Source organism: Aptenodytes patagonicus, chromosome 3 (assembly GCF_965638725.1).
Source record: "Aptenodytes patagonicus chromosome 3, bAptPat1.pri.cur, whole genome shotgun sequence".
Classification (NCBI taxonomy): Eukaryota; Metazoa; Chordata; class Aves; order Sphenisciformes; family Spheniscidae; genus Aptenodytes; species Aptenodytes patagonicus.
Window position 1 is genome coordinate 48649665 of NC_134951.1, and position 72089 is coordinate 48721753.

A 72089-nucleotide genomic window follows, 5' to 3' on the forward strand; every position below is an offset into this window, starting at 1 on the left:
AACTGCGCACAGACATCCCCTCTCCTCTCTCTGCGCATACCTTTAAGTTGAGAATGCCCTGTAAATTCATCTCCAGGTGGTAGTGGCATTTGGACAGAAGTTTTGGGCCCCAGTATGGCAAATCACATAGTCACATGCCTACATTGACTTCTGTGAGACCATCTACATGCTTAAAATGCAGTCTCTTAAGTGCTTTTACTGGATAGGGAATGCTGCATATATCATACCATTACCAACTCCTAAGCTATCCAATTTCACTTAGGCATCCAGTTTGCTCATGCAGGCAGTGTTTTAGACTGGATGATAGGATTACAGTAGTCACCACAATGTATGTAACAGGTGATACATTATTAAATCCCAAAGCTTTGACATTTAATTTTCTGGAAGCAGTTTCAGGTCCATAGTGCCCTGGAGTACAGTCAGGGTTGGCTTCCTGATGGTTTGGAAACTCTCAGCTGGAACGCTCTGATTTAATGACTGAATATTTTCCCCCTCAACCTATTACCATAAGTTCAAATACAATAAAAGCTTGAAGTGCTGAACTGGATGGTGGTTGCAGCACAATGTTAATAGCCTGATCAAAAATGCTGCATTTTAAACAAGTGTTACATGCAAATAAATAATTAAAAAAAAAATCTGAAGGTATGAGTGTACCCCTTATCTATACACAGATACTACTCACCAGATTGCAAGTATCTTGAAAGCAACTTTGAAATTATAGTTTTTGTGTAGCTTATAGTTATGTGTGATGATGCAGTGGCAAAACTACACAGAAAATACATATCACCAGCAGGGAATGGACTCAATGTTCCAGTTTGATTCCAGCAATGCTTCACCTTTACATGGCCTCCTATAGTTTTTCCCTAGACTCACAATAGCATTCTTCCTTCAGATCCAGATTTTCTTCATCAGTACTATTTCAACTGAAAGACATACTAAATCACCTACTTTTCAGCTTTTAGAGCTATTTAAAATTAAATGGGATTGCAATATCTTCCTTTTTTTCCCATATCTATAGGCTGTTTTCATTTTCCAATGAACTGCTTATTCTAGCTGTGTGGGAAACAACATAATCAAGATCAGATGCTCCAAAACGTTAAAGAAAAAGAATTATTTCTATCATATTCCGTTATGGACTTTCATTAACATGGAGAATTTAGTAACTAGCAAATAAAAATTTTGAATATTTACACAAATCTATTTGAAATACATCCATTCTATTTTTAGAAACAGAGTATTAAAGCAATATGGAGAAGGTGAGAAGAATGCTGAACTGTAAACTATTTTATTAGTGTCCCACACAAGAAGACATTCAATGTCCTGTTGACCTTGCTGTTAGGATAATTTCATGAAGTTGTGCTTCTGTGGTTCTGTTTCACTGCTGTGACCTCAGAAGCATAGAAACTTTAAAAATGGAGGTGTGACAGGCAAAAGAGAAAAACACCAAGGCTATTAAAAAAGACTATTCTACCATTGTTATAAGTGTTAAATATCGTACCCTGAGTTACTGAGTAACTGATATAACTCACTGAACAGCTAAACAAGTTTGAGAAAAATCTCCTCTGGGGGAGAACTTGCACATAGTGATCTACTTTGATTCAAAAGGCCAGGCAAGGGGAAAAAAAAGGAAAAAAACAAGAAGAAAAAGAGCTGAAACCTGTAAAGTCACAGTTGTAACTCAGAAGCAAAGGTGACACATGCAGGCACAGACTGGAACAGTGAGCTAAGAAACTTGCACTTAGCAGGGCCATATTTTGGTAATACTTGATAAGCCACCTTGTGTACAGACTGTTAATAAATTAATTAATGAATTTTTAATGACAAGGCCTGTAGGTAGAGATAAGACTTTTAATAGACTAATTCATAAAGCTGGGAAAAGTTGACAACCTTTTCAGATCTGAACAAACCCTTACATGTTGAAATCTTACCATTTTGCAGCTATTCTGTAGGGTTTAATGATGATATTTCCTCCACTTGTAAAGTTTATCTTGAGTATTCCCTTAGACTACTGTGGTTACAATAACACCATCACAAATGTTTTATGATGCATTTTCTATGTAAAGCTTTGGCTTTACACTATGAATAGTGATTTCAAATCCCTTAAATTCTTTTTTGTGTATGTGTGAGACCCTACGGGACTGGCAGATGCCATGTGATGGCAGGAGAAGACAAGGCAGTACCTCAATCCAGTTTGGAACGTGCAGCCCAGCCTTCCCCCGGTGAAAGATGTTTTCTTCTTTCTTGTGTCATGGGTCCTGCAGTGGGTTGGCAGCTCATGAGAGGGATCACAAAGTGTGCCCTCCACAGTGTTGCAAATAAATGAATGAAAGGCCTATTTAAGATGGGACAACAAGACGGGCGCTAACTGATAGTGTGAGGAGGTGTATCCTAAGCGTTTCAGATTCATCAGGTCTCTGAATAACAAGAATACTGTAGCCATAAAATCTCTGGTCCTAGTGAAATGTTATCTTCACCCAATAAAGTGATAAGTGAAGTCCTGAGATAAGAGAAAGTGGTCTGAGAAGAGAACATGATGTAGATAAACCCACAGTGTGGTGAACACCAAAACTGTGAACATCTCTCAAGAACATTAGGTTTTTCAGTAGAATTTTTTTCCACCAATTTTCTGTATTAGCTGGCAAGGTCCTAATAATATTGCTTGATTACATCCTACTACTAGAAATCTTGTGGATTAAGTGTCGACAACAAGCAGGCATTCTTCTACCCCTCTGGAAATGAGTGAGAGTTCTTCCTGGGCAAGCACCAAATTCCTCTTGGCACTCGTTGTAGTGAGGCCAGCACTGAGCTCTTTCAGGACTGAACACCCTTCTCAGGGATTTTGAGAAAAAAGAAGCAAAGACATATCCCTGAAACATACAGTTCTTTCCAAAACTTAGGTTTAATAATTTCCAATGATGCACACTGTGAATTCACTTCTTTGTTTGCAAGGACAGGTACAAAGGTTAAATCAAACGTAGTTTTCCTCAGAAAGGGCCTTTTACGTCTCTCCCCTGCCTTTAATAGCTGCAGAAGTGAGTGCCAGATGAGACAGCTGTAGATAGGATAAAAATCAATAGTTACCCCCTTCTAAGTCATCAGTAACTAAGTCTCTTTTGGTCATTAACTTACAGTTTCCATGACTTCACACACAGTGTCAGATCCCAAATGCCTGCCACAGTCATTCTATCTTCTTACTACCAGAGGACTACAGTTTTTTAAAATGTACTTTTGTCTCCATACGTTTGGTTCATCTATGTACAAATCATAAGAAAAAGCAATGGCACAGTAATGAAGAATATTTTTTGCAGAGAATCCCTCCTCTAGGAGCTCTAACCTTTCAAACAGTGGCGCAGATCCTCTTGCATCAGCTTGACACTGGTGCAATTCCAGCCACAAAGCCACTTCTGAGTTACTTTCATGAAGGAAGTGAAATCAGGCCCATCTATTGCAACTGATAAAATCTACACATAGATAATCCATGTTTCTTGGGAGAAGACCCTCCTTTCAAAAACTTGACTTGAAGGTGTTTTCAATGATGTTGACATCCCGTTCTACCATCCTGACGTCCATGTGCGTGCACTGCTGGAGACGCTTCTGGAAGTTCCCACTAAGTAGGATGTAGAGAAATGGATTAATGCTGCTTCTGACATAGCTGAGGCAGATGGAGATGTAGTAGCTCACGTAGAAGGTCAGGGTTGGTTGAGAAACCTGAAGATTCACGAGCTGGATCACGTGGAACGGGGCAGCGCTTGCCACAAACACACTGACTAGAGCAAGCACCATCTTAGTGAGCCTCATGACTCTTTGCCTGGGGATACTGGTGGTGTAACTGCAAAACAAAGAAGGATCCCTAGCACGGAGAGTCAAGATGGGAAAATGATGTCATGGATTGAGTGTACTGATGAATGGCAGTTATTTGAGACCAAATTCACCTACAGTGCAAGCAAAGGCCAGCGCTCAGCGACTTCATTTTTTTGTTGTTTGCACATTATTGTTTCTTCTGCTTAGGCTGAATTTGATCACACATACAGGAGCCACTGAGAACTGTTTATGTATATTTGATGAAATACTGACAATTATTTTGATTAAAAATGCTTACTCTTTTTCATCACGAGAGCTTTATAGCTTTGCATTTCTTTTCATCTATGATTACATTTTTTTGCTAACAACTGGAACAGAAATACTGAGTTAAAACATGACTATTATGAGCTTAAAGGAGACTTAGAGAAAAGAAGAAAATGATCCTCCTGCCTGAGGAATTAAAAACCACACTAAAATGGAAATCTATTTCCTTTTTAATAGAAATTTGGTAGAAACTAAAATTCAAAGAACATAGTCCTAGAACCAAAACATGCTGACCAGGAGCTGCTGTCAGGGAAACTGGGAAATTGTATTTCATGTATTTTATGTGTCAATTTTCTTTTATTGCCTAGACTTCCCCAGGCTGTGAACAGTGGCTGGGGATCCTCATGGGCCCTGGAGTCCTCTTCCCACAGGAGGGGTAATGCAACCTGGAAGCACCCAACCTGCACACACACCCCCCCTCAGGGCCACGGTGGCTGGTACCAGACCTAGCACTGAGATCCTCCCAGGATTTCCTAATCCTTGAACTGAGAGTTTGGAGCCATGAGACCCTGACGGGCAGGTGCCCTCCCACAGCCAGAAGTGCAGGGTTGTGCCATGTCTTTTTTTTGTCCTCAGATAAGCTGAGGACTTCACCCATAACTTTCTCCTCAGTGTTTCCTTCTAACTGGGTTATCTTGCTCCCTCCCTTGAATCCTGTCCCTAGTCTGTTTCCCGGTGCCCTGGTTTCGGCTGGGATAGAGTTAATTTCCTTCCTAGTAGCTGGTACAGTGCTGTGTTTTGGATTTAGGATGAGAATAATGTTGATAACACACCGATGGTTTAGTTGTTGCTAAGTAGTGCTTACACGAGTCAAGGACTTGTCAGCTTCCCATGCTCTACCGACTGAGAAGGCTGGAGGTGCACAAGAAGCTGGGAGGGGGCACAGCCAGGACAGCTGACCCAAACTGGCCAAAGAGATATTACACACCATGTGACATCATGCTCAGTACATCAACTGGGGGAAAGCTGGCCGGGGGGGGCCGCTGCTCGGGGACTGGCTGGGCATCGGTCAGCAGGTGGTGAACAATTGCACTGTGCATCACTTGCTTTCTATATTCTTCTTCTTCTTCTTCTTCTTCCTATTATTATTATTATCATAATATTTCAATTATTAAACTGTTCTTATCTCAACCCACGAGTTTTCTCACTTTTACTCTTCTGATTCTCTCCCCCATTCCACCGGGGGGCAGGGGGAGTGAGCGAGTGGCTGCGTGGTGCTCAGTTGCCGACTGAGGTTAAACCACAACACCTGGGAACTTAATGCAGTGTCTGAAGCACTGAAAGTTACATGATGCAGTGCCTAAATGTTGTTTTATGACTAATCCTTTTGGTCTGTTACATATAAAACCTTTGCAGTATGAGCAGAGCATCTAAAATAGGAAGAAGCGTGAATAATACTTTACCTTCCTGCTTTCTTGTTTTGCTGATACATCTCCTACGTGTAACATAAAATTAAAATATATCAAATAAATATCAGTGGTAAAGGAAAAAAGAAAGTTGTTATAGTAAGATAAAGTGTATACCTGTAAAACAAAATGCAAAAAAGAACAAACAAGGTGATTACACAAAGACTATCTCATAAATGTAAAAAAATATAAATGACATTTTTCATAAAGTGGTCTCTGATTTGAGATTCTTGAGTAGAGATACATGGAGCCTGTTTTAGGTAGCAGCAAGTACTTTTAAGTATTAAAGTCTGTGTTCAGCACTTCTAGGAATACTGTTGACTACAGAAAGATAACTGCAAATTATACCTCTCAGCATTCCAAATTCTGTATGTGTGCACTTTTTCCAGCACCTGTATAATTTGTGAAAATTCTTGCAAGCATTTATGCAGGACACAGACTGCTTAGTCCCCTGATATTTCGCTAGTCTGATAGTAGACCAGTGATGACCATCTTCTGAGCACAGTTTTTTCAACCATTCTTGCATCATTAGTGTAATCTGATATACACGATCTTTCCTAGTTGGTTTGCTGGTATTTTGTTACAATTCAAGTTATTTTGTTTCTATTTATTCTTTATCAACTAGAAAACTTCCATCAAAGAAGGAAATTAGATTGATTTGTTATAAGTTGTTCCTGTCAAATAGACACAGAGTTTTTCTTATCACCTTACAGATTGAGAGCTTAATAATTTTGTTAAACTTTCTGGTTATTGAAGTTCATTGTTTTTTACTCTACCAGAACTTCCTTTTACTTGTGTTCATACTTTTCTGTGTTAAAACCTCTAATGTGGAATTAAACAAACCTCTGACAATTGGTCATGCCATCTGAGAGAGAATGGACTAGACTGAATTCCCAGAACCCTGTTTTTCTTCTATTTTCTCTGATTTCTTTCAGGCTATTGGGGGTCTCATGTCCTTCACAAGTTCTTGAAAATAATCAAATTTCAGGGACTGTTTTTACTAATACCTTAAATCTTCAGCAGTGAATTTCATCAAGCTTTGCTGACATTAAAATATTTAACTTCTGTACTGTTACACATTTTACGCTTTTATGACTGGAGTGTTGGAATGGAAGGATACAGGCTCTTTAGGAAGGACAGGCAGGGGAGACGAGGAGGGGGTGTCACCCTCTATGTCAATGACCAGCTGGAGTGCATGGAGCTCTGCCTGGGGATGAATGAGGAGCCAACCGAGAGCTTATGGGTCAGGACTAAAGGGAGGGCAGGGACAGGTGACATTATAGCGCGGGTCTGCTACAGGCCACCTGACCGGGAAGACAGAGTGGGTGAGGCCCTCGGTAGACAGATAGGAGCAGCCTCACACTCACAAGCCCTGGTCCTCATGGGGGACTTCAACCACCCCAATATCTGTTGGAGGGACAACACGGCAGGGCATAAGCAATCCGGGAGGTTCCAGGAATGCGTCAATGGTAAATTCCTTCTCCAAGTGGCAGAGAAGCCAATGAGGAGAGGTGCTATGCTGGACCTTGTTCTCACCAACAAGGAGGGGCTGGTGGGGAATGTGAAGCTCAAGGGCAGCCTGAGCTGCAGTGACCACGAAATGGTGGAGTTCAAGATCCTGAGGGCACTGAGGAGGGCGCACAGCAAGCTCACTGCCCTGGACTTCAAGAGAGTGGATTTTGGCCTCTTCAGGGATCTGCTTGGCAGAGTGCCATGGGACAAAGCCCTGGAGGGAAAAGGGGCCCTAGAAAGCTGGGTAATACTCAAAGATCACCTCCTTCAAGCTCAGAAGCGATGCATCCCAACAAAGAGGAAGTCTGGCAAAAACGCCAGGAGGCCTGCATGGCTGAACAAGGAGCTCCTGGACAAACTCAAACACAAAAAGGAAGCCTACAGAGGGTGGAAGCAAGGACAGGTAACCTGGGAGGAATACAGAGAAATTGTCTGAGCAGCCAGGGATCAGGTTAGGAAAGCTAAAGCCCTGATAGAATTAAATCTGGCCAGGGACATCAAGGGCAACAAGAAAAGCTTCTATAGGTACGTCGGGGATAAAAGGAACACAAGGGAAAATGTGGGCCCTCTCTAGAATGAAACAGGAGACCTGGTTACCGGGGACACGGAGAAGGCGGAGGTACTCAATGACTTTTTTGCCTCAGTCTTCACGGGCAAGTGCTCAAGCCGCACTGTGCAAGCTGCAGAAGGCAAAGGCAGGGACTGGGAGAATGAATAGCCTCCCACTGTGGGAGAACATCAGGTTTGAGACCATCTAAGGCACCTGAAGGTGCACAAGTCCATGTGACCCGATGAGATCCATCTGCGGGTCCTGAAGGAACTGGTGGATGAAGTTGCTAAGCCACTATCCATCGTATCTGAGAAGTTGTGGCAGTCCGGTGAAATTCCCACTGACTGGAAAAGGGGAAACTGTGACGGTGTGCTCCCCGCCCAACCTGACCTTTATCTCCTGTAACCCTGCCTAAGTGAGAACTACCAGGGGCAGTCGTTAATGGATGCTGATGGTGATACTTCCTCCATTAACAAAGTGGATTCGGGGAGCCAGACAACAACACAATAGTCCTTGGTTATTGTGAGAAATACGCCCACCTAACCACAGTTATCAGTATGCAAATATGACTATGAGTCAATCATCTTACCCCTATAAATAGTGAGCAGCCCAAGAGCCCTTTGAGCTCTCCTGCACGGCAGCGGGCTGCACGGTGGGATCTCCCCTTGAGTAGGGACGCCTCTCAAGGTTACTCCTCGAGGTTGAGAGATTCCTTGCCATGACAGATCCTCGGTAAGTGACTAATAGCATGCTAAACTTTGAAATCTTAGCTAAGTGATATAAAGGATTGATTGCGCATATATAATCCTTTAGACATAAACCGTTGACCAAGACTGGGACTAGGATTGGATCCAGCTGCACCTAGACTCCTCTCTGAGAAGTTTAGAAAGCAAGGGGGTCCTTTCTGAACGTCATGACTCAACGGGAGGGTCTCCCTGACAGTAATGTCTGACCCTGTCCTCTATGCAGTAAATAATCAAGTGTACCTTGCCATTGAATCTTGTTCACTGTCTCATTTTCCATTGAACTTTGTTAATTCACACTTTAACTCACTGTTTTCTATCAATAAAGTATTGTTGCTTCTCTCTTACGAGTGAAGTGCAGTCTCACTCCATCCGCGACAGAAACATAACCCCCATTTTTAAAAAGGGAAAAAAGGAAGACCCAGGGAACTACAGGCCAGTCAGTCTCACCCTTGTGCTTGGGAAGATCATGGAACAGATCCTCCTGGAAGCCATGCTAAGGCACATGGAGGACAGGGAGGTGATTCGAGAGAGCCAGCATGGCTTCACCAAGGGCAAGTCCTGCCTGGCCAACCTAGCGGCCTTCTGTGATGGACTGACTATATCAGTGGACACAGGAAGGGCTACAGATGTCGTCTATCTGGACCTCTGTAAGGCCTTTGACATGGTCCCCCACAACATCCTTCTCTCTAAACTGGAGAGGTATGGATTTGATGGGTGGACTGTCCAGTGGGTGAGGAATTGGTTGGATAGTCATGTCCAGAGGGTAGTGGTCAATGGCTCAATGTCCAGATGGGGACTGGTGACAAGTGGTGTCCCACAGGGGTCCATATTGGGACCGGTACTGTTTAATATCTTCATCAATGACATAGACAGTGGGATCGAGTGCACCCTCAGCAAGTTTGCAGATGACACCAACCCGAGTGGTGTGGTCAACATGCCAGAGGGACGGCATGCCATCCAGAGGGACCTGGACAAGCTTGAGAAGTGGGCCCGTGTGAACCTCATGAGATTCAACAAGGCCAAGTGCAAGGTCCTGCACCTGGGTCGGGGCAATCTCCGGTATCAATCCAGGCTGGGGGATGAAAGGATTGAGAGCAGCCCTGCCGAAAAGGGCTTGGGGGTCCTGGTGGATGAAAAGCTGGACATGAGCTGACAATGTGCGCTCGCAGCCCAGAAGGCCAACTGTATCCTGGGCTGCATCAAAAGAAGCGTGGCCAGCAGGTGGAGGGAGGTGGTTCTGCCCCTCTACTCTGCTCTGGTGAGACCCCACCTGGAGTACTGTGTTCAGCTCTGGGGTCCTCAGTACAAGAAAGACATGGACCTGTTGGAGCAGGTCCAGAAGAGGGCCACGAAAGTGATCAGGGGGATGGAACACCTGTCCTATGTGGAAAGGCTGAGAGAGTTGGGGTTGTTCAGCCTCGAGAAGAGAAGGCTTTGGGGAGACCTTCTTGCAGCCTATCAGTACTTAAAGGGGGCTTATAAGAAAGATGGGGACAAACTTTCATAGAATCATTAAGGTTGGAAAAGACCTCTAAGATCATCGACTCCAACCGTCAACCCAACACCACCAGGCCCACTAAACCATGTCCCTAAATGCCTCATCTACACATCTTTTAAATACTTCCAGGGATGGTGACTCAACCACTTCCCTGGGCAGCCTCTTCCAATGTTCTTTTTAGCAGGGCCTGTTGCGACAGGACAAGGTGTAATGGTTTTAAACTAAAAGATGGTAGATTTAGACTAGATATAAGGAAGAAATTTTTTACAATGAGGATGGTGAAGCACTGGAACAGGTTGTCCAGAGAGGTGGTAGATGCCCCATCCCTGGAAACATTTGAGGTGAGGTTGGACGGGGCTCTGAGCAACCTGATCTAGTTGAAGATGTCCCTGCTTATTGCAGGGAGGTTGGACTAGATGACCTTTAGAGGTCCCTTCCAACCCAAACTATTCTATGTTTCTATGATTCTTTGTTTCTATGATTTTTTCTCTTTTTCTGGTGCTCTGGAGTTAGACAATTCCATTAAAAATCTGGTTGCAATTCAATTGGGGGGGGAGGAGAGGGAAGGGCGGCTGGAACAAAAAAGGCTCAAATAGATACTCTTTTAGTCTTTGTTTACAGTAACAAGTAGTACAAATGAGTAGTGAAAATCTGTAGAGTGAAGTACTTGGTGGTTAGGACATGACACATTATACTCAAGTTAGGGGGTTTAACTTTGAATTTTCTCTAATTGGATCCTGTGGATTGAGGACTGAGTACACAACAGTGGTTGGAGTCCATTCATTGTCTTCCAGGAGCACTTTTTCCAGTCTGATTTCACCTGAAAAGAATACAGATCATGTGCTCTGAGACTGTTAAATAATGTGAACTCAAGTATGGTAATTAGACACAATTGGGATACTCACTCCAAAAATACCTTCCTTATCCAAATGAACATGCTAATATAAAAATACCCAGTATCAGCCAAAATTTGCTGTCTGTTATGTAAGGTCTTAAAAATTTTCTTTTATGTCCCTTGCTAGTCATCACGCAACAAGCTAACTTGAATTCAACAAATAAGTAGGAATCTGCTTGGCCATAAGGTACTGGAAAGTCATGTATGCAATTTGAGGAGTGTTTAATCTCTTCTGTGATCTATATCTTCCAAACATGACAGTCTGCCGGGTCAGAAAGGGCAATGAGATCCCATTGTTACCCAAATGCAGCAAGAGAAGATAAGGAGAAACAGAAATCCTTCACTGTTACATTTGCTACGTGGGAGCTGTCTTGCTGAACTTGATCATGCTGCGGCTACTGCTATATTGCCAATACAATCTGAGATGCAATGATCTGAATGATACAAGGCTCAGCTTCAGCTTTTAATTCTATTCCATCCATCCATCCATCCATCCATCCATCCATCCATCCATCCATCCATCCGTCTGCCTGTCAGGGATGTCAGACAAAATGGGTGGTATCATCAACACCAGCTGAAGACATGATCCCCCGAGCTTTGAAAGCTTACCAGAGAACATCATCAGGTGAGGTTAGATCAAAAGCGCAACTTTCCAAACCATCTTTGAACTTTATTACTTTTGAGTAGACCCATACAGGGAACATCAGAATAAGTGATGCCACCTATAAACATTGACTTGAATTGCCTTTGATCTTGTTCTCAGGTGGGTTAGGTGAAATGGCTGGACAAGAGCAAGGTACCTATAAAAGCAGGTAACATAGCAATATAATAGAAAAACAATAAAATATTTAGGTTAATATTGTTGACTGCAAAATAAAAATTCTAATAATAGCCATTGCAAGGGAAAGAAACTGCATTTTTTAAAAGTTGTCTAGTACAACATGCCAGAATGGCTTTTATTCAAGCAATTCCCTTAACATTCAACAAGTGTTGTTACAACTGCTCATGCTTTTGGTCACAACATTATTTAATGAATATGATAAGAGTTTTTAATAAATTATAGTAGACTAGCATGTAGGAGATAGAATTTAAAAACTCAGACATACAAGAAGCAAGCAGAGATGAAATCTGAGGTGAAGTTAATTCTGGAAAAGGACTGGAGATAATTTAATACAGGCAAGACTGCTATTTAAAAAAAAAATAGAACTTTCTGATATATTTTAGCTCTAGGAGTGCTCAAGTCTGTTATAGTTGTAATTTAAATGTTTAGTCTTCACATAACTGAAGATACAACTGAAAGACTTCACTACCTTAGAAGTAATCTTCAGTTAGCAGTGGCTTATGATACAAAACAAATTCAACTTCTTTTTCATGACCTTCACATTTTGTAAAACATTGGGGTGAACTTTAATCTATCAGATCAAAATGGATTAAAGTGGGCAATGTTTGAGTTGAAAGCAGAATATTAAATGCAAGAATTCACATGTCATAAAAAAGAAGGGGAAGTTAAAGCAGGGTGTATTCTCCCTCTTTTTTTCTCAGGAGCGAGTAGGGTAAGTACAAAGTCCACTGCATCTGGTACACCTTTTCATTTCCAGATGAGATCAGACTACCTACTAACATGACCACTGATTCACAGCCTAACAACTTGTTTGGGAAGAATAGTGTCAGATCACCTTAGAATAAATTCAATGAAGGTAAAGAAACCTGACAATGAATTTCATCCTTTTTCTTTCCATCCTTTGTACTTGCAGAATCTGGCATACCGTAGGCCTGGCCAAAAGGTACTCGGTGCAGACAGTATGCAACAAAAGCTGAAAATTTCCATTGCCCTGGGTCTTGGTACCACTTTGTGGCTATCAAACTCACTGCGCTCTGTAAAGCAGTTTGAAGGAAGCTGCAGGACTGCCCTGTGATGGCTTTGAGGTGATATAACCACATGAGACAACCAGAAACCAGCACCAAGCAACCTCACTTTGGTGCTCCACAGGCAAGCTGCCGCAGATACAGCTCTCATCAGTGGGAGATGATGAGATCCCACCAGATCCCACCCTCCCACCAGAGGGATGATTCTCATCATGTTGCTGCCAGCTTAAGGATATGATCAGTTACGATCCCCTCTGATACGTGATGAGAGGTCTACCACTGAGATCCTAACCCTGCTAGTGGTGGCTGTACCCATTGCCACCTAGACTGTGGGTGACGGAGGCTTATGCTTCTGTCTTGGCCCCATGTCCACCAACTCACTCCCTGTGACAGGGAAAAGGGCAGGTGGAAGAACCCAACCTCTGGCAGCAGGACCTGGTGTATGGGTGAGGAACTATAACACTGAAGAGAAATGGGTGAGGTGAAACTTACGGAGAAAACAGTTCATCCCTTTATCAATTCATAATTCTTAAATTAATAACAAATGATACAGCTAAATGAAAGCTCCTGAATGTCAAAGTTTTACACAAAAAAAGGAGAGAGAAAGTTTGGGGGCATTTTTTTTGGTAGAAAACATTTATTTTATGACCAGCCTCTACAAAATGGATCAAAAATTTGATTCTGTCCTTTTCAGCTATATCACACATGCCTTTTTTTGTGCATAATGCTGGAAGAGTTTTGGGTAGTAGCAGTGAAACACATCTCTCTTGTGGGAGTTAGATTGACTAGTTCCTTTTAAAAAGACTGAAAACTCTGAATCATAGTCACAGAATTTTTTTGAAACTGTAATTTTCTGAAGTTAACTGAAAATGAATGATTTACTAGCTGCTATGAGAAAGACAAATTATATAGGAATTTAAACAACACTTGAAAATCATTTTCTTAATGATTGGCTATTAGCAGCTTCTCTACCAAATTCCATCCTGTTGACTTCATGTCAGACTATTTAAAACTTGTACAAGTTGAAACGATAAAACTGAGAAATGTTTAAATAATGGTGAAATTTTCACTGAATTTTAGTGCTTGTAGAGCAGAAAAAAATGAAAGCCCAACAAAACAAGACAGTCCAAGCTAGTGTAATATGAATGTTAAGATGGTTTCTGGTACTGCCTAAGAAGGTACCCTTTTTCTAAAGGGTTATCATCTACACGTGGAATCCCACAGCACTTGTGCTCCGTTAATTAAGAAAGCTGATTTGGAAAGTGCATCATTCTTGCAGAAGACTTTTTTCCCCCAGAAAGTAGTATTTTTGGTGTGTTCTGAACAAGGGCCATTAGAGATTAATTCTCCATTGCTCTCAAGCTATACCTTAGCTAGAAATGAAAAACTCTCTCTCAATGAGTGAAATATTTATGTTGTTCACAGATCAAGTGAGAAAAATGCAGAAAAAAACATAGTAAAAGCCTGCAAGGAACAGTCTTCATAATAATGTGATTCCTTCTTAAAAGCACTTCATGAAAAAAAAACAGGTGTAGATATGTATTAGGTTGATTAAATTATTAGAAATAAAGGAACAGAGTTTGGTGGAGTTATTCTAGATTTACACTGTTAAAAACACAAGAAGCCAGATAGGTGTATATAACACCAACTGCAATGTGTGCAAATTGAACATTGCATTTTGCTTTCAGATACCCTGGTATGCATCTAGATTTACTCTACTAAAACCAGGAATGCTACTGTGAATTTTCTTCAATGCAGCTGAGAGCAGAAGCTTAGTAAGTGACTGTCTGGAATGTGTTCTCCAGGCTGAAACCTCAAGTTTAATTAGACTGTGGATTAAATAGGCCAGTACTGGTACCAGTAAATAACCAGAATATCATTAACTGCACAGCAGTAACTTTCAATACCTGTCATTCCTTTGCTGTGTTGCTGTATCTGTATTAATACATAGCCATACTTGTACATTTTACACAATGTAAATATCTGATACAAATCAGAACATCCTTGTTTGTAGGTGCTGGCAACATGTTGCCTGCAGGACCTTGGAATGTTGCTTGAGGTCCTGTACTAGTTTTTCACAGGTCAGGTTCACCAGCCTGTCAGAACAAGGTGCCTGCAGCACCTCAGTTGCTTGGTATTATTGTCTTTGGGCCAATGAAGATCAGGAACCAGTGCATAAGATCAAGAAAGTTTCATATTTCATGTGATAATAAATTATTTTCTGTCTTGATTGAATATGAGTATGAAAGAGATTTCTTTCATTATTCAAGCTTTGCAATAACCAAGTTCTTTTCACTAAATAAGGTTAAAGTAATGGCCATTACTGTTAGAATCGGCAAAAGGCTTTTCTGGCATATGATATCTAAAAAAACTATGTCTAATTTCATGCAGTTATTCTCAGTCCTCATGTTGGTGACAGAAAGAACAGAAATCCTCTACATTTGCAATGGTAGAAATGCTTTGTACCATTCTTGGTGCAGCTACCTCTCCTATTTCACTGGCTGCCTCATGGAAATAGCTTTCTGACACTGATATTGCTTACAGGATCACTGTAATTGAGAGTAATTTACAGGCTTCTCCAGTTCTTAAAACTTGTGATTACTCCCGCTTTACACAAAATTTGACCTCTTAGTCTCCATGTAAGCACAGTATACTATGAATGCTTTGAGCTTGCTTTCATTTTTCAAGTGGTGCAAACAACGTCATCAAGCAAAGTAAGGGAGCAATACTGCGAGTCTTTTTTAAAATCGGCAGCAGAGATGTTTCCACAGAATGAATACTGAAGAAAGTTGCAATGGACATTACAACAAAAATCAGTGAATAAACTGTGAATTAAAGGAAGTATTTGTGAGAAAATGAAAGTGTGTAAGATGGAAATAGGGTGCATGGGGGAAGGACAGAAAAGTGACATTAGTAGCTGACATGGAGTAAGAAGTACACCTAACCAGGCACCCTTCTTCCTGCAGCCTGTAAGGAAGGTGACAGGACGTGATTTTCCATCCTTTGCTGTGCTCTCCATGCACCCCACGAGTCACCTCTTAGACATGCCTGCTGCCTGCTGTTAATGAGAGACTGAACTTTATCTCGTGCTTACAGTTGGGTGATACAAAAACACCTTAATGCTTTCATATGCTTCCCCTTAGCAGGAAGGTTTCCATGAGATCTCCCTTTTGTTTCGAGCTACTTAAGCTCACAAGGTACCTAATCACAAAAACATTGGTTATTTCTAATTAGCTCTTTCATTAAAAACTGTGTATTGCACAAAGGTTTTTAAGACAGGTTCACATTTGGATTTATTACCAGGGTCTGTAGCGGATGGCAAATAGTTACTTTAAGGGAAAAATCAAAGTGAAAAGAGAGTGTGGAAAGGTAAAGCTGTCCTGAGTGGCCAGCTGGGAAGAGAAGCAATGGGGGGGTCTCCAGACAAGCATCCTTCTCTGGGTCTCTTCTCCAGTGCCATACGTGGTTCCCCCATAATATTTTTTTCCACAGTATCAACACAGTTTTCATCAGGACCCACTTCTTACCAGTTGCTCCTGCCTATGATGCTGTTGGTGTTGTTGAGAGCATGCTTTGCTGAGGCTGCACGCTGACTTGCTGTTAAGTTTGGGGCAGGCATGTTTTTGGGTCCACTAATGTCAACCAGAAGCTTTGACCACAGGGTAGGAAAAGGGAGGGGAAGAAGGGATGATTCTCACGCTGGTGGCAGTCACTTCCCATGAGAACCCACCGTAACAAAGCGGTCGGGTTTGCAGGAGCAGGGCCGGGAGGATAACAGCGCAAGATCCACAGCGTGGGAACAAGAGGAAAGTGCTGCCCCAGAGGCTCTGGGAAAGGCTGCTGCCGCAGCTTGGGTGACTGGGCGCAGAGCTGCCAGCAGAAAGCCAGCTACAGAGCTTCAGAGAGAGGGCTGTTAGCAATGCAAAAGGCTGAGGCTCTTAAGGCACCGTGTGACGTGTGGCTTAACGGATGATACTGCCTTTGCTAAAAGAACCAGAGCCCAGCGCAGCTCAGGACTTATCAACAGTGAATGTAACTCATTTTGACAGCAGCTGCAGTCTAGTGGTTATCAGACTAATGTAGTCTGTAATAAAACTAACTGTGTTAATGGGCACTGAAGATCATTAAGGGAAGGAATGGCATGTGTAAAGGAACCCCCTCAGCCTGGGATGGGTACGGAATCCACACCCTCCAGCTCCAGAGGTGCCCACCACTGCTTATGGGCTGGCTGACGCTGGTTCCTTTTGCTGTGTAGACATTCTCTTCCTGGATACACAGCTGAGTTTCCATAGGATTTTCACAAAAGTAAAGGGCAGGTTACTAATGATGCAGGTGAGGGTACTAAAATCTGGCCTGTATATATCTGTATTTCCCTGTGTATTGTAAAATGACTTTTCACACTTTCTGGATCAATTATTTTGCTGGACATTTTCATATACTGATATGTGACTTTAAAGGATAATTTCCCTGGGTTTCTAATTCTCATTTTTAACAATTATCTGAGCAAAAGAAAAAAAGTTATTTAATGAACTGAAAGATGAAAAGGAAATCATTAGACTGAATGGAATGAAAACACCACCAGAAATTCAATTCAATGAAAATGTAAATGATTCTTTCTCTTGATAGAACTCAAACTTATTCCAGCCTGACGGTATTCTGACTTACCCTTCCCCAAACAATACGAAATTAATCTCACCCTAAACGCTTATCAAGCAGCTTTTGTCTCCATTCTTTTGCAGCGGTAGGTTTCTATTGGTTGTTTCAGTTTGGATGTAATTTTCAATCTTGCCTATTGTCTGATGATAAATTTGTGAAATGAAACATGAGTGGTGCATTTGGGAAAACATGCTGTTTTGAAAATATGGGCTAATTTCCACTTCAAACAGAGAGTGGAACTTAAAGGCAGACATGCGCCCTCATCTGACAAAGTAATTACCAGTAATAAAAATGTCTTTTGTTGGGAAAAGTCTGAAGAATACTTACCTGAAACAAATAATAACGGGAGTGTCTGAGCTGCGTCTCCGACACAGAGAGCTGGAGAAGGAGGCAGAGATGGAGACTGCAGAGGTCTCAAAAAGTACAAGGCACCACGTATGTGGTGCCTGTTACCCATGCCTATTGCCGCATTTCTTTTTGCCTTTCTGCCAAACTTGCTGTTACAATGCTGCCTGGAGGAACATTTATGAGACCAACCATCACCAAAGGTACGTGGTACAATTATGAAAGCCAAGGTGACACTTTGAAAGAGAAAGTATTTCATGGGAGCATGTGCTCCTAGTTAATGGTGTAGCTAACTGCATGTCATCTTGCCTGATTTCTAGCAAAGCCATAGACACATGGTCATACTTCTGTCATGCATATAGGACAAGTAGAGGGGAAACATGTCTTAGAGCTTGGATTTTCCCTCGCTTTTTTTCTTCCTGCCTCTGGACATATCTTAACTTACCATATTTGACATCCTATGGTCTAACATTATTACTATGTATTGCATATTGTCACAATATAGTATACTGACACTATTATTATCATTAATATCACTAATTAGCATCAGTCACCCAATTAATGTTAATTATTATTTTATTATCTGTATTGGCTCAAAATGTACTGCTGTTAGGATTGCTCCAAGAGGCAGCAAAGTGTACTATGTTCAACGTCAAATGATGGGCTGCTCAGGAGACTGAGCTTTTAAAAGGCTTTTACCTTTTCCTCTGGCTGGGGTGTTTGTGACTGCATGTGAAGTGAAGCAAGGAGTAACAGAAAAAGAAGCATGAAGAATGAGTAAATGGATTAGTCCATGGCAAATCAGGTGGTTCTGGTTTTAAATAACTGAAAGCCCATAACTTTCATAGAGATATGGCCCCACCCTACCAGTGATACTGCCTTGGTAAATATTTCTTAGAGCAACATTACAACAATGGGCAAACTAGGAACACATTTTCTCATGCCTGTCAGGCTCGGCTGCTGCAAACACTTGGAACACCTGCCTGTTTCTTCTCAGCCGTCACGGAGCTGCTTACTCCAGATTTATCTTCCCAGCTTCACCTCTCCATTTATGTGCCTGAAGCCTTAAGAGGATAGGCTATTGTCCTAGTTTCAGCTGGGATAGAGTTACTTTTCTTCCTAGTAGCTGGTACAGTGCTGTGGTTTGGATTTACGATGAGAATAATGTTGATAACACACCCATGTTTTAGTTGTTGCTAGGTAGTGCTTACACTAGTCAAGGACTTTTCAGCTTCCCATGCTCTACCCACTGAGAAGGCTGGAGGTGCACAAGAAGCTGGGAGGGGGCACAGCCAGGACAGCTGACCCAAACTGGCCAAAGGGACATTCCATACCATGTGACGTCATGCTCAGTGCATAAACTGGGGGAAAGCTGGCCGGGGGGCCACTGCTCGGGGACTGGCTGGGCATCGGTCAGCAGGTGGTGAGCAATTGCATTGTGCATCACTTGCTTTCTATATTCTTCTATTATTATTATTATTATTACTACTATTTTACTTTATTTAATTTCAATTATTAAACTGTTCTTATCTCAACCCACGAGTTTCTCACTCTTACTCTTCCGATTCTGTCCCCCATCCCACTGGGGGCGGGGGGAGTGAGCGAGCGGCTGCGTGGTGCTCAGTTGCCGGCTGAGGTTATGCCATGACAGCTATATAAACGTTTATGCAGTCCTCAAAATTGGCTGGTACCCTATGTAACTCTCAGACTTCAGGAACTTTGCTCAGGGAACTTTTCCCACGCACAGAGACACTTTGCAAACAGGATATTCAGAAAAAGCAATTATTTATTGGTTATTACAATAGACAACAGACAACAGACAGCTAGGACTAGCAAGCTCCTAGGCCAAGTGTTAAAACTCTTACCACCCCTGTACAGCACTCTTGAGTCTTTGCTGTACAGCTGTCAATGGGAGTGAAGGGGCATCTTCAGACTCCCTGGTTCTCGTTAGTATTTTATACCTCCTCATGCCAGTGTTTCTCTTCTTGAACCTTTGAGTTCTGAACTGTCTCCATCTCAACTAGCTTATCTCTGGCTGCAATCTTACCTTTCTTAGCACACATGGTTCTACTCTAGGTACTTTCACACAGCTTAGCATTTAGCAATTTTCTTAGAAGGCTGAGACAAGATTATACAGCTGTGCCATACCAAAAGTATGCGTTGGATCACAGACAACTGAGCCCCTATCAAGAGTATTACACCTTTTCTTATAACCAAAGTTTGCAGAAGAAGTACTCAGAAGCAGGTGCACTCTCTAAGAAGGGACCCAAACAGTGGCATTTTCCCAGGACATGCTCCAGTGGAGTCATGCTACAGGGAATGAAGTGTGCCTCACAGCCTCTTGTCACAGAAAGAAAGTCTGAATAGGTTTTACCGGCTGCATCTTCTATGCCATTAAGGAATAAGGAATGATGTGACTTCTGAATCTGCATCAGTTATTTTGAACATATAACTCTTGGCTCTTTTCTTAAAATGTCATAGGCCAAAAAGTTCCTTTGCCATTGCAAACAAGTCACTAACGTTGCTAATCGCAATGTTCACATTCAGTTTAAGTCAAGTGACTTCTTTGAATGTTCCAAGTACCAACGTTAGTGTAGGACATCATACCAGACCCCCTTTTCACCCATCTCACCATCTCTCCTGTCTCACCAGAGACTGCAGCATGAGAGTATATCAATATGTGGGATCGAGAAAATGCTGTCTGCAGCATACACAGTTCTGATTTCACTTAGGCAAGTGATATTTTCATTGAACAGTCAAATTTACTTTTGATGTTCATGGGGGTAAATTATATTAGGATTGTTGTCTATGTGTGCCTATATGCATCCTCATGCAGAGAACAGGTGGTGTGGGTTGCTTCTTAGGAAGTTTTCTTTTAACTGATAGGCAAAAGTTCTGCTACCAAAGTTTCATTGAGGTTTAATTTATGTAATGTTGGCCTGTGGCATAAACACGAATCTGTATTAAAAAATGTGTTTGATGTCAGTTTAGAAAATTTTCTCATAAATTTTAATATGCATACTCAACTTGCATAGTTTTTACAGCTTTCCTTAATGTTTTTTATTTCATATTAAAGTGAGTAATGAAAAGCAAACTTTTATACATTATACCCCTCATAAATTGACCCCTAAAGCTCCATGGAGAGAACAGCTGGTTTTGCCACTTCTTAAGATCTTATAAAAAAAATTGATTTGCAAAAAGAAATGCTGAAATACTAAAGTGTCTGTTGGACCATTGCGTGACATAGTTCACTCCTATTATGAAGTAGAGGATTTATGGGAATAAAAACATTATCCAGCAATATAACAGATATTAATTTGCATGTGGTAGTCATTTTATTCAGCTCAGACTTCTTCTGGAAGTGCCTTCCCAGGTCTGACCTGCTCCTGTCTTCCTTTAGAAATGCTTTTATTTTTGAGAAATGTGAAAGAGAACATGAAGTTGCCCAATGCTGCATTAGCCATAGCATTTACTAAGGTGTAATTATATTTCTTGCTTTTATTGTGAACTGGGGATGATTTTACAGTCAAACAAAATCTGATAAACTCTGCTGATTTTTTGCAAAATAGCTGATTTAATCTTTTCACTGAATGAAAGCTCACGGGTGGATTCAGAGGTGCTTTTCTGAAACTATCAAGCACTAGACAGTTTGGGAGCTTGTTATCTGAAAAACCTTTGTCCCTCTTGGCTATAGTGTAATAATTGGTACTAGCAGTGATAAAACAAATGGGAGAGAAGTAATTTGAAGAGCTTTCCTTAGACAATTGTATTTGAGGTGGAAAAACTTGCCTCAAAATAGAAAAGAAAGCAAAGGCTTACCCTCAGTAATTTGGAAAAAACCACCAAATGCCTATTTTAAGACATGGCTTTACTTGAGACAAACTATTTTTTATACCATTTTGATATTCTGTCTTTCCTCATCAGGATGTCACGTCTTTTTCCCGCCTTAATACTTACTGTCTTGCATAAAAATTTTTCTCTAAACAGCAAGATTAAAGATACTGCTATGTGTAAATTCTTTAGGAATATGGGAAAAGACTGTCATTTGTTACCTTACTCATATGCAAATATAAGAACAGAGCTTTTAAAATTGCACTTCAAAGGAATTGATAATTTCTTGGCTCTTTTTTAACTGCATGTCAACCAAATAAGACTCATAATATCATGCATTAGTGTAGCCTCTTTATCAATTTCAAAATTATTTCTAACTTTCAATTTTCTAATTTCTGTTTTCTGTTTTCTGATAATTTGTCTCTCCCTCTCTTTAGTGGCTACATTCCACTGCCATGGAAGCGTGCTGTCTTGTATGCTACAAGTTCAATAGCAACCATCCTTCCCATTGGCTCTGTTTATTTATCCTAGCTCATAAGTTCAAAGTTGTCTCTTGAATGTCTTCTTCATGATTGACTTAGTGCCTCATGCTGTGCAGGAAAGTTTGTCTTTTTGTTTTCCTCCATGCTCTCTCTGATATGTGAAAGAAGACCCCTTTGGTCCAAAGCAGACTTTTCTTTCCTGAATTTGGTCACTTTTTCCTTAAGATCAAGAATATACAGAAGCTGGTTTTGAAATCTCTAGTCATGATAAAAGTTAAAATTCTTGTTGTACTCTTACTGCATTTTAATAAAGGTTTTTAAAAATAACAGATACAGTGGGTTTCTGCAGTCTGCCTGGAAGCCAATTTTTTATCTTAAACAAAAATGATTAAAACAAATCTAGTTTTAGTGACATTAAGCCTTTACTAGAAGCTGCACCTCTAAAGATAAGCCCCAGAACAGTAATACTGGTAGTGACTAGTATCCCTTAAGGCCTTGTTCATAGCATGATGCTATAGCGAGACTTAAAATGCCTCTGCCACCTCCACAAACATCAGAAAAAGATTCCTGTAGTTTTCAAAAAATCATTAACCATAGCTGATGGCATTTCTCATTCTGAATTACTACAGCTTTGCATGAACACAATCAGGTATTATTGTCCTTGGGTACAGAATGAAAATCTGAAACCACATACCTGTCCAAACTCATTGCGGTCATAATGGCACTGCATGTAAACTGGTTGTATGTGTCCAGGGAGGTAATGATGGTGCAAAGAGGGCTCCCAAAAACCCACTCACCTCCATGTGCCCACCGGTGAACAAGAAAAGGCATGCCAATGATATGAACCAAATCTGCTATAGCCAGATTGCAGATGTAGATATCTGGGATCGTTTTCTTCTGACTTCTGAAATAAATTGGAAGACATGGAGACAATTACTTGACATGGTTACTGTATTGTTTTCCAAGTATACTGTTGATAAAACAGACCTCAAAATGGAACTGCACACAAATAAGTACACCGTCAGAACCACTATTTTAGAGTTCAGATATTTCAAACTAAACATTTTAGGCTCAACAATAATATATTGTTCATAATTTTGCTTTCCAGTGAGGTTGAATGGGCTATTTAATTTATTAACATCAGCACAATTCTCCATATTCTCCTTTGAAAACTATAAAGAGTTCATAATAAACACAGGTCTGATAGACATAGGAACTCTAGAAATATCAGGCTAGCATAAGTAGGAGGAGAGATCAGAGCCTTCCTGTGATGCAGTTGACCCAGGGCTGAATCTTGCTTAAAGATGCAGACAGGAGGTTCTCAAGTGCTCAAGGTAAAAAGGGAACTGGTGAAAGAGGAATGATCCTCTGGGAAAAAAAATAGTATGCAATCAAATATTTAAAGATAGTCTCATGAAGTTTGTACATACATAGGGAACACAACTGAGTTAAAACTGTATGCGCAGTCTTCATCTAAGCACTAAGAGTTTGGATTTGCCAGTTTCATAATGTCTATGTTGCATAGCTTTTGTGTGATACATATGCTTTCCTAGACTCCTTTACCAAAATGTAATCCTTATCTTAGTACACCCCCCAATTTAGGCTTGGAGGAATGTTATACAGGCAGTTGAAAGAATTCCTGACTTTAAATTGCCTTATTCTATACAAATCAAGGAAAGAAGCACAAAGCATCTTTGAAAAGCACTGATATTTAGAAAATATTTTTTAATTACAGGACTTTATTAACAAGGTCCTTATCCACAGTCTCCATATAGAAATCACCTTACCTAAATTCACTTACAAATTAGATGTCTTGTCTAAGCTATTTGTCTAGGCTCCCTCTCAGCATCTCTAATAATTTTTTTTTTCCCAGTCTACTGCAAAGTACCAGTTTATTTGTCATTCTTACTGGAAGACACAGAAGAACCTGCAGCTGGGAGAACTCCACCTGGCTGCCCACAAACCACATTCAGAAGTCCAACTCCATGACCATCATTTCCTAAAATGACCTGTGTGAGAAGAGTTCCTAATTACACATTTTTCATTTTGCCTTCACTGCATGCTACAAGCTATGAAATAACTATGTTTCCAAAGAAATAAATTTAAGCTAGAGGGAATGAGCCAGACAAAAGCATTTTTTTCAAACATTTTTAATAAATTATGAAGTATGATTCACTGTCATCTGGTTATGATGCTGAAAGCAAAGCCAGACATCTATAAAGTATATCTGCTGGCACTAATGACTGGAGCTTGTGGAGAGAATGACGCATATGCGATCTTTTTCCTCCAGTGCCTTTAGCTTTGTGAACTTTGAAGGATGCAAAATCTCCAGGAGAAGAAAAGCCCCAAACGGTTTCCTGCAAAGCATCAAATGGTACCATTATGTTGAAACACACAGGTTTCAAAGCATCTGAAAAACATGTCATTTCATGAAAAAGTTAAAACGGTCTTTTTCTGCTTTATTTCATTCACATTAACAGGATAAATCATACTAAATTAGAAATTACTTTTGGACTCCGAATGAGAATCTCAAATTCTAAACTTGCACAATTTATGCTAAATTTAATCAACAAAGAATATACATTGAACAGCTGTCCCATGGTTGATGTAAAGGGAAGTGTTGTAATATCCACCGTCTCATGCTTTACACTGAGGTTCAGAAAATGGTGCCTTTTTAGATCAGTGTCCAGCAGCCAGGACATGTATTTTCATACAGATTTTCATATAGTTTCCTGTGGTGGCTCAGAGCCACAATATTTAAATAGTAACTTATGCAGTAAACTTTATAATCTCAAATAATTTTGGCCATATTTTATAGTTTATAGCTTTCTTATATTTTATTAAGACAGTGGTGCTTGCCTTCTGCTAAAACTATCACTTTACAAAAAAAAAAAAAAAAGCCAGGAAAATAATAGTGATAGCCTCAATTTCAAACTTCCTTTTTTCGTCCTTTTGGTGTTTTCTGCCTTCTTGCCACAGTTATGAAAGCTTCTCAGCAGTTTCTCAAACCACAGTTGTTAGCTGGTCAATTCACCCTTCCACCCATGCCAGGTCAATTTCTATCTCTGAAACACCATATGAAAAATGTACAAAAGCACAATTGTTGTTCTGCAAAATCTGTGAATATGTCAAATCTGTGATTAGTCCTACCTTCTCTTCAATTCTACTTCTACAGATTAAACTAATTAAAAAATGGATTTGAATGATCCTAATCCATTAAAAAAAGAAGTGTTGAGCAGACTTGACAATGTGATAATCCATATACTGGCTGTCACTCCAGTAACAACTTTGAGGAACATGACAAGTGCATTATGTGTTGTCATCAGCCATTATTTATCCCCTCTGACTGCATTATGTGCTGTCACCAGTATTTATTTATACCCTCCTGGACAGAGAGTCTTCATTAACTAGCTTAAGTGTTAATTTGGAAGTGATCTTTCAGGTCAAAGACAAGACGATTTGTAAGTATCACACTTTTAAAAACACAAACATATACCCTTTCTTCAAACAGGAAAGGTGAAAATGGCATCCCTTACGGGCTAGGTCTGCAATGGCAAGTAGCACCAGCCTTAAGGCCATCCTCCCACCTAGGCCTGTCCTCCCCTACAAAATCCAACTGTTCCCAGCAAACCAGCTTGGCTTGGAGGAAGCTTTTTTAAACTTCCAGCTCTGATGTTAACCATAGTCCACTTTTCTGCTCTCATAATTAAAGTTTACCCAGATCCTCGGTGCCTGAGGAGCAGGTCCAACAGCAGCAGTTCTATACCTACTTAACAATATCTTGTAGCCCTTTTGTGCTGTTAAGCATGTACTGTGCTCCCTCTTGGACCATTTCTGTGCATGTTATTTTCCCCTAGTGGCTGAAAAAACATCTCAATAATTTAACAGGAAAGACTTGTACTATCTTTTCTCCTTTTAATTGAGGGTTGGATTTTTCTTAGCTAATTTTATCAATTTGAAATTGAGACCTCTAATGTCTCCAAGTGATCTTAGCTCCTATAATCACTGCAGAGAAACAGAACTCTGGGGGGCAATTTATCCTGTCCTTGATAGGTATATGACAAAGATGATACGTATTACTCTCAGTAGTGCCTCTCCATGGAGAGACCCAGATGACTGGCTTGGGCAATCAAAGTCAGTCTGGAAAAAATTTGTTCACATCTGTACAACTGGGTAAGGCCTATAAAATCTTGTGAGACTGAATCTTGCTCAGTACCAGTTATGAAAACTGCACAAAGAAATGGCAGCCATTTCTGTTCTACATCTCTGCCTCTGCCTTCCCTCATTTAACCATAACGAGTGATGAATGTTTCCAAGTAATTCAGCTATCTAATTTGTTGTTGGATAACAACATTGTCTAATGTTTAGCATTAGATTAGCAATAGCTACAGAAGTTTCTCCAAGATATTCTGGTCCAAAAATCTATTACTGTTTAACTGAATCTCACAGTCAAGCCAGATAACATCACAACATCACTTAGAGACATGTATCAGTTGCTGTGCCAAATGTGATCATGGGAAGTCCCACATTTCTAACATTAGCTTGTTTTTTATTTCTGAAACAAATCTAAAACAGAATAATAGAAATCAGAGTAAATTGACAGCATGCTGTCTCAGTGCAGAGACACTTAGCTTTCCCATCTCAGCGAGGAATAAAGAACAGAACAGCTGAGATATGTTGTAGGGCACGGGGTACGTCATTTAACATGTTGGGTCTTTTTTTGCTAGATTTAGGAAGAGCAGGAACCTAAGGTTGGAAGAGATAACCCTTGTCACACAGCTGAGTCACCGGCTGTCACAGGAAACAAGGTCAGAAAAGACCTCCTCATAACAGAGCAATTTCATCTCAGAAATACTGATTTTACTTCCACTACTCCTACTGAAGGCTATCACAGGACACTACTGTTCTAGAAGGTAAAAACCACCTTCCAGTTATCAGCCTTTAATAGCTCCTGACTAGGGTCTACCCAATTGCTCTTGTACCAGTTTTGGCCTTTAGTTTAAACAGTCCTTCACCCTTTCTGCTGTATTTGACCCTGATTTACAGAGAGCAAGCATACACCTCTGAGCCTTTTTTTTTAAAAAAAAACAAATTTAGGTGAATTTTCAGAGTTCTCCATTCTTCTGGTTCTAGTAATTGTTCTTTTCTGTTCTTATTGCAGTGTGAATATCTTATCTTTCCTGGAAACAGTTGGTGAGAGTTATATTTCAGGCCTTGTTATGAGTCTGGAGAATGGCATTAACATTTCCCTCTTTCCCCTGGAAAGGCAGAGCCTTGCATGTATTACAGCTGTGTGTGCTTCTCACGCAGCTTTAGCCTATTGACAGCCCACAGCAATCCCAGGAGTTTTTCCTCTGTTGTTTTCTAACTGACAGCAGTGCTTCCTATTTATAAAAAAAAAAAAAAAAATTCTATGGCTTTGCGCTTTGTGCTATTAAATGTTGCTGCATTTCTATTGCTCTAGTCCCTCCTCTAGTCTTTATCTGGTTCTTTCTGTATGACAGTCTTACACTCCTTCACATCAGCCACATCTCCCCAGCATATGTCATTAGGAATACTACTGACACACTCTTAGACCTTGCCTCAGGTCTCTGAGGGAAAATATAAAATCTGGCTGGCCCCACGATCAGTCCCTGAAAGTTCCACATTAACCTATTTCTCCTGAAAATCTTTTCAGGAAACTTGTTTCTTATCAACATCGCCTAGACCATCCACACTTTAGCTAATTTTTTTCTCATGTTATAATTCTTGAACTCATTAGATTGCTCTTTAGCTGAGTTAATAACTTCCAACACGATAACATATAAAATCTGATAACATAAAATCTCTGATCTGGATAGGCTAGCTGTATGAAGCAGTTTCAAAAATTTTCTACTGGTGACTACATTCAGTTGCAAATACACCTTCTCCAGCTGAAGACTCAGAATGCAAGTAATAAGTGTTGTGACACTCATTTGCAATCTCTGTTTTAGGAAATGTTGTTTTATCACTTGCTATTAATTACCTTATTAAAAATCAAGTTCTTCTGAAAAGCTGTACTCACAGATAATTGAAATTGTATTTGATTCCCTTTTCTCTTCTGTTACATACTCCTCCTTAAAAACACAAAGTCAGACTAATGCAGCTAATTGGGGTTGTCTGGATCACGTTTTCCCTCTCCACACAAAAACGTAGCCATTCTCCCACCAGCTGGTCCACCAAAGTCAGTAGGTTTACATAAAATTCTTGCTAACAGAACTGCAGTTTTGGGGACCGGTCTTTCTAGGTTGCTGGGATGAAGATTATTGGGTAGTTCTGGCTGACACGGAACTCTTGCAGCATTTTCTCTACCATTTTCTTTTTAATTAAATAGCAGCATATCTCAACTCCCTCTACGAATTTCATCCTAGGGCTGAAATTCATTCACACAAGGAGGGCCAGCCAAAAGTCACTGAGTTACAGTTTTTAAATTAAATCTCAGTGCATAGAATATATTACATGTAACTTTCATTAGGACTTTTAGTTATTTTCTCCCAGTAAGTTGCAGATAATATAATTTTAATTCACACTTAAAAATGTTTGTCCCCAGCTGGCAGACCTGCAAACAAAATTGGGGAGCTGAAATTCCAAGGTTTGTTCTTTACCATGTTCTACCATCAGTAAAGCATTTGCTACTGGAAAGTAAATAACTTTCTAGTCAATTAGAGAGATAATCTAGCTTCTTTCTCTCTTAAAAGAATTGACTCTGTAATGCTAACAAAATTTAAATGTATGCATGAGAAAATGCGTTCAATAAAGAGCGAAGACACAACTCAGAAGCAGAGCCTTTGAGTAGAATCAGATCTGTTTAGTGAAAGGTGAGAATTTGACATGGTTATTTTTCCAAATGTAGCTACATTTTGAATGTACATTCATCTACAGAGTCTGAGGTTTGTGGCTGTCTTTTTTAGTGTTGGTAACAACCACATTAACTTTTTAACGCACTATTTTCAAATTCTTTTCCTGTGTGCAAATGTTCATGCCCATAAATTTGAATGCAAATACGGTTTAAATTATATTCTTTTTTTCCAAGTCATTGTCTGTGTCTATTCCCTCTGTCTCTCATATTTTTATTTAAGCTAGACAAAGGCTTTTCACCAGGGACAAAAAAATCTTTGTTCCTTCTCAGTTTCCTTCTGTTCTATTTTTTTAGAGAATCTATAACTAATTTTTAGAAACTCAATGATTTCTTTTTTCCTTTCTATTCATTCATACATTTAAAAAGACATATTGCCTCTGAAGTCATGTTCACTTCAGACATACTGTTTCCACATTTCTTCTCTTGTGCATTCAGATTATGAGCTACAATATTCTTGAGTGTACCAAGCATTGGATTTCTGGTAGCTTCAAGGGAAGTTTACTAGAGCTCAGGGGCTGACAGACACTTAGTCCTAGGTTGGCCTTTGGAAATCTTTCTTTTAAAAGCATAGTATGTAGGGGTGGGGTCCATCTATTAATCCTTGTAGAGTGTGGCATATGAAAGCCTTATGCTGTCATAAATCTTTATGCTAAATTTGCGCTGAAGATAAAAGCCACTTTTTCAAGATACATGCTTATGGATTTAGGGTTTGTGGTAGCATCAGCCACTTGACAGCAAATTCTTTATTATATAGAAAAAGAAATTTCTTGTTAAAATTAAGAGACTAGAAGGTATTTACTTGCATAAAGGATGGCTGGGTCAGATTTTATGACCCAAAAAACTTTAGCAACTTCAGCAATTTTACCTTCTCAGAGTACAACAAAAATATCTTGAGGTATTAATTCCTGTTATGGGAGAATCCTTGACTGGCACTAAGGCCCTTGTTTCCAGAAGTAAGGTGATGCTGGAAAAAAGCAATGAGTTCTAGAAAGCTTCTGTAAATGGGCAAAAGTTAGATAAAGCTCTGTTATTAAAATAATCTGAGGTAGAAGTGCAGTTTTCAAAGGAGAAAAAGACTATATTTCAACTGATCTTAAAAGCATTTTGTAAAACATTATAATGCCTGGCTAGTACCATAACTAAAGTTTAAAGTTCAGTCTAGCTTTTACGTGTGCTAGTGGGAAGATTGCTGCCAATTATAACGGAAGCCAGGGAGGAAGACATGTATTTTGGTTTCCTTGAATATTTTTGAAGTCAATCATGCACTTAAGTGCTTTCTCATAACAGAAGAGGCTAAGCAGGCATACATTACCACTATCTGCAGTCATGATTTAATTTTTTTTAATGAGAAGTAAATGTCAATGACTAAAGGAAACATGAAAAACTTGCTATCCTTGTCTTTGCTGGGCAATTCACTTCCTCAGTGTTGTTATCATTTTTTTTCAGCAATAAATCTTATTGCAAAATTATTCATTTCTATACCTTATTATTGTGAATACAATGAGGATATTTCCAACTAAGCCTGTGGAACAGATAATCCCAATCAGAGAGGGAAGAATGATTGTCTCTGCAGCACCAATCACCTGGTAATGGTGCCATGTGCTCCAAGATCTGTTAAACAAGCCTCGTGTACCGTTCTGACAGGAAGACTGAAATTCACCCATTCTTCAGTGACTTTAGGACTCAGCTCTGTAGTAACAAGAGAAAATAAATTATTTGTGGACTAATCATTTGAATATCATTAGTTAAGTCTGGTATCTAAGTGTACATTACTATTTAATGATCATCTGAATTTCATAAAAACCTTTCACCAAAAGATTTTGTACATTCAGGATGGGATATAAAAGAACTGGATTTTGTTGTTTTCAAAATGAAATATGTGATGTAATAACCCCATTATACTTTAAAGAATTTTGTAATCATCCAAGGCACACCATTTCAGAATCACAGTGTTTATTCTGCTCTCAGAAAGCCCACTGTCCACTTTTTCTCTTGGCTGGGGTGGTCCCAGTAGACAAGAAGTTGAACACAAGCCATCAATGCGCCCTTGCAGCAAAGAAGGTCAATAACATCCAGTGCTGCATTAAGCAGAGCATTACCAGCAGGACAACAGAGGTGATTCTTCCCCTCTGCTTAGCCCTGGTGACACATCTGCAGTGCTGGATCCAGGTCTGGACTCCCAAGTACCAGAGAGACAGGGACTTACTGGAGGGCCATGAAGTTAGTGAAGGGACTGGAGTATCTGGCATACGAGAGGCTGAGGGGGCTGGGGTTGTTCAGCCTGGAGAAGAGAAGGCTCAGGGGAATCTGAGCAATGTGTGTATATACTTGGTTGCAGGGGAGTGAAGACGCGGGAGCCAGACTCTTCTCAGTGGTGCCCAGTGACAGGACAAGAGGCAATGGGCACCAACTGAAACACAGGAAACTCCATCTGAACACAAGAAAGAAATTTTCCCTGTGAGGGTGGTTGAACCCTGGACTCAGGTTGCCCTGAGAGGTTGTGGAGTCTCCACATATCTCCATCTCTTTGAATAACTCCTAGAGATGTTAAAAAAACAACTGGATGTGGCCTCAAGCAGCCTGCTTGAGCAGACCCTGCTTTGAGAAGGATGCTTGACTAAGCGATCTCCAGAGGCCTCTTTCTACCTCACCTGTTCTATGATTTCTTGAATATGTGAAATATGAGACAATGATGTTAGATCTAATTTTTGTATTCAAAATCACCTCTAATCTTGTGTGTCTATTTTGAGATGCCTGAAGCTACAAGAAACCTATAGTTTTCTCTGCTATAAGTTATACCTGAGGACAAACCTATTGATGCAGATGCATATAGCCCTGTTTCTTCAACAGCTCCAGCTATTGCAGCAAAACTATCTGTCTTCTATCCCATACACTCACTTTCCATGACACACTGAACAAAATCTAGATATGCAATCCTGTATTTCCTCAAGTAAAGATGATTGATATATTTTTCCTTAGATCATTTTCCCCCACCAGTTCACCTATGCAACTGTAGCCTGAGTCCCTGCTTTATTTGCCTAGTGCAACTTCAGGCTGGCAGGATCTGAACAAATACATAAAGGCACTCTGCTCAAAATAATTTAGTAAGCCCTGCTAAGAGTCCAGCAACTTCAGATACGGCACTGAAGAACAATATTGCCCTGCAGTTACACTCATACCCAACTTTAAAAACAGTAAATTGAGAGGCAGATCACACTTGTGTATTTTTAATCCTAATTTGAGACAAATTTACATCTGTAGCAAATTTGATCTTTATTTCAGTAAATACAGTATCTTAAAACAAAATTGCAGCCTGGGATGAAGTAAAAAATTCCTTTATATAATATAAAATTCCCTTATGCATTTGAGAATAAAATCACCCTTTTACCAGATTTTAGTCTTTACAGAATGATGAGTCACTGCTCTTCAATAGCGTCAAATTAACAGTAGCAGGGTTCTGCTGTTCAAGATACAAGGAAGGCAGTGGGTAATAAATGCTTAATTTACTTGCTGAAACCAGCAGTCCAGGAGGCTACCAGAAATAGGAAAAATTAATGAAAATAAAATGCAGAGACAGATTTTTTAAAATCTAATTTAAAAATAAGCAGTTTCCTGTTGCTTACAGAGAAGAAACTTGCCTGCAACAATATGTTCCCTGAGTACAAATAGGGGGCTAATTTTTACAGCTGTATAATGCATTTAGGTCAAAGGCCACCAAGAACTTTACGAACTTTATGTTTCACAGCAAAGCCATGATGTAAGAAAGTATCTTTTGATGGTGAAATACCATTTGTGCCGTACGAAGCCTGAGTGAATGGCGTGTGATCACAAACACAGTTACTTGAATTGGTGAAGATAAATGGCTCCCTCAGTGAAAACAATTTCTCTTCACAAATATGCTTGAAACCATACCTTACTAAGGTGTTTATAAGATACATTAGAGGCATGATAATTATATATATTATAGCAAAATCACATACTTTTCAAGAATTAAGAAAGTGGAAAACCCAAAATTGGTTCTGTTATTGGTGTAACCTCCCATTCCCAATGAGTGATTGATCCAGTGGTCATTTAATAGTAAAAAGATACACTGGGCTAAAAAGAAAATTGTGCCTGTTTAGTGCTTAGCTTCCATGAAGTAAATGAGTGTTATTTTGTTTGTAAAAAAGGCAGATGAGATTTTTTTCAGCCAATTAAAAAAATCATATTTCTTTCTGTTTGAAAATGTAAGATCAGCACTTCATGAAAGAATTGGGAAAAGAATAATCTTTTACTTTAGTAAGTAGAGTGTCAGATATAACAGACTGGCTTTAAAGCTAATAAGCCCTTCTTTTTTTCTAACTCTCTCAACTGATTTATTAAAGAGCATTATTTTAGTGCCTGCCTCCAAAATTACTGACATGAATCACCCTTTAAATTTCAGTTAGGGAGTAGAAAAAAGCCTTATAATTTAATTAACATCATCCCCGAAAGGACAGACTATTCAAGTGTATCATCAACTTTTTTCAGTGACAAAATGTAAAAGTTAAAATATACTCTCTGAAGCTTCAAATTTTTAATATATCTGTTATGTGTCTGCATTTCCTCTGACAAACTATTACCATACAAAAATGGAAGGCTGAGTCAGTAAGGAAAACATCTTAGCTAACTTAAGTTCAACTATAAAAGCGAAACCCATATAGTCAGCATTGTGAAGATAAACACAGAGATGTCTTCTCATGGACCCTAATGATCTAGTAGCATAATTCTTTCTTGTACCTCACTTCCTATAAACTCTGGCAAGGAAACAAACTCTTGCAAGTGTAGCAAGATCTATGGTGGCTCTGTAAGTCAGAGTAACATGCTGAATCATAGAATCATAGAATCGTTTAGGTTGGAAAAGACCTTTAAGATCATCAAGTCCAACCATTAACCTAGCACTGCCAAGTTCACCACTAAACTGTGTCCCTAATACTGATGGTTACAACCCATCCTGTCATTCCTCTATGACATAGCAAGCCACCATCTGCAGTGAAATCAACAAAACACTGTTACATGAAGAACTAGAATTACAGGGGAAATTCAAACCAGTAATTTTTCATCACTTAAGGTCACAGAAACCAGCTGCACACAAATTCACCATGACAGTGACACAGATTCAGAAACCCCAAAAGCTGAGAAAAGAGGAAGCTGGCTCCTTGGTTGCTTAAGTATGGAAGAACAGGTATTTAGGACATGGAGTAGGGCTTCTTCTTGAGGTCTGGATCAAACTGGCTAATGAAACTGAGTAAAGACTTGCATGGAATAGTTGTGACTTTTAACGAGTGTCTTTAAGGTTTCTCCTGTATAATTTAAACAGTTACACTACTGAAGTGTTTATACAAGCTGTCTAATTTAACTTCTTGTATATAGATGTGTTTCTTATTAAATATCTTATCTCTTACTAAGCAGTTCAGACACTTAAAACAGGTGGAATTTATACTGTGAGTTTATTCCTCCTCATAACTGTCAGGGACTACTATCAATCAAGAAGAGTAGCTTCTTTTATCTATAATTCATGCATTCTGAAGGAATGATTCTTGGCAACAGCTTAATCAAATAACAAAAACCATTCACTTTTTCATTCAATTCTATGCAGTTACAGACTGACTCCTACATGGAAAAAGTCTGGTGTAGAATTTAACTATTGCTTGACTTAGTTTTGGTGTCATTTACAACTATTCTCACTTTTTCTGGTGCCTTTGGCACGCTCAGATTTTGTCTGAAGGGCATGCTCACATCTTGCCATTGCAAGGTTCTGCAGTTCGGTACCAATTTTAGCATTAACCTGGAATGTTTTGAGTCAGAAGCTTACCCGGTTTTATCAGGTAAAGTCATCTTCTGTCTCATTGCTTTTTGATCCTTTGTCTTGCCTTTTTCTCCATTGCCTTTATTCTAGAAAAACTAGAAGATGTGGATTTAATTCTTGCTTCTGCCCCTGATTCAGTGCATGACCTCGGGCATGTTTGTTTTATCCTTTGTTGCTCAGCTAGTCCATCTGCAAAATGCAGACACTTACGAAGTTTTCCTTACAACTCAGTAAAGTGAAAAAAGATCCAGAGACAGAAAATATTCTCTGTACTGGTATTCAGTCTACATCTTTCAAATACACTATAGTCTCAATTACAATGCTACATAGTCATAAGGACTCTAATAAAGAGTGGGAAAACCAGAGAGTAATGGGTGCAACCTGTGCTTGTACAGGGTAACCATGAACTCTGACCTAGGCTATTGTCGGTAGGAGTTTCTACAGTGCCTTTAACAGCCTTTAGGCACTTTTTGCATAGTCATAGACTAAAGTTCTTAAGTAGTTTTTTTTTATTTTTATTCCTTATTAAAATAAATAAATACTTACATAATTATTTATACTATCCTGCTTGATCAAATAGCACATACAGCTTTGAGAATATTTATAATTCACATTAGGGAATTCATTGATTCTTCTTCACGCAAAACTGTAATCTTAACTTTCTCTTAACTCTGAGCCAATTACAATATTTATTAGTTATTGGACATTCCTGATTATACAGTACTTAAAAGAAGTGTAAGATTAAATTCGAGCCGGCTTCTAAGGCATTTGACTGAATGTCTCCCTTTTGCACATGCAACAGTACCTCAGGGTTCTTGAAAATGTGACTTTTGTGCTTGAACACATTTAAGATTAAAAAGAAGACAAGAGGAGAAACTCTGGTGATTCCTACAGCTCGACTCAGACAGTTTCTGGCACAAAAAAGGCTATGTCTGGGAAAAGACAGGGGTAACCCTACGAGAGAACTCATTAGATGTACGCCAGATGTGAATATGGTATAAGTGGCTTGTTTTAGATAATTTCTCTTGTGCGGCAGATTCTCTCCTCTCTATTACACTGAATCTCTCTAGAATAACTATTTACAATTTGAATTTACTCTCTTTAAACCAATATATGACTATATTTGAAAGTATTCCCATCAGAGTGTAGAGAATAAAATAGCAACCTGTAGATTGGAAGAGGACAGCCTATGATTAGATAAAAATATATTTGGGATATTTGGAATGAGGGCAAACTTCTTCACATTCAGATGTCCAAATTTCACATCTTGGACAAGTATCTTGCAAGAATCTATTTAAAACTAGGTACTAATTCTGGCTGAGCTCTTAGATTTGTTTTCTTTGTTCTGCTATAAAGGACTCATAAGAACTAACACTTTGATGTTTATTGGAAAATATGCTTATTGTTTTTAGAGTGACCTCCTGTAGTAGCTAGGAATTACCGTCAGTCATTTAGTAACTTGTGTGAAGCAGGCATATTTCAAGAAGTGCAGGTTGCTGAGTATAAGCAGGTAAAGAATGATATTCAGCATCTTTTGGGAAGATGGAAATGGAATGTGGTTGTTCTGGTTTTGAAGCTCATGGTCAAAGCTTGGGGAATAATCATCTGTCAAATTACTTCTTTTCTAAAACTACTTCTCCAGAAGTCCGTTTTGAATCCCAATCAGTAAAGGCATGAATTCTACAAATGACCGATACATTTTAATCCTTTTGTTGTTGTTGTGGAAAGAAATTATTTTACACAGTACAAAAGAAAACAAAACCTACAAGAGAACAAATTAAGATAAAAGGAGGAAGAGAGATTTGGGAAAGGAAAAGAGCCCTGAGCTGACAAGTCTGAAGACCATAACTTAAGAGCAGAAATTTGAAATTTATGCAAACTGGTTTGAAGCAGTTACATAAGAATGTGGGGCATCCAGAAATCCTCCTGGTTTCTGAATCCGTTCAGAAGCCCGCCCAAGGGAGCAAGTGAGAACACTGGTGACATTTATTATATCCATTTCAAGATGAGATCACTAAACTCTGACTTTACAAAGGCTAAGGATTATCTTTCCCTTTTTGTTGATGTGGCAATAAAGGTGGAAAAAAGTTAACTGGTTATTTGTCTAAGGTTGTTGTTGTCCAAGAAAATGACTGTGATTTGTGCTGAAATATGCTATTCATCCTACTTTTGATTAACCTTTTTCATTATCTACTTCTGAAATACTGAAACACCTTCATTGCTTCCCTTCTTATGCTTCCTCTGGCATTTGCAAAGATTTCACTGTTAAAGCTTCTTAAAAAAATTCTGCCTACAAATTGTTTAAAACAAGTATGCTTTGAGCACTGCCTAACCTCGTCACCTTCCACCTAAACAAAACTGTTATCTTGTATCATAAATCAGTTTGAATGGGTATGCTAGGACTTTGGTGATGCTGGGATGCTGCTATGTTAATAAGAGTGTCCTGACCATGTTTCCCTTGGAAAATTTGCAGTCTGTTTGCTGTGAGCAGCATGCCATACGTTACATGGCAAGGGGTTTAAGTAGTCAAAGTGAATAACAGCTGTGGAATGGGTCAATTTAATTTGCTGACACAAGTGTGAGAGAAATACCAGTTTACCTGTGTATCAACCATGCCCTTCTTGCAAGTGATACAATTTTGTTTCTTATTTCTAGAAACAAATAAAATAAAATAAAATAAAATACAATAAAATAAAATAAAATAAAATAAAATAAATGAGATTGTTCATAAACAGGGCTGGGTTATACTAACAATTTGGTGAGGGTAGCTGTGTTCAAATGAAGAGCAGAGGAAAAGGAAAGTAATTAAGCAGAGATCTACCTACTTGGCCCAAGAACTGAAGAAGAAATTTGGACCACAGAATATCTGCCTCAGTTCTGTAAAGCATCACTAGGACAGGCCTTTCCACCATCATGCAACAAGCCCATCTGCACCATGATGATAAGACCAGTGCTGGGAATGCAAGGTAAATGTTACTGCTTATGTTATCCATTTACATCCACTGAGGCTGAAGACCTTGAAGCAGCACACATATTTAAACAGTTTATATGGCTTTTTGTAAGAGTGGATGCAGAATACTTCCCGTTACTTGGACATAGTACTAAGCTTCAGAATGAGCAATGAACTGGACACCAAGTTAAATGAGAACACAGAAACATTATTCTCTGGCCTGCTTAGGGTCTGTCTTCCTATTTTAACCCACTGGGATGTTATCACAGAACCGGGAGAATTGCTACTTATGCTTCTCCTATATTCCCTTGTTTCACTATACATACAGCTCCACATAACCTATCTGATGGACAAAAATTAAAGACCAGGTCACAGCTAAGTGATATCACATTTCCTTGTCAAGTATAATCTTCCTTGGTCTTTGTGTGTGGTGCAGTGCCTACGACTAGGAGAGGTAAGAAACCTTCTGGATGTTCCTCCTTTACTCACAACAGACTCTCTTTGCCTTTCCTTGGCTTCCCATGCAGTTTACTGCCTACTCGGTTGTATCAGAGATAACTGCAGGTAATCTGGGTTTACACTTTTCACAAATACTCACCTAAGAGAACAACTGTCACTTTTCAAACCACTATTAAAATTTTCATGTTGTTAATAAGACTTACTATTCAAAATAATAACCCTGGATTAACAAACCACTGTGGTGTAGACAAACGTCTATCCCTTTGATAGATCCTTTTTTTTTTTGGGGGGGGAGGGAACTACAGAACCTAGAAAACCTAGAAAATACTGAAAATGTTGCTCAGTATATGACATTTTCATTGAGTCACAGAATTTTAATGGCATCGTAGCAAAAGCTCTGCTTGGAGATTTCTATGTAAGACCAATATAAATTCAATAAAATAATTGTTTCCATAGAATTTTTCTGTAAATCCCTAACTACTCCTTAGCTGGTATTACAAAGCAGATGTTTACTGAACCTGAGTTAAACTATTAAGGGAAGACATTTTTCTTCACATGGCATGACTTGACTTCATGTGAGTCTGATATCAAAATGCAGGAAAATAAGGCAAAGTGTCAGGAGAAAGAGTATTTAAACACAATAGCCTCATCTGATTTTTAACCCTGATTTTAATGCTTGATGGTTATGCCGCACAATAGCCTTTAAAAAAAACCCCTTATGTTTCGTTTTTGACTCAATTTCTGCTGCAAATTAAAGATATTTGGTTCTTCTTCAATAAGTGTGAGGCAATGAATGACCAGCAGAAAAGGTCATTCTGTCTCATTCCAATGAGTAGGGAAGATTGGAAAATCATAATTCTTTTAAAAAGTTGAATTGCTGACTTAAAATATAGCTGTCATATCACACAAACCTTTTCTTAGCCTTCCTATTTTCTTCTTTATAAAACCACCATCCGAAGCACTCTGCCTTAAATAATGCCACAGCGTCTTTCTCTCCAAGACAAGCTTGGAGAGAGACTGACTCTCACCGTTCTCCCAGGCAACTAACCTTCTTCAACATTTACTGAAGGCACACGCACACCTTTCCCCTGAAGGCGAGCATCAAACCAAAAGTGGATTTTTTTTTTTCATTAAAAAAGCAAAAGGCAAAAGTAAGAAATCCCTCACGGCTGATAGCACACAGAGCACAAAAGTTTGGAAAATTGCGGCATCCTCGATCCGGCATCTCCCCCCGCCGCGGCGGCCGTGCCGCTGTCAGCCCCGCACGGCGCTCCTCGGGCGAGCGCCTTCCCTCTCCCCCCGACCCACCTGCGGAGCCGCCCCGACGCTCGCCCCCGCGGCGCGGGAGCAGCCCGCGGCGCCCCGCCGCCCGGCTCCCGCGGAGCCCCGGCTCCCCGCTCCCGCGGCGCCCTGCCGCTCCGCCGCCCGGCTCCCGCGGAGCCCCGGCTCCCCGCTCCCGCGGCGCCCTGCCGCTCCGCCGCCCGGCTCCCGCGGAGCCCCGGCTCCCCGCTCCCGCGGCGCCCTGCCACTCCGCCGCCCGGCTCCCGCGGAGCCCCGGCTCCCCTCTCCCGCGGCGCCCCGCCGCCCCGCTCCCGTGGAGCCCCGCCACCCGACTCCCGCAGCGCCCCGCTGCCCGGGCACCGGCGGGGAGACCCCGGCTTCTCGCCGCCCGAAAGCTCCCCCCTGCCGGAGGAAGCAGCCCGCTGGAGTGGAGGGGTAAGTGCTGCCTCCCATGGCCCCTGCGTAAGAGCTCCCCTGTAGCCGTGCTCTGCTCCCATCCACTTCTGGAACCGGACCCGCCGCTTTGTCAAGCAGTCTTCGGCGGAGCACCGGGGAACAGCGCCTTACACCCAGCACACCGCCTGCGGGGGTGCCCATCTCCAAACGCCTGCCCAAGTGTTAAATATAAAAAACCAGCACGATAGTTACCCTGGAGAAAACAAAGAAACAAAAAAAAACCCCACTCTGTGAAAGTAGTTTAAAGATCATAGGAAAATATACCTATTTTACTGCCTACTCCAAGTTCCACAGCACTTACATCTTCACAGTTTTAAACCTCTCTGACGTTTCAGGGAAACCTTCTTACGAAATAGGAAAGAAGAACAGAGGGAAATGGCCATATCTGCATAACGTCACAATAACTGTCGAAGAACCCTGGAAGCTGCCGAACTGTATTAAAGCAGAGATGACCGGGCAGCTCCGGTTCAGGCTTTTCAAAGTATAACATCTGGTTCTGGTTCTGATATGCAAAGGTAGTGACCTAAATATTTTTTTTTTTAATTCCCCCTCTCATATAAGTGTGTGAATGCATGCTTTGTTTTAACTGTATAGTCCATTTTTTTGTAGTAAATTTTCATAGTATATATGCAATAAATACCTCAATGGAAGACTCTTGAAGCCAAGACAAACAGTACTGTAGTGCTGACAGAAGATTATTGTCAGAAGTGCCGTTCACACTTAATTTTGGCAAAAATATTTAAAATCTGATGGAAATCTATTTTTGCTGAAACATTCCTGATTTCTCTCATTTCAAAGACACATCTCAGTTGACTAGATTTGGAATCGACATTACCATTTCAGCTCCTGTAGAAAAAAAATCTTACCCAAAAGTTCTGAATTATCTTTAAAAACCCAGACACTCCCCCTATACCCTCTCAGAAAACTGCAGCTCACGTAAGAGTGTAAGAAACACGAACTGTTTCAGTAGAGTGGACACATGAGAAAGGCTGCTAGAAAAAATATAACCAATTTGGGAAACACCACAAATGTAAGTTTTACACTCAAAAGGAAGAGAAAGCCTCAGTGGTATATTCCTCAGCAATATGCCCCTTTCCAGCCCCGTGCTCTGGAAGTGAAAGTTTCTCAGACTGCTGCCGGCTGCCTTCTCCCGCCCATGACTGAGCCAGCCCAGTTGCCTTTACCTGCCCCTGATACTCCCACCAGAGATTGCTGCCTCCTCAGATGTGCCAACATAACTGCAGGTTTCATCCCTCCCTTACCTGGTTCTTGTCGAAAGATCAGGGTTAGAAAAGTTTGCTATTAAAAGAACTTAAACGAATCCCTGTGAAACCTACAGAACCAGCTGAGCGAGGCAATTATACACGTAGCACTTGCAGATCTGTGAGAAAAGTAACCTCTGGCAAAAATCCCCAACAAACAGCATTGGTCAGAGGCCTCTGTGAAGAAAAGTCCAGGTAAAAGTGGGCAAATGTAGAGTCAGGCAGCCAAAAACAAGGACTGCAGTTCGTATTTAGGGAGCGGAGGTGTCTGTCTCAGGATGTAGTATCTTTAGAAAGGCTTACAGGGGAGGGGGAGAGAGGAACGTGGGTCATTGTGGAAAATCAAATAAACACAGGCTCTCGGGTGAGGTAAGTGGCTAATATGGTCCTTAGGCATATAAACACTAATACCAATAGGAGGGAGAGGAGGAGAGATGCTGTCTTTATTTGGTACAGGGAGTACTGTGCCCTGTTCACGTTTTTACAGCATAGCAGAAATTACAGAAGATTTAAAAGCAAAATGAGAATTTTAAGACTGGAGAACAGCCATATAGAGAGAGACAAAGGGGGAGGAGTACACATGACTGAATCTCTTTTCTCTAGCAAAGAAAAGATCAGAAGCTTTTAATTTCATCAGTTTATGAATATCAACATAAGCAAAAAAAAAAAAAAGAAAAAAGTTCTAGAAGAAAAAGCTCTCTGTCCAGCAGATGGTAATACAATTCAACTGACAGTCTGAAAATTGAATTAGAGAAAAACCACAGTGGAAATAAGACATCAATTTATAGCTAAGACGTTGGTGGTTAGTAGCCATTGGAACAACTCACCAAGTTGAAAGATTGGTTCTGCAACACTGAAGCAATTCTTAAAGCAGTTCAGATATTTTTCCAAAATAGACATTCTAACTCAAAAGGGAATTAATTGCAAAGAGCATGTTTTGCAATGTTTTACAGAAGGGCAGATGACTGCTCACAGTTTCTTTACTAGCTTTCTAATCCAAGAGAAAGCTGACGCAGTGGTGAGGAGGTGTGTACTTACCCCTTTGGATGCAGCTTTGAATATAGATTCATACGTTTTGACTTTGCAGATACAGTGGCAGAAGGGAAATCTTTGAACTTGTGATAGTTTGTGATGCTGAGTACCTTAAAGCAAGTAAGGCGGCAAATATGAAAATACCTACTGAGAGGTGAATTGAGGCCAGGCTACCAGACAGTTTCCATGTCTTACTGAAACTGTTACTGCTTTACCCTTTTCTCCAGGCATTGTATAACTAGAGTAATTCTAAAAAAAGTTTTTCCTTTCAAAAGGAAAACTTAAACCTCTAGAAAATTGCTCCGAGGTAAAATTAAGATCTGTCAGTTTGTAAATGTAGTAAACTCACTATTTATCGCTTACTGCAATGAAGCTCAAAACCTGGCAGCTTATTTTTGGCTGTGAAAGCTTTTATTTGCTTGTCTTAACCATTATGTGCCCATACATTACTTCATTTCTTTCTATTCTTAACCTTTAATAGGGACAATTGACAGTTGTTTTTGATTCATGACAGCTTTGACTCATAATCAATGACATGCTGCAAGTTAACAAATCCTTAACTGAGCTGAGCTCCACACAAAACTTTGTATCTGGTTTGGGACAAGTAATGAAAGAAAAAGAATGGCTCTCAGGTGATCTGGGGGTTGTTTACCTGGAACAGAGCAATAACAGGAGTAAGTATTTTGAATTAAGATTTAACTGGAGCAGGGACTGGTACTCTGGACTTTCTGTGTACTCATTCTTTCTCTTGCTCTCCTTTTGGTATAGTGAATTTTAATTATTTCATGAGAACTGGAAGAGCATGAGAGGGAGATGCTTGAAGTGACCACGTGGTTAGGCCACGCTCATCACAGACTCCCTTGGGCAGCACAGATTAACTTATTCCAAGTCTATCAAATCCAGCAGAGTTATCCAGCATCTCTATGATCATAGAAGTAATTTCACGATCATCATCTCTGCTTTCTAAGAAAGGTAATTAAGCCAGAAATTATTGTGGAGTTGGGGTGGAGGGAGAGGAACGGATGGCACTAGGGAAATGCTTCATGGATGGAGGGTGCTGCCTCCCTCCCACGGCTGTCGGGAGCCTCATTCCCTCAGAGAGGCAGGTGGTAAGCCCTTCATTTTAGCATGTTTGGCTTCTGTAGTTTCTGTTTTTTGGCACAGAGCTTTCCTCACGCGGTGCATGGAAATCTTATAGGATAGTCTATGAGGGAAATTGTGACCTTTTTGTGAATAATTCATTTTTGTGACTATATTAGCCTGAGAAATGGTTAAGAATTAAATCTATTTAAAAAAAAACAAAAAACAAAAAAACCTTAGACTTAGAATTTTCCCCATGGCTGAAGTTCAGCTGAAGGCTTCCACTTTCTCTAAGGTTATCTATCAGTATATTGACAGAACAGCCTCATATAAATCTGGTTTTATTGTTACAAGGTGTCCCCCCCCAAGTAGTTTCCCTTGAAACAACTTTTCTTTGAAGGAACAATGAGTTTCCGTGGATAATCTTTGTTTTTGATCCTAGTCTCCAGTTCTCACTGTCCTGGTTTCGGCAGGGATAGAGTTAATTTCCTTCCTAGTAGCTGGTACAGTGCTGTGTTTTGGATTTAGGACCAGAACAATGTTGATAACATACCGATGGTTTAGTTGTTGCTAGGTAGTGCTTACACTAGCCAAGGACTTTTTAGTTTTCCATGCTCTACCGACTGAGGAGGCTGGAGGTGCACAAGAAGCTGGGAGGGGGCACAGCCAGGACAGCTGACCCAAACTGGCCAAAGGGACATTCCATACCATGTGACGTCATGCTCAGTACATCAACTGGGGAAAGCTGGCCGGGGGGGCCACTGCTCGGGGACTGGCCGGGCATCGGTCGGCGGGTGGTGAACAATTGTACTGTGCATCACTTGCTTTGTGTATTATTATTATTATCATATTATTATTATTATTATTATTATTATTATTATTATTATTATTATTTTATTTCAATTATTAAACTGTTTTTATCTCAACCCATGAGTTTTTCTCACTTGTGCTCTTCCAATTCTCTCCCCCATCCCACTGGGTGGGGGGAGTGAGCGAGCGGCTGCGTGGTGCTCAGTTGCCGACTGAGGTTAAACCACGACACTCACTCACTGGCATTTTAGAAGTCAATAGCAAACGTCATGTATAATTCACGGGAGTTTAGCTTGCTTATTTTTTTCTCCCAAGGTGATGAAAGACTCCAGATATTACTTCTCTGAAAACATCATATCCTTCTTGACCAGGATTTCTTTATCAAGTTGGAGAAGAGGGCTGAAACATCTGCTTTTTCCTAAGGAATGACACGTTTGACACCCTGTTTCTTTGCAGACACGCTTCTACACAGAAGGAGGCTCTGTTATTCCATAGGACATATAGTGCAAAGCCTCAAATGCCTACAGTTTGTTTTCCCACTTCCCCACAAAAAGGGGCTGCTAAGCGCAGTAATAGAACTCCCCACTGTTTCCATCTACTGCCCTGAATATAACTCCCTTCCTACCTATGCAACACAGGCAGGATGCTTCACAGGGCTACACCAAATAACTATGAGAAGTCAATACCACCAGGCGGTGCTGCTAAACATAATTTTCCACATCCTTTTTATCCCTGTGCGAAGTGAAGTAGTCTAAAGAAGATCTACCCAATAGCTAACTTGAGCTTGCCCAGTTTTATAAAGAAGCCATTCTCTCTGGGGAGAGGAGAGTAGGAGAGTGTCATCTCTGCCTGGGTACCTGAGAAGAATCAATATTTGAGCCAAATTGCCTGATACGTGAGCATTTTTGAAAGATGGAAAGTGCACATGCACAACCACCACTCTCCCAGACAAAGCAAATACATTTCATTATTACTTCTGCCAAGCCAAGCCAGGGTCCAGCCATTGCTTTCTCTTTGACAGAGAGTGAGGAGTAGCAGTGAGTTTGAATACTGAGTTCGGAAAAAGGGATAATAAAATAAAATATTTGTTAATAAGTTCCTCCTACCCAGATAGCAGCGTTCCAGGTAGATCTGATTTAAAGGGAAAACTGGAGGAATTGGAACAAAGACAGTGGTTACAACCTCCAGAGAAAGCACAGATTGCACTTTTTTGACTCTGCATTCTTGCATGATTCCTTTAGATACTCCTACTGCTCCAATATGCCTAAGAGTGAAAAAGCAATATAATCCCAGTGTTACAAAATAAATCTCCATTTTACTCCCCAAGCTCTTTCTATCTGCAAAGTATCTAATTGGAGAGAGCTATTATTAGTTCTGAAGTGTATGCTAGTATCATATGAGATGAGAAATATTTATTGACAATACAGTACCAAATGTTAACAAATTCCTCTGTGCCCTTACCTTTTTTTTTAATTAATTAATTGGTACTTCAAATGTCTTGGCTCATTTGTACATTTCTTGAGGAAATATTTTCACAGTAAGCAATTGTTTATTGCTTGAGTCTGTATTTTTCATATTACCATTGGCTAGAAGCAAGGGCACATTATGTAAAAAAAAAAAAATCTGTTTCTAGTGATCTTTTCTGAGAGCAAAGGTTTCAGACACATTAAGAGAGATATTTTTATACCATCCTTAATATTTTGAGAGAAATATAAAAGGTCATTCAGGTATTCATTATCCTGTTTGTTGGGTTTTTTTCTCCTTCAAGTTGGCTTTTCTTATTTGTGCCTCAGATCATTTATGATCTTATAGCCAAAGAACTTGCAAGAATGTGCATGAAAAGTCATGGTTTGAGACTTGATGAGGCTATTTTCCTTGCTGACATGAAGTCAAAGATATATCCTTAGCATTTATTTACATACTTTCCTGCACAGCAGCAGTCATATATAACATAACTTCAGAGCCAAGCACTCTGGTGCTGTGGCCAAGAAACATCTCCTCCCCTTTGCCACTTTTCTTTTCTTTTTGGAGTCATAAGTTTTTTTCATTATGTCTCTATCTGGCAGTTTCACGGAAGTTCCTTCCCAGAAGTTCTTTATTTATTTCTTTTTTTTCTTTTTAATGTTGTTTTTTATTTAAATTGGCAGCATACTACTACTTCATGTTAAGCAAATCAGAACATACCTGGAAAATAAACAAGGCTCATGGAAAACAGGTCTGTAGCCTCTAAGAGAAGCCCCTAGGGTCAGAACCCACTTTATTTAACCATCTGTTCGCCTGCTCACACAGTTTATGATCTCGGCTTCGGGTTACCAGTCTCTCTCTGGCCAGCTGGCTATAGGCTGTGGCAGCAAGCTACCATCTTCAGGTGAGCACACCCAGAATAACAATGTACAAGCATATTCTACCTACTCACAAGCCTAATGAGACCCCATCTGCAGCCATGACAGTATTGTCCTGGTGGTGAGAAGGTCCAATGAACAGTGCCAGTGTCAGTATTAATGAGCAAATTCTTTATGACCAAATTTACGATCTGCCCTCTTAATTTTAACCTTTTGCAGCATCAGGACATCTGTGGAGCAGGTTTCAGATGCTCTGCTCAGTCAGCCCTTTGCCAATGGAAACCAGTGTGGCAACTGTTCTGTGCATGTGAACAAGGTCAAATATATATTTTTATGGGGACTGTTACTTGGCTAGGCAAAATACACACGTACTTAAGTCTTTTTAATAAAAATAAAACAAAGTATTTCCCTTCAAAACCCTTAGATATATCCCTGGCCACATTATAAAGGAACTATGTTTTGCAGTCACACCAAGGTCTTGACTATGCTGCAGTTAAGTTCTTATCAGTTCCCGTGACTGATATAACAATCACGGACACGGCAGAACTAGTACAGGCTACAAATTCAAAATGGGAAAGCTTTCAATTTGAACCAGTAGAGAGGCTAGAAAGCTATGCCAGTTCAACCTTTTTCAGCTGCGTTTGTCTGGCTGAAACAATAAATTCCAGTGTACATCTAGGTCCTCCTTCTAGTGTGTGCACCTGGATATCTTTAGAGATGTGTGTTACTGAACACCAGTTTCTATGTACAAATGTATCCTTCTAATTGTCCTGCACTCTTTCTCCTTTTCCACATTTATCTATCATCTTAATTATTTTTTTAATGTTGAGAGATCTGAGGGATGTAAAATTTTCTGCCTTGATAAGGGGTCTACGCATTTCCACTTCTGCCAGCAGAGATGCCTGCGTGGCTGAGACCTAATACCACTCTGCAGCTTTGGTTTGTGACAACCAGCTCTTCTCAAGCAAAGAAGTAAAGTAAGAATCAGAGTTCCCCAGGAATGCCAGCAGGACAAGGATAAAAGGCTAACTCAAAATGAGGTGATAATGTAGGTGTCACTCAGAAGACAAGAGTCCACAACAAAGTGTGCTTTACTGCCTCATACTGCAGTAGGAAAAGCGAAAGTTGTATACATAAAATATAAGTATGGAGCTTGAATTGGCTAGGCAGTTTGTGATGTACTTTTTTCTGCACTGAAAATGTAGGGAGATTGTCTCTCCTAACAGTTTTTTCCTTCTAGACCATTGTTGTTCTTCAAAACATCAAGCTACCACTCATACTTTAAGTTAGTCTCTAATGGAAGAGACTTGTGTTTGCCTGTAATGAATAATAGCATGAGAACACTCATATGACCTCATTAGGTTATGACAAAAACGTTAGGCACCAGTAGTTATTTTTAATCACTTAACAATCAGATCTTCAATCCTAAGGAAAAATGTTGAAAGCATCTCCTGAATAATGAGAACAGGAAAAGTACTTCTTCATTAGAAAAGTTCAGTACTTGTAGTTGCTGGCAACTACCATCAAAGTTAAAATGCAATCATAACCATAATTGCATTTCAAACTTCATCTTGATGTGAGATCTGTAAGTCTTAGCAGTTAATAAGTTTTTAGATTTTTGTCTGCAGGAAACTGGAAGGTATTTCTTTTGAGTTCAGTGGATTTCTTCAAGCCCATGGTGAAAATTTATTTTAAGAACAGTGAAACAATTTCTAACAAGTAGTACATGCTTGGATAGCTCTGCAGTCATTTAACTTTGCTGATGGATATTAACTGCCTTGATAAGAAATTCAGATTATATATAAATCTGGTAATGATAATTCATATCACTTCTAGGAGAAGGCAATTTATTTCAGTTCAGGAGCAAATTTTTTTCTTTAGACTACTTAAAATACAAATCTTTGGAAATCAGAATTATTTTGAAGAAATTACACTGTAACAGAAATATTCAGCATAAATAGTTCTCACAGCTTTTCAGACTCTTCCTAGAAAGTTTCAAGTTTAAAGAAATTTTAATATCCCCATGTCTTTGTAACACCTCAGATAAAATATAACATTTTTTTTTAATACTCTAATGTTAAAATATAAAGTAAAAATGACAGTATCTCCAGTTCTTTTCAATTATATTGGTAGCTTAGATTGCAATGGTTACTTAGGTAAAACACTGAGGTTACTAATGATTAGTTTTAGTTCTTCAGCACCAGATATATTCTTATAACTACTACTGTATTAAAATGGAGCAGAATAAAATAGGAGAAGCAAATATGCAGAACAAATATGGTCATTCAACTATGCAGCTATTTTAGAAGAATATGACAAATACTGAAGGATATGTGCCTGTTAAGGCTTAAAGGTACATAGAACATCTGTACATAGATTTAAAAACTTACTGAAAAGCAGACAAATTGCTTCAGTAGCTTCCTCTACCTTCTGCAACTCTGTGTTTTCCTTGTACACTGTAATACCTGCCTCCTGGGGAAAACAAATCTATTGAGAAACCTTTCATGTATCTGAAGACCTGTATCAAGAATACTCTCTTTTATTGGTTGAACAAATCTAGCTCTTTCACTGAACCTTGTCGGCCATGTTTTCCAAACTTCTGTCACTCTTGCTGCTCAATGAATTGCCCCCAATGTGTGCTGTCCCCTTACTGGCACAGAATGGAGCAGAAGGGAGCCACTACTGAGAACAGGAAAAAAAATACACTGTGCAAAATACACTATTTGCAACAATCCTAGGGAGACTGTATTTCACCTCTAAAACAATCTATGATTTTATCTACATTTTATTCTACACATTTTACTTGAAAAATAATTAAAAATAAACTAGAGTGCTTTATTCTAAAATTAAATGCTCCGGTGCTGGCAATGAAGTGAGGTGTAACTCTTCTGCTCTAACACAAAGAAATTTTTAATTTCCAAAGTGAATTACACTAAACTGAAGGTCCACTTACACCACAATAAGGGCAGTCTATACACAAAGATCATTAGAAACAATTGATTACAAACAGTTTGTTATCTGGACAAACTAAAGTCCTTTTTTTATTGCGATGCATGATGTCAAATAATTGACTGACCTCTGATTGTCAGGAAAGAATGTAAGAAACCAAGGACTGCTAGGTTACAAACAATCCCTGGCCATTTTCCTTTGGAGATACACACGAGTTCCTTCGGTAACTGTCGTGACTGGGTAGGACATCACCACTACAGTGAGGGTTGCTTCATACTGGAGGGATTGTCCTATGACCAGTGTAATTCGGTCCAGTGGAAAAGTAGCGATACTAACCTAATTCTTCCATCAGCCCAAGGACATCCTGCCCTCAGGAGGATCTGGTATGTGTTCCAGAGATTTTTTTGTTTGTTTGCTACTGAAAAGGATAGTCTGTAATACAAGTATCCCTGCTAACATAGGCAATTTACAGTTAAACTTGCTCTTGTGCTCTCCTTCAAGTCCAGGGGAGTTTGCATTCTCACCCCACAATACAGTTCATGGCGAAACGTTCCTGTCTTTCTTCCTCTCCTGTCCCTCATATGCCAAGGTAGTCACTAGCAAAGGGTTTGAGTGTTCTCATAGACACAACAGCAATGCACCCTAGTCCCCACAGAAATGTCTTCTGCATTGTATGGGTGACTTCCACAGTGTGTGGTTTTATTTCTGATTCTGATTTAAAAGAAAAAAAAGATTATTGGCACATTTTCTGGGGATTTTGAGCCTGTCAGTGTATTAAACATCCATCCCTAGTGAATAATTACAAAGGAGGTATCACCAGAAACTTAGTCAGAGGTTTAGGTAGCTTTTTGGAGCTTGAGCCGTGGCTGAGCTTGGCCATGAGTTCTTAGACATGTCTAAACTGTGTAGTTTCTGAGTTTATTCAGAGTCACAAAGCAAGAGGTTTTAGACATTCAAGTGGCACCAAATTTCAAAAGCATTGATGAGGGAGGGTTTTCAGGATTCTGGTTTTAGCTTCAGTAGTCTACATTCTAGTAGTACTCTGAATTTCATTCATTGAACCTGACCCTTACATGTATGTTTCGGCAATGTAAAGAAAAGAACCATGAGAATAAAAGAGTATTAAACAGTATAAGTATTTGCTAATTTAATCTAGTGTCCTGACTTCAGCAATGGCTTAGAACAAGATGACATTTTGAAAGCTCTAGTACTCATCCTCTGTAAAGACATAATCATTTGTTCAGTGCTGTGAATAAACAAGGGAATCTCTCTAGTGGTCATTGAATGGGCTGAAGTATGAGCCTGATGTCTTTTGTTATCTAGAGATAACAGAACACACCTTGTTTCTCCCTTAATTTCAGATCATCAAAGCCCCAACTTTTTACTACTTTCCTTAGTTCCAACTGTATGCAGTGGCCACTGAAGTGTTTTGTTTGAATTAAATATCATAGCCAAGTTTCGTATAAAACAATATATTCTCTGGCAGGGAAGGCCAGAGAGCTTAAGAAAAATGGTGACATGAATTGTTACACAACAGACATCAGCCCTAGAAAGCATTTTTCAGACCCACCAAGTTTTCTTAGTGAATACTGAAATGTGTTTATATGCAGACTAGTGCACCCTGGCTGTAACTTACTGCAGTAAATTAATATATTCTGTGACACTAGCTAATTAAACCAAACCTTGTGACCTTCTCATAATTAGGAATTGCAATAAGTTCAGTGGTTTATGAACCACTAAACATACTAACAAAAATCAGGAAAGAGAATCTATTATACACCTACCATTTGATACATTACAACTTGATGAAGCTTTTAATTGGCATATTCTAATTTCAGTTGCAAAGCTTAGCATAATTATGGTAGCAGAAACTATAATCAATTAATTGCAGCCAGGGCATTGAACATGCTTCAGAAGATACACTTACCATTATAGGGCAAACAAAGCTAGACAGGCAAAATAACAAGATAATTACCAAAAACAGTGTAAAGTTTTTTTAATTATCTTAAAAATATCACAAATAAAAAAACCTGATTTTTGAACACCACCACATGTACTATACTATTCATTTAGAAAATATGTGACTGTGATGTTTTGTCCCACGTTAATTTGATTTATAGTGTCACTTAAAGTATTGTGGCTTTACACGGTCCAAGAAAAATTTGAATATAAGAACAGATGTCATTGACAGAAATGACAAGAGTACAGCATACTCATGTAAGAACTTCTTATGTAGATGATGCGAAGGGACATTGTGATCCTTTTGTTTAGTCTTCTGCAAAAGAGAGAAGGAGGGGAGCAGGTTTAGGGGAGTAGTTTCTCTGCCATGATTGTGCAGACTTCTTTAAAGGTGTGCAGCCTCCCCAGTCAGCACAGAGCTGAATCTCCCTTTAATAGGCCAGATGCAGACACGGGATACTTTTCTCATATTTTCCAGTGATGCTTTACTCCATAAGCATCTCAGTTCATAGTGATGGGATGTTTCACCCTTTGTACAATGGCATTAACTAAAACACTTGTCCACGAAGAGGAAACCTGGGTTCTGAGCATATCTCAAGCTTAGCAGGTATATGCCGACATTGCCAGGAAATTGTGCTAGTCATCAACGTGTAGATATGTGGAGTGCCCGATGGGCTAGCGCTGCTGTTCAGGTTGAGTCACTGTGTCACCAGGAATACAAGAGTCATGGAGCAGGAATGTGGGAAAGAGGACACCTGATTCTTGCTTTTTCTTTAGGGTTCTTAGACGAGGTAGGAGAGACCTACGGTTCTGCCCTACTCCTGGTAAGTTTTTCAAACTTTATCTTATGAGCCTTTAGATGAATGAACTTTCCAATAAAGACTGTGACAGTCAAGTGAAAGTTAGCTTTATAACTCTTTTATGCCAAATGCAGTGACCAGCTTCAAGAGATGGTGACCAAAATAGTTAAGGGTCTAAAACAGAACAGTCTAGAGCATGGGTGTTGCTCCTAGCAGAATGCCATGGATACTAGGATGTAGGAAACATTGGTTTTACCTCACTACCCACAGGTGGAGATCCTGCAGCTGAGGTTTACACTTCTGAAGTAAGTTTTCTAAGTGCAAAGCTAAAAAGAGTTAACCATGCTACGAGTTAACCCTTAGAGATTATTTTAGAATGGATTAGTACCACTAGATAGCCTGAATCTCATGTAGCTACAGCCACTATAACCTTTCCTGTAGAATTCATACACTGCCAATGGAAAGAGCTGGATACCTACATTAAGTGGTCTGGATCATCTTCCACAGGTTCTTGACTTTCCTAAATACATTGGCTAAGGCAGTCCACCTTAGATTGCATCTTCTTTGACGGATGGAAGGTATAATCAAAACCTCCTTCATCTCTTCAATGAATATATAAAGGCTAATGAACTCTATGTCTTCCTTTTACCCCAGGGTTATGTATCTGAAATGTAGATCCATTCCCGTCACAGAATATATGCTGTGTGTGGTAAGCATTTTGAATAGCCTGATTTTCTACTGTTGGGTCAAAAGGAAAGAGGTTGTAAAAAAGAATAGGATTTATAATGTGGTTATTTGACAGCTCAGTCCAAAGACTACTAAAGCTTTTGAGGGTTTTTCCATCAACATATTTGGAATTGGGCCACTAATAACTAGGAGGAAGGGAATTTGGAATCTAAGCTTGTTTAGTTGAATTTTACTTGAATCTAAGTAATGTTAGATGCAGACTAGTACTCACTAGTATGTCTGGCTGCTGCAATAAGACTTTGTGCCAGGGGAATTTTTTCTATCAAGTGGCCAGTGTACTAAAAGAACAGAGTGCATAGAATATAGCTACATGTACCTAGTGGGTTAAAGACAGATAAATGTGATAGATGTATTTGGGGAGAAGATACATGCAGTGAATGGTATGGAATGTCTTTTTATATCTTCCATAAATTTGACAAAATTACAACAAAATAAGAAATCCAATCTCTATATCTCATCTTCATTGAGAAAGAGCTCTATGCTCTTTAAAAGAAGCTAAACATAGAGCTCCTGTTTGGATGAGGGAGTGTATGTTAAGGGATTCTCTTTATGCATTCCCATTTTACTAATCACGTAGGGCTCTTAACTGACTTTCTTTTTACATGCTGGCTATGTTTAAGAAATCAATTTCAATTGATCATTTGTTTATTTACTTTCTAATTAACACCATTAAATCTTTGTTGTTCTCCAGCAGTAAAAAGGACAAAATCGGAAGAGTGGCAATTTTTAACAATGACTTAGAACCTATCGCGTCCCACGTGTAATTATTATAAAAGTGTAAGACAGTATCTGAATGCTTTTTAGGGCTTGAGTTTTGTACCCAACCAACAGAATCTGTATACCAAGTATTGCAATAGCATAAGGAAGGGAATTCTGAAAGACCATACTAAATCACAGTGCTGTGATTCTCTTACTTTTTTTTTTTTAAATGCTTACTTTTTTTCTATCAAAATTAAGTTGTTTTGTTTGGTTGGTTGTTTGCTTTCTTTTTTGGTAATCAAGTTCTCAGGGCTATGATTTCTATAATAAGTAAAGACTCTCAATCCTACCTGTAAGTTTAAGCCCAAAAATCAGCCCAACACTGATTACAGAGTTCCAGTCCAGAGATTAATGAACAGTTCACTATCTTATATCAGATTTTAGCAGTACAGGGATTAGTGTGTTGATAGAATCTGGACTAAATTCATTCTATTCAGAAGCAATGGAAAGCAATGAACAAAACAAATGAAGGTTATTCTGTGGCAGAAACATTAAATTATACAGAGAAAAGTTACTGAGTGTACAAGGTAGAAACCCCCCACACACATAAAAAATGTGTTCTAAGGCATATGGAAATCTCTCTATCTTCACTGGGTTTTCGATTATCCTCCACAGAAAAAGAGAGAAGCAGCCTAGCTCAGGGACAAGCACATACTGTTGTTGCATCAGCTATATGCTCAAGATAAAGCATGCTTGGGCCTGAGGAAGAGGAAAGGTATGCAAACAGTCTGTGACAATCTGGTCACTGGAGTGCAGAGTATGACAATACACCCAGATTTACTGCAACTAGCATATAATTTATCCATTATACCCATCAGCTGATGAGCCTCCCACCTATATTGCTGTAAATTTGGATTGCTTACAGGGGACTCCAGATGATTATGAAAGGTAATGTTCTCTCTAGTCACCTTAAAAAAATAGAGTCCAGATTTTCTACTTAATCATTTTACTACTTGGCATTAAATGCTATTTCTGCTGTGCAGGCTATTGCAGAAACACCTAATTGATTCACCACCATCAGTGTGTTACATCATACTCAACAATAAACAGCTTGATTCCAATCCAAACCAGCTTTTGTAGCCAGTATACCAGAAAAACTTCTGTGAAACCATCTGTGACTGTCAGATCTAATGGGTTAGAGGCATGCACTGCTAAAATGAGCAAGAGTCATCATAAGTGAAGGCTGGGAAACTGCATAGTTAAATGCCAGAGTGAATAAATTCTTGCAATCCTGTTAGCCCAGCAGGTGACTTTATTCAACTGCTTGCTCATCCTCTGTATCTTTACAATGAACTTTGCCTACAGGGACCACTATTAATGTAAGCTAATATTGATTTTTTAATATTGAATGAAAATGATACTTGAATTTCTCCTTCGCATCCATTATTGATCTTTGTGATTAGGTTAAAAAAAAATGCACAACTAAAAGAGAACTTGTGGCCCTGAAATTTGTGAATTCTTTCTGATGTCCTCTGTGATATATACAGTCAAATTTTATGATGTCCTTCTGGCCACACCAGTATGGCTCCAGTTCAGAATAAGAATACCCCAATATAAAGAAGTTGCTTTACTAAGTCAGCTAATATTACACATTTTTGTTTCTTATTACCAGATCTGAAATTACCTTTGAAAATACTCCTTTAACAGGATGTGTATTATTACACAGTACCACATTAAACAACTTCATTACTTTTGCATAGTCACATTTTCAAAGGTAGGAAATGCCAGAACAATTTGTGCATATACACCATAATGAATGCTACACGTTATGAGTAGTCATATTATTGAATAAACATTATGAGCACTTATTCAATGAAACATGCATTATGAATATGTATGTTGTGTTTTTTCAGATGTGTATTGTCAATAATATTTTCAGGAGTCACTGAATTTTGCCACCAGACTCTAGGAACAGAGGTGAGAACAGAGAGCTCAGGAGATGTCCTCTTCAGTTCTCACAGGTGAGATTCAGGGAAAATGAATGCTGTGAGCTGGTGTCACCAATAAGCTTTTGGCTTTCTTCAACATGTAGTAATATTGTGTTGACCAAGGGTATATTCTGCCTCATGAGAAAGGGGAAAAGCAACTTTGTGTGCCTGTCTGTTAATCTAGTGACTAATGCTTTAAACTAGGAGCAGAGAACAGCATCTGAAAGTCCACACAACAGCTTGAAGGCCTAAAACTAGGGGAGATTGATCCACTGTCCTCTTTTTTATGCTTTCTCCCATTGCTCTACCATGATTAAATTTATCCATCAGACTTAAATGCCTGGATAGTAATGCCAGAAGTGTGAGAAATAAGCAAGTCACTGGGATGCTTAATGAACGACCAAGACTATGACTGAACTGGCATCACAAAAAGGTGGTGAGGTAACTCTGATGATTGGCTGTTTCATAGAAAATGTATAGTTTGTTCAGAATGACAGGTGAGAGAGAAGGAAATATTAAGGGTCCAAACACTTCATCTGAGGTACACAATATTGACAGATCTACAGCTGCTGAAGATCTGAGTTGGAAAGAAGTGGCTGAGAATCAAAAGGTAAGAGCAGTTTGGGCAACAATGATGATGAGTATGGTAAGAATTCGTGATTCACAGAAACTGGCAAAAGGAAGAACTGCATTTCAAGAATAAAGAATGAAGTAAATTCAGAGAATGAGTAATAAGATCTGCTGAAACTACAGTCATTCTTAGCTTGATGTGTCCCAAGACTATTCCCAGAAAAAGCAGCAGTGCACCAACTGGAGCTTCTGTTCTGAGAGCAGGCATATGGACTAACACTTTTCCTTAAGGTTGCTCCTCAATAAATAAAGTTCTTTTGAGATACACTGTCTTTACAGACCTTACTACTAATGCATTTTGCAAACTACCCTCCTATTTGTACATCCCAGTGTGATCTTTGGATTTCATTTCTTTTTTTTTCAGCATCAGCAGCATAACATCGCAAACATGTCAGCTTATGAACCACTATAATATGCATATTCTTTCCTAAGTAATGTCTTGGCAGCTTCCCCACCTCCCCTGTATATATTTGGATGATTATTATTGCCCATATGCAATACATGATGGAGCACACAGGGCAAAAAATATATGCTGAAAAGGGAGAAAAATAAACTTTCTTAGTAGAAAGTCCATCTAGAGATAGAGCTCTTCTTCAAGCCTTGCTTCATACTGTTACCACAAAACGGAGGTGAGCTCATCCATGAACACATACTGGTAGGCTGAGACACAGGTTGGTCAGCAAGGATGGCAACCATCCTCTTGGAGCTGTGAATGTACAAGCAGCCATACAATGTATGAATGTACAAGCTTCTCGCATGGAAGGGAGAAGCAGCTTCTGAATTTCTGAGTGAAAAATCTAGCCATTCTTGTGTGAGAATGGGATATTCTCTAAGAAGATACATGGCAACAGTTATATTGACCAGACAAGAATAAACTACAGCCAGAATCTGACAAATGGTTTTGGGGACTTTCTGTACTAGTCCTCCAAGAACAATGATCCATTGGGTCACCATGCAGCCATGCACCTGCAAGACCTGCTTAGACACAAGATCATAGAATCATAGAATCATTGAGGTTGGAAAAGACCTCTAAGGTCATCGAGTCCAACCATCGAATAATATGTGATATGATAATGTGCCTATATGTGATAAGATAATGTGCCTATCATTTAAAATGCTTGGTGTCGGTCAATAAGGCAGAACATAATGCAAGTGCATAACCTCTGACACTTCTTTTGGCTGTTTTCAGACAACCAGTTATCCAAAGGTGTCCTCAGTTCTCTTTCCTATCTTGGGAATCCCATTTTAATGAACTGAAATGGAGGTAATTAGATGTAGTAGAGCAGATGGATCAAGAAAGAATGTAGACAAGCTGAACTGGACTGAGAAAATCTGGGTGCATGGCCTCAAAAACTTCTGACCTTCAGCTGAATGATCCTCTGAAGATCCCCTGTGATCCATTCACTGTCTGAAGAATCCCATTATAAACGGTTGCAATGGTTGTAGATTAATGCAGGTGAGATGGATTGAGACGTATTTGAGATGAATGGTCCTTTGAGGCAATGTGCACTGTCATACCAGATTGTGCCTCCTTTGTGCAAAACACATGAGACTATGGCCAGTCAGAACTAAGGTCAGTCAGCACTAAGGTAGTACCTACTTTCTTCCTACATGATTTTGCCCAAAAGAAATGATGTCATAAGGGGACAAACTTCATGATATGATTTACACTGTTTGTTCTCTCTTGGGCGTTCTACCAGTAGAGGAACATCGAACATGAAACTTTCCATATTTTAAGTAGAATTAGTTTTCATTTGCAGTTCAGCAGAGTGGTTGACGGAAAAGATTTCTATTTGCAATGCCTCTTTTTTTGGCGAAAAGAGAAGTTTCAGTTGGTGTCACTGGACAGTCCCCAAATAATAAAATGTGATTCTGGACTTCAAGGAAGTAGGAATGGAGAATAAGTCTTCTTAGCTTATGGTAGAACATGCCCGGAAATTATTTCCAAGACAGCCAGCAGAATGGGCAAATTATCTTTGCTGTAAGGACAATTGCCCATATTCTAATTGGATGACATCATGGTTTTTTATGTAATATCTATTTTACATTAGATACACAATCATTTATTTACTAGAGAAGGGACTGAAATTCAAATCTTCCTTCTTTCCAGGGGAACATGCTCACCAGTCATCTGTGAAACTAATTTTTCTGCTACAACAGCATCTCCAAGTGACTACTAATTGCACAACTGGCAGAGACAACCTGCAGTTCCAACCACTGAAGCCACATCTTTCACTTAGCACCTCACAGGCTCACCACCAGGGAGTCTGCTACAATATGTGGATACTCTTAGATTAGACTTTTTACTCTCCTCGTGCCTCACTTTTAAGTCTCCCTTGTTGCTGTTTGAGCTCACTTCTTTCCCAGGAAACAGAGAGCATGGGAACATCCACCCCAGGCATTAGCTGTTATATCATCTGCTCCATTAGGAGTGTTCAAAGAATGTATGCTGGCAGAATAGCCAGAAGTTTTTAGATGGTGCTGGAGCACACTTGTGCATGTGGAGTTGCTGAGAAATAAGTTGTCTCTAAGCATATAGTAGTGGAAGCTGAGAAATCTATGTATTTTGGAAAACCCATGCTTAAGGGGTGGCCAGTTAATTGGTTCTGGTGAACACAATCTGGGCACAAATAGCTGGAAGCAGGACGTAAAACAAGACATAAATCTCTAAAAAATATAACTATGTATACTGCCTGGGCAGTAAAAGTATAACAAAGTAACTTGCATCACCTTTAGACATTAAGCCCACATTTAAAACTCATGCGTATATTCTAATAAGGTTAATTTTATTATTTTAAAAGTTTGTGTTAGGCAGGAATGAATTCTTAAAACCATTTAATTTTTTGCATCAAAATTTTGAAAACAATTGCTATACAGTGGAATAGTTATATGAAGAAGCAAAATTATCCTGGGCCACATCTCGTTGAAGATGACCCTACAGGTGTAGCATATATAAAATAATAGTAGAAGGCAAAGTTAGAATAATATGACTACTTGATATAATTACCAAAAAGATTTATATCAAGGATTTGTAGCAAATTATATTTTGCTCACATTTATGGTTATTAGATAAATGGATATAAATGAACTAATTCCTCCATTTCACAGTTACAAAAAAAAAAAAAAAAAAGAGATTTTATCATGATGGACATCTTGGCAATTACTTAAATCTCTAAAGAATATTCACAGAGTGCACTCTTAAAAATGTGAGCAGTATTAAATGAATTCCCAGCTCCACCATTACAGACATTAGCTCAGTGTTGTATCTTTACTGACAATTCTATTGTATCCTTTCACTCCAAAGATTTTATGAGCGAGGCTCCACTCTTGCCATGGTCTCACACAGAGAGATCCCACTGTTGGACCACAGCTGCAACTCTTAACTTCCATTTCTCTTGCTTAAGTTGGTTTATCTGTTTAAAGAAATTTTGTTTATGTGAGAACTGCAGGAAATCAGATATATATCAGCTGCCTCAAAAAGAGTCCTATTTTATTTTCTATCATTCTGCAGGACTTGATTGATGACCAAAAATCTTGGAATTCCAGCTACCTGGGGAAAATAAGTACTCAGTGGAGGATATATAATAAAGAGCAGCTAAAAATAAAGTGACAGCAATCACTGTAAAGCCTGATAACTGAATCTCTAGTGTCCAACATAAATACTGTTTTTAGGTGCTTTTTATGCATTTTACAGCAAGAGCCAGATGCTTGATATCTAGTACGTGAGTTTATATAAATTAGTTCCTTACTTGGCCAACTTTATGACATCAGTTCATCTTGAATTTATACTTTGCTTTAAAAGGTCACAATTACAAAAAAACTGCAAACAAAATATTGAGACCTAGCCTTCCTGTTCCTGGCAGTTTTAAATGTATGTCCTGTAAATATTTTGAACTACATACTTGCAGATGTTATGAAATGCTGCAATCTTACTACTGTGTATTATACCAAATCTATAGAATACGCCTATGTGACAACGAGTAGCTAAATATTTCCATATGTGTATAAAGGTGCATCTGAGTAAATTCTTTTTCTCTATCCAAATAGCTACAACTTTAATTCCTCAGAAATGTGCAATAAAGGCACTTGTTTATTTAATCTAATGAAATCCTGACGATAATGCTCTCTTCAAGAGTACTTACAATTTGAGACAAACCAAAACCCAAATCACGTACTACAGATAGGAGCCGAGACAGCATTACAAGAATTTAGGCTTGTATTATGCTGAAGAATAAAGTATAGTGCCCTTTGGCCAAGGCCACTAAGATGTGCAAAGTTGGTTAGGATCTGATAGGCAGTAGGAACCTATAGGTCAACCAGTTGTGCCATGTGCTCCACTGTCCTACTGCCATCCCGTCTTCTCCTGCCTTTTATTTATACCGTCAAAGATGAGTACGGATATATGTGGGCTAGCAATAAAAAAACAGTAAAAAGGAACTAATGGGTGATGTTTTTTGCGCTAAGAAAGGCAGTCTTTTATCCGTAAAAAGGTGTGCGGTCTGGGACTGTATGAAGGACGATGCCTTACAGCATATAGAGTAGTAAGAACTACCACATTGACAAGGAAATGCATTGCATCAGTAAAATCCCTACTGAAATCAGTGGGAGTTCTGCCACTGACCTTAATGGGGCTGAGATGCCACCCCACAAATTGGACTCTTTCTGTCACTAAGTTCTAGGACACGTCTACGTGGAGAGCAAGGCTGCAGTTGTGTGAGAATTTACTCTTCTGCCCCTGCATTTGGGTTATAACACTGTAAGAGTGGAGAGGTCAGGGTTTATTTTCTCCTGGTAAAACACCAGTTTAGAATTGCTGCAACCAGTAAGTGGGCTGGCTGGATAGACACCACACTTAAAATTAATGGCCTTCTACAATATATTATAAATTCCTTATAATTGAAGGTGGCCTGAAAAAGAAGCATTACAGAAATTTGGCACTGGGAGTCAGTAATTGCCAGAGGCTATAAATTAGCTTAAGATGCTGTAGTGACCCACTCATGCACTTAATAGAATGATATCAGTTTAAATTACAAAAAGAGGCAGAACATTAAAATACTCAAATTGCATTGGGAGTGGGGAGAGAAACAACAGAACTGTCATAGCTCATTAGTTTTCTATAAAGTTGGAGAAAAATACAGCAATCAATAACAAAGAAGTTTTCTACCTGCAGTTTATTCATCTAGCCAATTTTTCCCAATGTTACAATTTAAAAAAAAAGATAAAATTTGAACTGTTTTGTAATTGCAAGTAATTGCTTATGCAGAATATTTACTTACTATTAACATGACATTAACATGTATTAACATATTATTTATTAACATTTTCTTGCTATAACATGAACGTGCACGCTGTAGAATCTTATCACAGCACTGCACTGACTAATGTTCAGAGAGGGCTACCACATCTCTATTTCAATGGAATCAACTTCTATTTCCAGCTAGAAACTTTAACGAGACACAATTTGAGGACTTCTGGATAACTATTGAGGATTGCTAGTTATGAACAGAGAATGTTCCCTGCATTGGTGAAGTTCATTACCCAGCAATAGAAATGCAGCATGGTAGATGCAGCACTTTCCAGGTGGGTACGTGTATCTTGACAGTAAGCACATATTCAGGGAATTCAATTGGCTCAAGATGTTTTAGACTTCATATCTGAATGGTCTATATTACAGGCATATCTATGGCTTCCTAGAGATACAGAAACCCTATACTCAATGAGTGTGACAGCACTGGTGAATGCATGACAGAGATTGGCAAAGATGGTTAAAAAGCTCAACCAGAAAAAAACAGTTGTTTTTGCTTCCTCCACAGCTTTAAGAGCAGATTTTGAACACACTCTGAAGATTTATTTCCCTTCTGCCACAGGGGATTTGTCTAACTGTGGAGCGCTGGCTTTGTTAACAACAACTTGCAGTTCCATAGGCCTTTCTAGAGCTTTTGAATATTGTTTTCTGGAAAACAGAAACTTCACTCATTTATCCATGGATTATTACAGACATTTGGATGCTGTATGAAAGTCACTAACAATTTTTTTTTTCAACTCTTTTGCCCTGGCTTAGGTATGCCCCTGGCAAATCTAAAACTGATTATTAATACCTCACAGGAAGAACAAGGACTTATTGGCCACCTTCCAGGTTTCTGGTGTAAATGATATTTTAATGATTAATTATATCTTCCTAACAGCTCAGAAGTCTGTTTTCAGTACCTCCAAGAATCTTGGCTAAGTGTTATTTGGGCTTGTAGAAACAGCCAAATTCTCAACCTACTCAAATCACTTCAGACTTCATTTATTTAGGGTAACCATCTCTGAAAGCATCTCATAAACACCAGGTGCTGTTCTCATTTCTGAAGAACTCTTTTCCCTTTAAATATAGCGTCAGTCCCAATCAGGTTACCGGAATGGTCTCTTTCACAAAGCTGTTGAAATTTATTTCACCTGGGTCTGTATCAGACAGAATGATGCTGTAATTACATGTCTGACTGCAGGATGTACATGCATACCTGAAGATTTAACTATCCCAAATAAGAAGTGACGTGATGGATTACGGACTTCAGCACACTCTAGCTAAAGCAAATTACACTGAAAGCTTGTACAGGTAGACTGGCTGTCACCTTGCCTAATTGTCACCAGGTGAAAATTTGGGATCTAGTTGAAGCTGGTTATCCACATGAAATTTCTCTGGAAGTGCCTATCTTAGATACTGGTTTTATGATTAGATGAGTTACCTTACAGGGATGCTTCTCTCAACTCTCTGTCTCCCTCTGACCATAGAGAGAGTTGAACGTACTCAGATGAGATAATTGACTTTGCAACAGCTTGTGTCCTAATATTACCTTCTCTGCCACCTAATCTTCGTTGGTGTAGTGGCACAAACCATCTAGATAATGGCCAACTTAATAATGTCTGGCATGCTAAGGTCACAGCTCCTGACTGCAGACTGGAATGATCATAATAGCAGTCAGTAATCTCGTGCCTACCTTCCTTTGAGCAGAGGACATTTTTGTTGCTTTTGCTTCTCATATTGCAGGAGGCGGGCCAAATGGAGTTACCATAAAATAAGTAACATTTTTGTTAGTATTGACAAGGACATACTATGTGGTACCTTCAACTGCCAAGATTTGGAGAGGTATAATTCAGAATCTAAAAATCATGAACCTGCATTAAAAAGAACTATTTTTTTTAGCTTGGTTTTGATCTGCTACTGTTTCAGTTGGTAGAAACCATCAACAATAGCAGCAACAGGAAGCAAACTGGGACTTCTTTTGTATAACTTTAGAAGCTCATACTTAATAGTATGACATATATCCCACTTATCTTTCATAAGAATTGGCAGGAATGCATATGTTACTACAACACTTTTCAGGAAAAATAATACTGTGCATATGGATTAAATTTCAGAGACTTATTGCTTTGTTTTGCAACCATTTTTCTTTAAACACACCAAAATAACTTCTTTCACCCTCTCTCCTCAGTTTGGATAAGCAATTCTCTCCTGCTTCCAGCCATCTCCTTGTGTTGTGTGAGCTCCTCCTTTTATTTCTAATTCATCTATCAAGATGTATTTGGCATTTTTTTTGACAGATGACAGTACTTCATTTCACTTGGGAGAGGAATATGGAAGGCAGGAGAAGAAAAGCAGCTGAAAAACACTTTGTCTTAGGATAAATGAATAGACTTTTACCAACTATTCTCACAAACACACACTCCAAATCTTAGGACTGACAATAAGCATTGGAAATTTCATGCAAATGGTATTTTTTGCGTGATAGTACTAAGCTTCTGAAAATGCTGCTCAGTCATACCTCTTTCTTCTAAAAGATTTCAAATTTAAGTCGAAATTGTTTGATGGCTTTGCATTACATGCTGTCTGAATAAAACATACTTGATTCCTTGTGCACACTGGATGACCAGGTAAGCTGCACATTATCTATTTGGTCCCTTCTGAATTACTTTGCTTTTGCAGCTCAAGGTGACTGACAGCAACACAAGGGCTAAGTGTTCCAGAAGAGCAGAGACTGCATTTATAAATTGCTGACTACTGCACCAGTAGGGAAAGAAAAGCCTCCCAGTGAAGCAATAATTACTCTGAAAGAAGAGGGTATTTCCAAGTCTTTGATACTGAAGACAGAAAACAGGCAATATGGAAAATGTTTCAGTGGACTGAATGCCTCCACACACATTTTCACATAAATTCTTCTGTGTATATGGGATGTCTTTTATAAGCAGTACCTTTCCTAGATTTGTTTTTTTCTGTCTTTTTAAAATACTTTCTTTCATATCATTCTGCATCAGGAAACTCATTCAGAAAACAATGAGTAGACAAAGCACCAGCACCCAGATTTCGGATATATACAACCTCATGCCTAATTCTTGAGAAAGTGGTTAAATGATATCACTTGCAAAAAATTACTTTTGTCTTGCCATTTGCTTGAAGGATGCTAATCATTGTTTCTGTGCTTAAATTAAGAAACTAAATTTTTATAGTAACTTTAGAAATAGACTAACTTTTTTACTCAGAAGGGTAAATTTGCTTTTAATTATTGACTTGGGTCTGGCATTCCATTATCTAGCAGCTCAGACTAGTGCCTTTAAGGTATTCTGTAACTGATCACATTTTTGTATATTTTACTACAGGTAAGGGTTTTCTAAAAAATCATAGTTTTAATATAAAGATACCATTTAAATGGTAAACTGAATTAGATTCCATTCAAACCAAAAGATTTCCATCAGAACCAAAAATCAAGATGGAAAAGATTCCATCTGAAACCATATTCATCTGACAACCAAAGTTAGAAGATACTATACCGGAACTAGCAATGTTGCCACTTCCAGTGAGGGATGGATTTTTCTGCATACCATAAAAGCAAATGGAAGAAAACTTTTAACTCTCTTTTTCTCCTAAAAATAGTCAAAACTAAGACCATCCAAGTAGAAATAAAGAATGTGAGTTGCATTTATAGGTAATGGTCTCCTGGAAGAAGAGAACTGTCCTGTCAAGATGAAATATTGCACCTCTAAAAACCTATAGAGTTTAGCTGGCTTTAAGATTAGGCTATAGAGTTTTCAAGATCATAATTTGGGCTGATGCACTATGGTTTGCTTAGAGGATTTTTTGGAAATGGTCTTAAAGTTTGAGTACCTTTACATGCTGCAGTGTGTATGTGAGAAATAAGCACCTGGGATCAATTTATGCAACTGGAATTCTAAAGAAAATACATTTTCATCTCTTGAATCACCATTTTTGCTATGCCTGACTGAATGGGAAGTTGTAGAATAATCCTGAATCAATACATCTCAATCTCTTTAAGAAGAAACAGACAAGCCGTGATCAATATTCATGTGCTTTTTTCTCCTGAAAGATCATGTTATGACAGCAAGAGATTTGTTGTCTTTTGTCATGATCTAAGAGAAAAATCTCACATGCTTCTTTTTATTAGTTACCTTACTCAGGTATTAGTTTTATTAGCTATTTTATTTTTACTTTTACATTACAGTAATATCTAGCAGGCCAAAGTCAGATCATGGTTCCGACATAAGAAATGCAACATACAGATTTAGTGAGACGGTTAAACAGCCCAAGAAGTATACTCTTAAGTGGGAAATCCAAGAAGCAGAGGAAGAAAGCACAGGTACAGAGATGTGAATTAAATTGCTCAAATTCAGACTGAAAAGGTAATAAAGATTAGAATAGGTCCATTGTCTCCCAGTTTGTAGTTCAGTGTCACTGGGACACCACTTCTCATAACTGGTCATGTTTTTTCATGTAATTCTGTCAATTCAATCAAGGTTTCTGTGTATAAGGTTAAAATACTCCTTTTAACTCCTGGTATTATCTCTGAAATAATGAAACAGAAACAAACACAGTAAAATTTTTTTACACCAGACTAATGTTGCAGGCAAAGTAGTGTCAACTCAGGGAATTTCACTTCATTTAATTTATTGCCAATTTATTGCCAAAGGACCAGGGTCCTTTCTTCACCCTTCCCCAGGCTCAGCTTCAGTCCAGGCACCTCTCCTCCCCGCTTCCTCATCTTCACTCCCCTCGTTTGCACCACAGGTTACGGTCAGGCCCCTTGGTAAGGCGACAGGCAGTGCAGGAGGCTGGGGTCAGCACCTGGTGGCTTCTTCCTGCTGCTTCTTCCTTCTTACTCCCCTGAACCTCCTTTCTTGCTTGTTTTGTCTGCTCTGGCATGGCTGCAGTCCCTCAAAGTGTCCCTGTCTTAATGTGGGTCACCTATAGCCATAGTCCCTTGGGGTGTCCCTGTCCTGGCGTGGGTTGCCCGTGGCCACAGTCCCTCGGAGATGTACCTCCTGCAGCATGGAGGTCCTCTTTCCAAGAGTGTCTCCTGCCGTGTCCCCAACAATATCCCCTTCCACATGCCTCCTCCCATATTTTCCTGTGTGTGTCCTCACATGGCGTCTCCCAAGTCTCCATTTGTGTGTCCTCCTGTGCCTCCTACCTCCAGTGGCTATTGTCCTTTTTCTTCAGTAAATTTGAACAGCGGCACCACATGCTCCTCTGATGGGTTGAAGTCCTGGCAGGTGGTGGGCTACATCATCAGTGGCTGTGACCAGCACAGGGTGGTTCCAGCTGCCTCCTCAGAGACACCTGTGGCCCCCGCTACAGAAACCCTGCCGTGTATTGCCAGCATGAGTAAGCGTGCTCTACGTCATGTGGCTAAGATTAAGAAGCTGATTAAGAAGCTATTCTTTGGGAGAAAAAAAAATGCATTTTATATTCTGTGGCAACCATAGAGCATTTTAATAATGAAGCTTTTAATGAGAAAATGACACGTGAATAATCTTTGTGAATTACCACAATTGTTGTGGGTTCTAAATAATCACAGTTCCCTGTGGCACTGAATTACAAGCCACGTTCATCAGTAATTATCACTCTACTCCAGATTTTCAGATTAAAAATCCTGCCTCATGAGTTCAAGGCTGGGCAACCGGGCTAGGGTTTCCAATGCTTCCCAGGCTGCAGCAGAGGGTTTCAGAGATCAGGGATAACTGCATTCATGCGATACACTCACTGACTTCCCAGTTTCTGCTCCTCCACCTTCATGCACCAACACGTCTGGCACTGGCACACTCCCTCTTGCTCCCAATGCACAAGTCTGGTAGATGTCCTGACATGCAAATTTGTCATTTTCCCCCAACAGCTAGGGGTTGGTAATCTCTTCTCTTTTGGGTTTGGCTTTTTTGTTTGTTTGTTTGTTTTTATTTTAAATGCCTCTGAGATGCTGGAACACTGCTTTTCTGGAGATTTTGTGTGGCACGAGGGCCTCATTGTAGGATTTGCAAGAGAAAACCTTTGTTTAGAGCACTCTGTCTTCTTGCTTTAAGAAGAACATATTTCTTATATTTCTGTCTTGGAGCAAAGTAGATTATAGCCAGACAGATAGGTACTTGGAAAAAGAATTGATTTTATTTCTATGTTGCATTGATTATTCCCACATATACCACCATTAGTCATTCCCAGGAATTTCCTTGCTGGGAAATGGCAGGACAGACTGGTTCAGAACTGCTCTGCAGCTGTTCTAAATTACACTGGGATAAGACTGTGAAGCCTTCCAGTTTTTAGCTGTCTGAAGGTTTAGCTTTTAGCATGAGACCATACCCAAACCTAGCCTCGATTCCCTGTTGAAATGGTTCATTGTTTTGTTGATGTCAGAATTAGTAATTTATAAGGAAAATTACCATAAAAAACAAATCCCTGAAAAGAGAAAGAGAAAACAGAACACTGCAAAGAGAAGTAGGCTGGCAGGAAACTTTAAAATGTGCACAATATAAAACAGTATCAAAACAAAAGATCAACAGATGGCTTCAGCATGAAGACTAGCAGTGTTTTCTAGCCTTTATTTCAGGGGCTCAGTATCAAGAGGTGTAAGTTTCCATCTGGTAATAGAATTCCACAAATAATTTAAGATGAAAGGCATAATATGTGTTTAATGATACCTTCACGTTGCTGACCAAAGTATTTTTTCTGATCAATTTTTTCTTCATGGTATTATTTTTCTTCACTTACCCATTTTCTCCAGTCCTTCTACCCCTCCCCGACTCCCATGTTGCATAATTTTGCTGACATTTTTCCTATACCATTAGGAAGACTGTATGTGCTTACTGAAGACAGTGATTCTTCAGTGATTTTGTCCCTCAGTTTTTTCCATTCTTCCTGTCTTCTTCCCCAGCCCACCGCAATTTTAGAACTGGGAAGAAGTTGGATTTCACCTGTTTTGTGTGTATTCTCAATGTTTGTTCTTCTTATCCTAATTCTATTAAACTTGGATATTTTGTTTATGGATGTATTTGCACACAAAGCATATTGGGCATATGCTCCTTCCCTAAATAAGTAAGAGTATGTCACTTCTCAACTTGACAGTATGACACAAAGAACAGCTGTGGCACAATGCTATCTAGGGACACTTCTCCTATCTGTGAGGAACCACAGAATGCAAGAAGAAATATGTTAGACAATAAAAGAAGAATTAAAAAGGTTGGAGGACCTTGGTAAGACCCTTCACCTCTCCATATCTCCATTTTCCCTCTCAGCCACTGCTTTGTCTATCTAAAGCACAGAGTTCCAAGCACAGTGATCTTTTAAGACTTTAAGCTCTGCTGTCATGCTAGTATGTCACCTATTTTCATCTATCGGCAGTGCTGAGACATTTAATAGGAAACTTCACAGAATTTTGGAAAGTGTCTGTTTCATCATGGGCACTCTACTAGACATCATGTTTACCTCTGCCTGACAAGAGGTGGAAGATATTGAAGAATGATCCTATGTTCATTGCAGACAGTTAGAAACCTTCCACTGAATTTGGTGAGACTTGTATCAAGCATATTAATCTGAGATGAGACAGCATGTGCCCACTGCAATGCTTCCTAACTTCATATTCCAGTGCTGGCTTGTCAGTAAACACAGCAGGAGGGGAAAAGGGGCTCTGAGCCCTGCTATGTGCATACTCAGTTTCTGTGTTTTTCTCCTTTATTAACCTCCAACTCGTAAGTAAATTTAGAATGGCTTAGCAATGCTATTGGCAAGTGCTTCAGCTCCAGTAGCTTTTATATTCAGTGTTGAAAAAGTCAATCTTTTGACATTTGTCGTAGCAAAATGTGGTCTCTGGCACAAGCTAATATCCTGTGGTTGCACAGCTCACTGCTCTGATATTTTGATTGTTTCCCCTATTTTTATTCATTTCTGTGATTCAATGTGAAAGAGGTTAAATACCATTCTCTTTTATGCTATCTGGAGACGTTATGTCCTTTCCCTTGCATACATGGGATTTGCGTGAATTAGTACTGCTGGTAATTACTCTGTACAGATAGCTGCAGCAGAAGTAACTAAATTATTAGTCAGCTGAAGTAGCCCCATCTGCCATATACCTTGGAGACCCCACAGTACTGTTACAGGATAATGGTCTCCTGTTGCTGGATAATGGTCTCCTGTTGCTATGCAAATGCAAAGTCAAAAATAAACGTGAATGATGACATTTTATAGAGTAAACATAGAACTCAGCCTGCCTCATAAATATTTCATCAAAAAGCATTTCTGTTTCCTAAGCAAGTGAAATGAATACTTTCTAAGGCAATATCGTGTTGTAGATGCGAAGAGACATACACTTCTAACATTTAACGTGCCTAGTTAGGTGTTAGAGTTGTTACCCTTTTTACAGCTTATGTGCCAAATAACTCATTTCACCCTTTGATTTCAAGACCAGCCACCCTCTAGTAACTATTGCTCCTTACAGCTGGCCTGTTACCTCTTTTTCAGTCTTCCTTTTGACTTCTTTGCATGTTGCCGTGCAATTCTCCCTCATTGTGTCACAGTTTTATAGTTAGTGTTTGTTGTTTAGCATGTTCTCCATCTTATCCACCAAATAATTTTGGGCCACATTATGTCTTTTTTTTAAAATCCATTTATACTATTGAACTAGAGCCTATACTTCAGCTTTCTTACTCTGGGAACAGAAGCTGAGTTAAAAAAAAAAAAAAAAAGAAAAAAAAGGAAAGAGGAGACTGTCAGGAAACTGGCTGTGGCTTCCTGATCTTGTCTGGTCCCAGCTTAAGGACTGATCGGAGCAGTCAACATTCTTGTTCACCTTGGTCTTGCTGGCAGTGCTTCTCCAGAGGAGAGGTAGACATCATCAATGTTAAGGTTGGCAGCCTCACCACTGTAATTGACTTCTCTAAACTTCACTGTGCCCTTGCTGATTCTTGATAGACTTTGTGCATAGCAGCTGGAGGATATTTATGCCTCATCTCAACCCTTCTCATGCCAATCTTAGCTGCCGAAGAGGTGCTCCAGCTTCAGACTGCACCATGTTCCTTCAAGCTACATTTATTAAACTGATGCCCGATGCAGACAGGGAAAGGGGAGGTGGACAAGGGTTTGGATAAAAAGCACACAATAACCTATGGGTTTTAAGCAACATGGACAGAAGAAGCCTGAATCTAAATTAAGGGACCTGCACATTTACAACATGTCTTTCTCTCTACTTAAGAAAAGATGTGCCATTTAATCTGAAGCAATTTCATCTGGTCCCCAATTAGAAAACCATCAAAGAAAAGATTAAGACTGACTGCCCTTTCTAATCATTAGTCATCTTGCTCTAATCATTAGTCATCTTGCTTTTTTCTTCTGCTTAGTGCCACAATCTTTTGAAGATTAAGGTCAAAACAGTAAACATTTCAGGATACTGAGCAAGTTAGAACTAACTAGATGACCATGTTTGAAGTCTGAATGATCTATCACAGCCCATGCTTTGCCAAGATTTCCCTCTTTGGTAGATGAAAAGGAATCCAGCATGCCTGCTGCCTGCAGCTGGCTCAGCAATAACACAAGAGGAGGCTAGTCTTTTGGGTACACAGTCATTTAGAGCTTAAAAGGTCAAAACACCCAAATGTCTACTGGTAGCCAATGGAGATCATATGGCAAAAGTGCACTGAACTCCATAAAGGCACAATACTTTCTTAGAAGAGCAGCCAGGTTTGAGTGGGTCAGATTTTACACTAGCCTTAGTTTCCAGATGGATTTAAATCATGCAGAGATTGTGAGAGTAATCTCACACTGTGAAGACAAAGTCTACAGTCAGAGGATGGGTACAATCACATGGATGCATGAATTTTTAGAGTATGTGGGCAACATCAAAATGAATCAGAACAATTTTCACTGTATAGTTGCAGTTTGGGTATCAAACCTAATCTCCCCATTTAAACCATAACAGAAAACAGCAAAACCACGTGTTCCTTGAACTGAGAATAATTTCCTTACCAGATTCATTGGTTAATTTCCCTTCCAGCCATCTTTGCGTCATTCCCCTGTGAAATAAGGCTCAGCCACAAGTTTCTGTCTATGCACTGACCTCTCCCAATCGCTAGATTTTTATTTTGCGAATGCAGGAGAGGAGGAAGAGAAGAAGGAAAAGTAGGTTGGTTACTTTTCATGAAGACAGACAATGAAGAATTCAGAAAAGCAAATGACCTACCGCTCTGTATATTCCCAAATACTACAATCTCCACATAACCTCCAGCTATGAAGACCAATCTTACAGTTCCTCTGTTTCTCCTCTTTCCTCTGTAGTTTCAGTAACACATTACTAAAGACATACGCAGCATGTAGGGAGTGTTAAAGTAAGACACAGATACACAGCTGTCAAAAGAAAGGTTAAGGTAAATGGAGAGATGTGACATGTTTGAGCAGTCTCAATGGTATGTGCCCGCACATATCTAGCAGAAGTTCCCGATTTCTTCAAGTTTCTCCTTCTGCAGCAATATTCAAATTTTTCTTTGGCTACCACTGCTCTAGGCATATATTTCCATTTCAGTAAAACCCTGGGGTTAGAGCTTATTTGGTGAGCACAAGAATTGCTGGAACCCATAAATATCTTAGGTAAATATAATTTCCTGGACAGGTTCAGCTGTTGAGTTCAAGCACTCTTCTGTTTCTCAGGATCCCATTGCTCTCCACCAGAAACCAGAATACACTTTCAAGGTCCTTTACATTCTTTAAAAGTTCTTTCACAA

General features: G+C 39.5%; 1 protein-coding gene across 1 annotated transcript; it reads right to left on the reverse strand.

Moving 5' to 3' along the window:
• Window positions 1-3504: 3504 nt before the first annotated feature.
• MCHR2 (melanin concentrating hormone receptor 2) lies at window positions 3505-30453 on the reverse strand. The gene is given in 6 exon segments (XM_076335462.1): window positions 3505-3829; window positions 5529-5648; window positions 11342-11465; window positions 11468-11532; window positions 22607-22816; window positions 30272-30453. Coding segments are annotated over 6 exon segments (1026 nt in total).
• Window positions 30454-72089: the final 41636 nt, after the last annotated feature.